This window comes from Cydia fagiglandana, chromosome Z (genome assembly GCF_963556715.1).
Source record: "Cydia fagiglandana chromosome Z, ilCydFagi1.1, whole genome shotgun sequence".
Taxonomy (NCBI): Eukaryota; Metazoa; Arthropoda; class Insecta; order Lepidoptera; family Tortricidae; genus Cydia; species Cydia fagiglandana.
In genome coordinates, this window is record NC_085959.1 from 31,444,928 (window position 1) to 31,498,587 (window position 53,660).

Sequence of the window (53,660 nt, forward strand, 5' to 3'; positions counted from 1 at the left end):
CTACCCCTCTTAACCCCTAAATTTCCCCCTAAAATCAGAAATAAGCAGTTTCGATTTATTTACAGTGTTAGTGATGGTACTTGCCATAACTATTCCAAATTTCAGGTACCTACATCAAACGGTCTTTGAGAAAAACGCATTTAACCGATTTGCAAGACCGAAGTGATCCCATAAGAGCACCGTGAACAAAGTTTTGTACGGTGCTCTAAAAATACGAGTTTCTATATGGTATACCTATCTCTAGAATCAGGAACCTTTATCAAGCACCTTCTGTAGTAAATTCTGGAGGAGCCAAACGAGTGCCTGCCCCGCCTATGGTGACTGCTTCAAACACTAACAAAGCCCGGCCATTTTGAAAAATGTCCAAAATATGTATAGGTGTGTTACACTAAAGTTTCACGAGAATCGGTCAAGTAATGTGAGAATGTGACCTGCAGAGAACAGCTAGCTTAACAAAATAATGTTTGCCTAAGCTGAAACGGTGATGTCGATGACACTTTGTTCGCGCTTCGCGTTCGCTCGGCTAATTATACAGTGCAAGTGTACACACACAGTGCAAATGTTATTTTTAACTTTTTTTCAAATTTGTCTGAAATTATACACATATAAACACTTGCACTTTCAGGGTGAAGCAGTGGCTGTAGGCTTTGCGTTTGGCACTCAGTACTTCGAAAGAAGATTGTTTCTTCTTTTACGGGCGATTATGTGTGAAGATGGTGTGAAGGATCAGTAGGTTTCTAGCAGATAGAAGTATAAAAGTCGTAGTTGAAGGCCTTATCTGTGAATGCTGGTGTCCCCTAAGGATGTGTGCTATCACCCACGCTATTCCTTCTGCATATCAATGACATGCTGCCAACAGTTATAGGTGATGTGATGCCTCTTACACCGGCCGCACCAATATCTCTCGGGAAAACATCATCGAGAGCCGAAACAAACTTGTGAATGCATTGATTTTCTTTCGCTATCATTTTGACTAGAGCATATTTTTATAATCTACAAGTGCAATTTTACGTTTTTGGTATATATTAAGTTATTAAAATGAATCGTACTTTTGCAATTACGGCATAATGAAGCTTTAATAAAAATCGAATAATATTCAAATATATTGATGTCAGCTCTTGACCTATAAATGTGACAGCCTAAACGAAATAATAGCCCTCACCGCGGTCGACTCACTACGCGGTTGGATTACGCTGTGTTTACTCGGCTCCGCGCTTGACGTAACTAATTAATTTCTGGTGTTAGTCCCGTCGAGATTTCTAGAAACGTTTAAAATCTTATTTTATTCGGTTTACCTTGTTAGGAAGTACTACTATTCTTATGTTTCTTTTTGTACGATACTCGCGAATTCATTTTAATAACGCTAGCGTTAAGTTTGTCTTCTGTGTATTTAGTTATCTGAACTCCAAAACACTAATGCAGCTATGACAAAGCACGTAGTTTTATAGAAATTTGTGCACTGTTTTGCAGTTTTTCTATCACCAGGGATAATTTCCGATATTAAATAGGGTAAGTAACAGTTTTAAGATTTTTTGTGTTTGATTATATTATACTAGATGAAAACCCGGCCACGCTCGGGTAAAATAAATAATAATAATAGGTAATACTCATTTTGAATTAAGTAACCTATCTCATCTCAGAAAACTTTAAATCCGTAACATACAATTATAACTCTAAAAATTTACTATTCCGATATATCTAAAAACAAATAATTATGTAATTAAAAAACCTAATCCGCTTTTCTGGTAGCAATTCGGTTCTGTAAGGGTCGCAGTTCTAACCTAACCTAACCCACTTCTGGTTGCAGTTTGGTTCTATAAGGAATTAAGGATCACAGTTCTAGCCTGACCCACTTTTCTGGTCGCAGATCGGTTCTGTGAAGGCTGCATTTATAACCTAGCCCACTTTCCAATCACAAAAGAGGGAACCCTTTTGTACCTACCCTTCATGGCACTAAAGTGAAAGTATGGAAATTATGACTGCGATTTCATTCTTTAATATGAATGCCTATCCGTTAATATTCAATTCGTTCACAAAAAAAATAAAAAAAACTGGATAAGTGCGAGTCGGATTCACCCACCAAGAACAGAACACTTTTTAGTAAGTATTTCTTGTTATAGCGGCAACAGAAATACATTATGTGTGAAAATTTCAACTGTCTAGCTATCACGGTTCATGAGATACAGCCTGGTGACAGACAGACAGACGGACAGTGGAGTAAACTGAAATAGAGGTTCCGTCACACCAGCGCGTTTTCAGAGCCGGGCCTGAGCGTTTTATATGAAAAAGTGGCGCGCCCCGCTCACGCGCCGCACGCCAAACGCGCCTGTGTGACGGAGCCTTAAATGTCATATACCTACTATTGTAAGAAAAACCGGCCAAGTGCGGTTCGGACTCGCGCACGAAGGGTTCCATACTTTTTAGTATTTATTGTTATAGCGGCAACAGAAATACATCATCTGTGAAAATTTCAACTGCCTAGGCCTATCACGGTTCATGAGACAGACAGACGGACAATGAAGTACATCTGAAATAAATGTCATATACCTACTAAGAAAAACCGGCCAAGTGCGAGTCGGACTCGCTAATAGGTTCATAGGGTCATATCCAGCCTAGCATTGCATTGGCCCCGCTTAAATATTTTAAGAGTGTAATAGATTTGTAACCGGTCAGCAACGTGAGTCCCTTGGAGAAGCAGAGGTCTAGTCTAAACTCCCACTTACCATCGGCATTAACAGCCTTGTATGCTTATTTGCCACCAACATGTCATATTAAAACATATTAATAAAAATTTACTCGGTCAGCAATGTGAGTCCCTTGGAGAAGCAGAGGCCTGGTCTAAACTCCCACTTACCATCGGCATTAAGAGCCTTGTATGCTTGTTTGCCACCAACATGTCATATAAAAACATATTAATAAAAATTTACTCATTTCATCGGTCATATCCAGCCTACCATTGCATTGGCCCCGCTTAAATATTTTAAGAGTGTAATAGATTTGTAACCGGTCAGCAATGTGAGTCCCTTGGAGAAGCAGAGGTCTAGTCTAAACTCCCACTTACCATTGGCATTAACAGCCTTGTATGCTTGTTTGCCACCAACATGTCATATTAAAACATATTAATAAAAATTTACTCGGTCAGCAATGTGAGTCCCTTGGAGAAGCAGAGGTCTAGTCTAAACTCCCACTTACCATCGGCATTAACAGCCTTGTATGCTTGTTTGCCACCAACATGTCATATTAAAATAAAACATATTAATAAAAATTTACTAATTTCATCGGTCATATCCAGCCTAGCATTGCAGTGGCCCCGCTTAAATGTTTTAAGAGTGTAATAGATTTGTAACCGGTCAGCAATGCGAGTCCCTTGGAGAAGCAGAGGTCTAGTCTAAACTCCCACTTACCATTGGCATTAACAGCCTTGTATGCTTGTTTGCCACCAACATGTCATATTAAAACATATTAATAAAAATTTATTCATTTCATCAGTCATATCCAGCCTAGCATTGCATTGGCCCCGCTTAAATATTTCTTTAATTTGTTTTTAGCATTTGTTGTTATAGCGGCAACAGAAATACATCATTTGTGAAAATTTAAACTGTCTAGTTAATCTAGTTATCATGGTTCATGAGATCTTGAGATACAGCCTGGTGACAGACAGACGGACAGCAGAGTCTTAGTATTTAATAGGGTCCCGTTTTTACCCTTTGGGTATGGAACCCTAAAAAGTGACCAAGGCCTCCAGTGCCCCAGGCTGGAATCAAAGCAGCGTCCTCTGCTATCGCAGCAGGTGCCTGTGCCATTCTGCCACCGGGCCACGGCGGCATAGGTCGAATTTTTGAATACTAAACACAATACTCCCATGGAACGCTTTGAAGTTCAAATCTCGTTACGTTACGATGGCGTTTGCACTTTGCACTATGTTCGGTGACTATTTTTTATTGTTAACACACACAATACACTATTTAACAGGTTTTTATCACGTATTTTCGAATAAATTAGTAATTCAAAACACCCCAAAGCCGAATGGTTTGACGTCTAGGCAGTGTTGCAATCGTCTTAAAAGCCGTAACAGACTATCGCACGTTCTGGCTTAAAAAAAAAAAGTAATAATTATACCGGTATACATATCCATATGAAACGAAACTTAATGCAAATAATAACCATTATACATACCGGAGTCATCAAATAAACAGTAATATTCGTCTTGCTTTTTATTTAAAAAAAAAAACGACCAACCTAACTTGTAAGCATGTTTGCAGTTTCTAAACGCAACAAACGCTGTCAAATGACAATCAACAAATTGAACATTTGCATTCTTTGTCGAAATTTTTTCACTTTTAAATGCAAAATACTCGACAATACGAATTTTGCGGATACATGTTCTCGATTCAAAAGTGATATTTTTTCAAGCTCTTTCGATTGAGCATAAATTCATTTAGGTCTACCGTCAGAGCGGCTCACGATTATTTATAAAGATGAGTGGTTAACAAATAGTATTTTATGCAACAGTTTTATAAGAGGGGTCAAAAAATGTGAGTGGCGTGGGTAACAATGTGAGCCGAAGGCGAACATTGTTAATAAATACGCCATGAGCATTTTTTGACTACTTATACAACGTTGCATACAATGCTTTTTCTATGAGTAGGCAATATTAAATAAAATACAAAAAAAATATAAACAAAATTTTATTTTTGAAAATGTCAATGTAAATTTTGGATAATAGGTATTACTATATGTATGTAGCTCTTGTCTGCGACAAGCACCCATAATACCAAATATTACTGCAACCTGTAACAAGAAAAAGGAGAATTAAATAATATTCAGTTACAATGCAAAAATATAAAATGTACATAAATATAGCTCGTTGTACTGTGTACCCTAAAAATGTGTATCAAAAATTTTTATAACATATACCAACCTTGCTTAAAAGATAGATCTGACCCGGTGCTTCCAATTAGTCTTTGAAAATACACCAAAGACGTTTTCAGAGAATGACGAAGTTTTGTGCTCCAATCTCCACGCCATGCACTTCTCATAAGATTTGTCGTATAGGTGCTGAGATTTAGTACTTAGGCAACAAATTTTCGGTCGCTGCTTGTGCTGCAGCGGATATTTCTTCAGGTGTAGAAACAATGTAGTCCTCTTGGTCCATTTTCAACACTTTTTATGAACGCAAAACAAATAGTAACGCAAAGTACTCAAAGAACAAGAAATTACCGGGAAAGGCGGGAAACGAGAAACAAACGAGTAATGTCTATGGTTATGTTTTTTTTAAAGCCGTTACACACTACCGCACCGCACCAGGGTCGTGGTGCTGTAGGGTATAAAAGTATTTTTTATTATGTCGGTAGCAATGAACTCAGTACAAATTTGTTTCTTTTTTAATAAAAACCGTATGCATTCAATCGTTTGTCACGTTGGTAGCAATGTACCGGTATGTGCCACCTGGGCCCAGTTTTATAAAGTTACAAGTTACAGGTTACAAGAGTACAGGCTACAGGCACCTGTAATGCACTGTGAACGGCTACAGGTGTTTTATAAATACACATAAATAATTACAGTTGTAAAGAACCGCGGTCAATCTCGATTACACGTGAAATCTACAGGTGTGAAGGACATCACTATTTAAAAAAAAACGTGTGTCATAGATACTCGGTTCTCTACTAAATTATGTGTTTTTGTTTGCTGTAAAATATTAACTACTGGAAAATTGGCCAGAAATGAAGGAAAAATCAAGTGGTTGAGAGCGGCGTTCCATGCCAAGGATATACTTTTTGGGCCGTTTTCAGATTCAGATTAAGTTAGATTTAATGAAATATTTACGTAATAAGTAAATATCATGTAAATAAGTACTCTTTCACATTCTTACATTAAAATGTATCGTTTCGGTAGCGGGTGAAAGATAAATACGGTGTGTATCGAAAATTATGAATAGTACACTTTACCATAATGTGAATGCACTATACTTAAATAAAGAGACGAATGCTAATAAATCAACGACAAATATCGGCAATAATCCCTTTCCATTTCCTAGTAGATAAAATAAAACGAATCGTCAATAAAATCAATATCAATTATATTGTCACTTTATTTCCTATATACTATATATTTCAGATACATTAACAAAAACTGATAAGGTCAGTGCATGGAAAAGTATGCATGCCCTGGCACAATCGTTGGCGTTGGTGCTTAACAATAAAGAGTAAAGTTTAAAATCTCTCAGAAAACGAGTCTACAAGTAACTGCTGTTGTGCTGTTACAGGACTCAAGACATATGTAAGTTTTTGTTACAAGTGTACCAATCTACACTTGTAATTTACAATATTTTTATAAAACGCTTGTTCGATTATGAGTTTAAAACTATAAAACTCCCGTATTTTCGTCTATGGTTGAGCTACAGGCACTTGTACCTGTAACCTGTAAAATTGTAACACAGTACTTTTATAAAACCCAAATTGTAAAAAACGGAGCAAGTGTTGCCAGTAAACGCCTGTAAACTTGTAACTTGTAACTTTATAAAACTGGGCCCTGCTACCCTGCACTAGCTTACCGTATCGTAATGTCTCTAAAACGATACAAGTGCTTTTTTGGGCAATAGACTATAGACTTTTAAGGAGTATTAATAATGTACGCCCTTATATGTTCGTTCGTGACTATGTAAATGACAGATAAAAGTACCCGAGTAGAAAAAATATATTTCATGAATTTGTACATAATTGCAATTTATTTATTTTATTGTGTGTTATATACAGTGTGTTCTGTGTGTGTTGTATGACTGAGGCAAGTGTTTCTGCTGCATTATACTTTTTTTTATGCAATTGAAAATCGACATGATTCAATAAAATAAAAGGACGCTTAAAGCATGCATGGTGCTTTGGTTTTTCTTTGTTGTACTCAGAACAAAAATCTGATATTTCAAATTGTTGATTTATTTTAGTGCAATCTTTATATATATACCTCATATTATATTACACTAATGTTTTGAAATTAATTGGAAATAGGTATTTGTAAAAATGACCACGAAAGTAATCCAGTTAATATACTTTACATTTGTAATATATCAGCAATCACAGGTTTTGACAGGTGGATCCTAATGCAAATCAGCAACATGCTTCATCCATAACTATTTTAAAACATTTATTTATTTATTTTAGTATATGAACGTTTAATGATGGGCCATTAAAATATTAAACTAATTAATTGTTACAAAGTGTTTCCATCAGTATGTGACAAGAAATAACATAACCCTCCTTTAGGAGTTGGCTAAAAATTAAACAATATTTATGACTGCTGACTGCCTGCTACTTGTAGGGTTATGAGTAATTGAGTACTAACAACTTTAATGTTGTTAGTATAATATATTTCATTAGTATAATATAGATACAATACATCCATGTCATCACACATGAAAAATAATATATCTAATGGAGTAGGTATAAAGGAATTTCTTTAAGTATTATATCATTCCACTTCTTTTTACAAGCTTTTATTTAGTTTCACCTGTGGCCTATTTTATAAAGCTACAAGTTACAATTTACAAGCGGAAGTCCCGTTCTAACATATAGGGTTAGAAAGAGACATCCGCTTGTAAATTGTAACTTGTAGCTTTATAAAATAGGCCACTGACCGTTGTCTGTAAACAAATCTTGCAAGTTAAATTTGATCCACTTTCCGGTTTCTGAATGAGTTGCAATTTTGCATCCATACGTAAGTCGGGTGACTATGCAATATTATGGTGTCATTGAGCTGATCTGATGATGGAGATCGGAGGTGGTGGTAGGAACTATGTGATAAAACAACGAAACCTAATTATGTTTGGGGTTTTTAGAATTGTCTCGATGAGTATTAGTTGCCTGTGGAAAGAAAAGTACAGTCAGCTATAAAAGCTTGTACCAAAAATGTAATTTTTGCCAAAAACTTATTTTCTATCTGTCCCAAATATTTTATAATAACTATCATAAAAAAAAACCAAGAATCTATATAAAATTGATTTGGAGAAGGCCTATACTCAAGCTGGGGTTCTTGCATCAGAACCATAATAGTAACTAGTTACTAACACTTAAGAGAAAAAAACATTTAAAAAGGTTAATACTATTCTAAAAATATAGAATAAAATTAAGAAATAACACGAATAATAGGTATTAAATATAAAAGAAAATAGCACTTAGGTACTTAACTATTATGAAAACTGTAATCATCAAAGTTATCAAAAAAAAATTTTGAAGAACCCTATTTATTTTAAAACTCATATCAAATAACATCTTACAACATAGGTATCAAACGAAAAAAAAAAGAAAAAAAATGTAATTGACCTTTTTTTCGCGTCAACCCTATAGTGTGACATGTCGTTGGATAGGTCTTTTGAAATAAATACGATGTTTAGAAAACATTTTTTGATAAAGTGAATATTTGAGGAAATAATCGCCTCGAAAGAAACAAAATGTACGTGAGGATTCTTTTTTGGTGGCAACCCTATGATGTGGGATGTTGTTGGAAAGGTCTTTCAAAATGAATAGGGTTCTAGTAGAACATTTTTTGATAAAGTGGATATTTTCGGAAATAATCGCTTTGAAAGAAACAAAATGTGAGTGACAATTTTTTTATCGATTCAACCTTATAGTGTGGGATGTCGTTGGATAGGCCTTTCAAAAGAAATAGGGGTCTTTAAACAACATTTCTTGATAAAGTGAATCATTTCGGAAATAATCGTTTAGAAAGAAAAAAAAAGGTGTTTCCTTCTAACTTTTGAACCATCTGTCCAAAAAATATGGAAAAAATCATGAAAATATTGCTTAAAAAACTCAATCAAATAAAATTGAAACAAACTTGACCAGTTAAGCCGTTTATGAGTTATCGCTAAAAGTCTTCCCTTCTTATTTTAATTAAAAGCCTGGCAACCCTTATTTGTGACCGGATTTTCGCAGGCAACCCTATACTATTGTATTTGCAATAAAATTACCATCATTTTGATGTATAATTCAAGCGTCAGACAGATGAGTGCAATTATCGATATAAAATCACCTCTTTAAACACGGCAACCACATAATAGTGACCGGAAAAAGATAGGCAACCTAATTGATTTATGTTGTACAAGTTGTATACTTTCCATTGAAACTTATATCGTTCGTCAGACAAATCGGTGAAATTTGCCGAAAAATTTTTTTTTTCTAAAATTTATTAAAAATAGCCTTGACCATTTTTCTTTAGGCAACCCTATTTATTTATGTTCTGGAACATATTTTCTTTCATAGTTTCATCCGTCAGACAAATTGGTGAAGGTCCCATATATGGGGGATCTCCTACTAAAATAAATGCTTTGCCAATATTCCCAGATCCATCGTCTACATGACCTACTTACTTACATCAGAGACTCAGTCCGGTCCTCTACCATCCTATGGTAGATATCATGTAGAGTTGTAGACTAATGCAGGCCACACACGTAACCAGGCGTGGCTCACTCCGCGATTTCGTCGCTTTGCTACAGGTAGCTAAAAGTACATCCGTTCGACCCCAATTTTGGGGTTTGCCATAAGCCGCGCGTGGCGCTGTCGCCACCTAGCGGCCATATCTGTGCTGATCGTGACAGACGGGTTTTGTTAGAGAGTGAGTCTTCTGTACCTAGTACTATTATTTATTCTGTGACGTAACTATAAATCGTAGCGATTAAACTGTGCAGTCCGATTTGCGCAGTTTTATCTACCGTGTGTATGACAAATCGTTGTCGATTATCGTAACGATTTGTCATACACACGGCAGATAAAACTGCGCAAACCGGACTGCACAGTTTAATCGCTATGATTCATAGTTACGTGTGTAGCCGCGGTAATGCGGCAGTGGAGTCCTATTCTATTAATCCGATTTATTTCCGTGTTATGATTATTCGATTGAAAATGAAAACCAAGTTAAATGTCTAAGTCGTTCTCACGGTCAAAAGTATATGTATTTCTGCAATTGTATGGGTGTTTTATTATTGTATTGTTTTGTTAGTACGCGTAGTTTACCGTAGCGTCGAAATTACTGAGTGGGTTCTTGATGAATGTCGTCAATACATTCGGTTCATGACGTTGGCTTTTAAGCTCGATCGATCTTTAGATCGACCTCCCAAAATCACTGTTACTACTGAAATAGCCTAAAACCGTAGCGGGTGGCGTTGCGTTGATTAGTATAGTTCGTTTTTTAGAGCACCGTACAAAACTTTGTTCACGGTGCTCTTATGGGATCACTTCGGTCTTGCAAATCGGTTAAATGCGTTTTTCTCAAAGACCGTTTGATGTAGGTACCTGAAATTTGGAATAGTTATGGCAAGTACCATCACTAACACTGTAAATAAATCGAAACTGCTTATTTCTGATTTTAGGGGGAAATTTAGGGGTTGAGAGGGGTAGGCTGAATTTTATTTTCAATTGTAAGAATCGTGTGAGGTACCATTAGAAAGCTTGCAAAAAATTGAGTCGATGGACTGATTTTGACTTCATTTTAGAATGCAATAGTTTCGATAAAAAATGCATTTAAAGTTGCAAGTTTTCATACAAAAATTTTCACCTCTGTCCTGGCGATTTTCGGGAAAACTATAGCTAACAGGCAGCTGACCAGACAATAACCAACTAAAACGAGTATGGAGACGGCGGGAAAATTATCAGGTTAACTCTAACTTTATTAGTTTTTAAACTGCAGCCTGATCTTTGGTTGCTTAGGGCTAGCTAACTGATGCTTACACTGGTCATTCATATTAAGAAGTAATTTAGTAAGATAGATCCGTACTTAAAACTTTGACATTGAAATTTATGACTTATGTCTATAGCGCCCTCCAGACTATGCGCGTGAATCGCGGGCGAAGCCGCGAACGCGAGTGTGGAGTCTAGTTCGCTGATATGCGAAATCGACTCTAGACTCGCGTTCGCGGCTTCGCGCCGCGATTCGCGCACGAGTGTGGAGCGGGCTTTTGATACAAAGTTTAATTCTACTTACTTACTTTTGTGAGATATTTCATTTTTTTTTCTGAATAGCCTACTATAAGTATGAGAGAGTAAAAGATCTGCAAAATGCAACCTTATTATAAAGCAAATAAGTTTAAATTTCGAACGGGCTTTCCAACCAATGGACTATCGCAGTGTGCTCAGTAAGAATCATATTTATTATTGGAGTTTATCAGTTCAAATTTAAATTAAGAATTCCGTTCTTCACTGTCGTTGTGTTTTTTTTTTCACATTAGAGCACATAGAGTTAGTAAAGCGATAGAATAGAGATAATAAAGTCATTCAATATTTATTAACAGCTATGGCGTCATCTACCTATAGATTTTACTGAGAGTATCTGATTCGTCGAAACAGTACCTATTCCTTTTCATTAAGTACCATTACATTTATGTATTAATTGTATAAAGTATGTATATTTTTGAACCGATCGGTGAGAGTAGCAACTAGATACTGTTCTGTTACGGAAAAAAATTAAAATTCACAATTCACAGTTTTTGGAAACAAAGGTAAAGTTGACGAAATATAAAGTAAGCCGATCTTGATCAAACTTGTTTGAGTGGAAAAAATGTCAGTTAAGATTTGGTACTCATGAATTCCAGTTCTACTAAAATATTTTTGCTTTTAAAAATTGATGTACAATAAGTCCAAAATTGTCCGGTAAGTTAGGTTTATATTCAAATTATACGCAATTCTTTGTAGCAACTCCGCCAAGTGGACGGAAACAGGTACTGGACGGCAACCTGACGCAGTTACCCTACTTGTACTAAAACTTAGACATTTATTAATAGATACTTATTTCTGTGACTTATATGAAACATGAGCAAATTGATTAATACTTTACGTTAATTATATTTTGAGTCAGAAACAAGCCTAACGTCAAAAACCGAGAAATGCCGAATCACAGACTTAATTGTAATATTATTCCTTTATGAGTCGTGCCTGCCCAGTCTACAAGTTTAAAATACAACAATTGCGACTATATCAAAGATTATGAGGTTGTATGTATACCCAGTATTTTTGACGGATTTAGTTTTTCATGCTCGAAGTTGCCTGTCAACTCTGACGTATATTAAATTGTCAACTATTTTGGTGGTTGAAAGAATCAATAATTGGCAAAGTGCCGTGGCAGAAAAAGCCATTCTCACAAAAAAGAATCAATAATAATGAAAATGTTCAGACAAGTGGAAGAATATCATACTTCAATATGTTATGGATGCTAGTAAGATGTAAAAACAACAGTTTAGCGGAATGTCAGTTTACGAAATGGTTTGTACAAATTACAGAGAAATTCATAATAATTTGTTTCTAGTTACTAGAAATGTGCCTTCACCAAACGTTTTAGATAAACGGTATTAGGCCTATATTATATAAACGTTTTTGATTTCGGTTGGCCGAAATGGCACTTACGATTTTTCCAAGGGTCCAACGTTTTCTGTTCTCTTTCAAGGCGCAGCAACTAGTATAATTTCTCTCTCCTCGCTCGTTAAAAATGCCGTTTGTCAAAAAAGGACAACCATACTGTTGACAAGGTGGACTTCAAATCAAGTGTTGCCTTTCTTGATGCGCCCAGTCTGTATATGTATGCGTAAAAGCGTATATGTGTGCTCTTTTAGGGATGTGAAAAGTCGATTTTAATCATGTTATATATCGATAAACGCTACATAGCGGAACGAAATAGCGATTAATTGAAGCTTCAATATCTTCGTTAAACATAAACATAATTGAAATGCTAATGGATAATGAATATATTATAATATAATAATATAATTCAATTATTGCGGAACACCTATTTTAGGAGGTATTTATGTATTTTAATTAAATATCTGAACTTTCCCTTGGTTCCCTGCTGGGGCGTGACTATAAAATTGTAATCTGATAACCACAATAAAGAATAAAAGCGTTTTTGGTCATTTTAGGTATCGTTAAGCCTTTGAAGTAAAATTAAAATTGCGAGAAATGTCGATAGTTTATCGATATGACTTTATCGACATGGCTACAGCAACGTGGGCCTCATTGTTAATCGTACACTAAACAAAAGTGGCAACAGTGACAGCTCGCTGAGACACCGTCTTTATATATTATTAAGTCTATGGATTTTTCCTCTTTTCACCTCCAAGATGAGGTTGATTGTTAGTGTTAGAAAGCTGTAATTTGGTATGGATATACAATCAATAGTGTCCGACCGAAACATGTTTTTTTGCCGAAACCGAAACCGAAACCGAATGTTCGGCTTTGGCTCTAGTTTCGGCCGAAACCGAAACCGAAACTTTTGTAGACTTGTTAAAATCGTTGAAAAAATTTCATAAAACCCCTTTTATACGACATATTATGGGGCTGTCAACACCCAATATCCTTGAAATTGATGTTACTTAAGCAGTTTTTTAAGAAAATTACTAGAGTTAGATAATTCTGCAAAGATTTTGATAACACACGCAGTGCAAGTGTTATTTTAAACGTCAAAACTTCCATGAAATTATGACGTATAAATAACATTTGCACTAGTTGCACTGCGTATTTTATCAAAATCATTGCAAAATTTTCTTGGTCTAACTCTATTCATTCACCAGTCAAGTTAACATGTAGATACAGGTTGAACCAAAAAACCAACCAAAAACGCGAGCGCGAAATTTTTTATTGACAATATCGCAACGCCGGGTACCAATCTTCACCTGGGCCTAAAAGTCCGAAGTGCCCCAGCGAGGCGAACTTTCATGCGAAGTCAAAGCCGTGCTTCAGGCTCCAGGATAAGTAGTTGAACACAGACTCCAACCAATGTCCATTGTATTAAAAAGCGAGACCGCAGGCCGAGCATGGCGCAGCGAGGCCAAAGGCTAAGCTGAAGTAGAGGACATGTGGAACACAAACCAATAGTAAATTGAGGTAAAATCACTCATTTACTCCGAAACAATAAGACAGTGTGAGCGTTATAGGTATTGACAGCCCCTTAAGACTGCGTCGACTGTCCAGTGGCGCCCTCATTAGTGAAATTGTGTTTTATAATAAACCAATTGATTTCTGACTTATACATGAATCAGTATAATATGTGGGTACATATTAATATTGTTGTCCTACTTATTCCCCAACTTTTGGTCTTCCGAAGTACCATTTCGTAAGTTTCGGCCCGGCCGAAAGGTTCGGCCGTTTTTTGGCCGAAACCGAAACTACAGCCGAAACATGATTTTTTGGCCGAAACTGGCCGAAACCGAAACCGAAACCGAACCTTCGGTCGGACACTAACAATCAACAAACTTAAAACCACCTAAGGATGTGTCGTACGGTGCTCTGAACACCGTAGTCTTGACTTCGTGCTTGGCCAATTATTTTAGCATTAGAAAGAACTTGCAAGAAGGTAAGCGATTTTGACATGCCTTTTAATTGAAGAATGCTTTTTAAAAATCAAAAACTATTACTTATGAAAGCCGAAGAATATAAATGATCGTATTAGATTCATAATTGTTACATATTTGCCGTAACTTATTTTTAAAATGTGTTCGTCAATTAAAAGACACATCAAAATTGTTTACCTAATTTCTAATGCTAAAAAATACGAAGTATAGACTTCTAGTAGAATTGCGACGTGAGCAGGGGCGGCAAGGCAACCTTAGAAAGCAAACGACTGCGGGCGTGCGGCGGGCCTGCGCGGTCACGAGGAGAATGAGCGTGAGCCTTGCTGTAACGAGGGAAGCTATTCAAATGTTAACTTAATAAAAAGATTGCGCCATTACTAGAGCCCGCGACTTTGCTCGAGTCGTCTTCCGTTGAGAACTTGCACATAAACAACTTTTTGTCGTTCTATGATAATGTAAATGTATCAATCAATATCGGCTCGATTCTGAAAATGTATTAGATCTCTACTAGACCTCAACAAGTTACGATATGGATAATTTAAAAATATTTGTAAGATAGATATGTCAAATTTGACGTTTCCGCGATTCTGGAGGCCCTCTTGAACGATTTCGACAAGTTATGGTTATGACTTAGATATCCAAGTCACATCTAGCCTAAAGTAACCTAAAGTTAAGACCTGTAACTAACCCTTTTTCTGCAAATAAATATGAATCTGAATCTAGTCGATATCTAATGTAAATCTAGTTGATCTCTATATCGTTTCTAGATCTTGTGATTATCTCGTTTCCCGAATACGCGTGAATGTCACAGTATGGCATTAACCTTTTGGACGCAAATGACCGATATATCCGCATGCAGGTCCAACGCCAGACCGATTAATCGGTCACAGACCACAGAGCAAAATAGACCTACGTGCATAAGCATAAAGTTTCAAATTTGACACTTCGGTGACGTGGCGTCCGAGTGACAGCTTTTGTATTTGACACGGCGTCGAAAAGGTTAAATTAGAAATACCCATATTATTTATATGAACTCCGTGGGAAGATACTAAATTTTTATAATAATTTATATGTAGTTCCGGCATATTACCCGTGTTCCCGTGTACTCCAATTACTCCATGGAGTTCTTCTGGAAAAGTTGGCTTTAAACTTACACTTAAATGTACAAATAGACATACTCGCACAACCACATATTTTTATGTACGTACCGTACCTGTGTGAAAAGGAAGTTTGTTGAGGAAATGCTTGCGCAACGTGAGCTTAAAAGTGAATTTAGTCTGCGCTTGTTTCATAGAGAGTGGGAGAACGTTCCAAAATTGGATTGCCTGGACAATTAAAAGAATTGGACATGAAACCCGTTTGATGTTGGGGACAATGATCTTTAACGAGAACTCGCATGCGAGTTCGTTTTTGATCGGTCGGTTGAATTGGACGTCACCAACAGTCCGCAATTTAACTAAATTCGCATGCGAGTTCACGCGCACACAGCACAAGTGCGAGCCAGACTCGCCCACCGAGGGTTCCGTACTTTTTAGTATTTGTTGTTATAGCGGCAACAAAAATACATCGTCTGTGAAAATTTCATCTGTCTAGAGACTCTAGGGTCACGGTTCATGAGATACAGCCTGGTGACAGACAGACAGACGGACAGTGGGAGTGGGGTCTTAGTGATAGGGTCCCGTTTTTACCCTTTCGGTACGGAACCCTAAAAATCAACGTGTGGCACATTATTCGATAGGTTTTTAAAAATAGCCATACCTTAAGGTCCTTGATAAAGTTTTTTTGAGTAAGTATAAAATAGGCTTGAAAATTAGCGCTTTAATTAAGTCCTAAATAGTCTGTCCTCACCCTGCTAAAAATAAAGGTTACCTATAAATACTTTTTCCACGAAACTTATTTTGAAAGCGATCGGTTCATTATTTGATGAAGTTATTTATAGAAAGCATTTGTGCATTTCAGTACCGAAAATAGACTTTTTCTTTCCTAAGAAAAACCCCTAGCAAAGACGTTGACTAATTGTTTTGAAATATTCAATAATAACCTTTTGCGTAACATTCTGGGAAGAGAGAGTTGTTATGAAATCAATCATGTTTAGCCTTCTCTTTATTTTAATTCATATTATTTTTGGAAAAGTTTGTTTCTTTATATTGAGAATATTGAAATAATAAGGGCTCGTTGGGGGTATGCAGTTTGCAAATGACAATGCATAAGTAAAGGCACAAAGGCTGGAGCACACCGGCTGCGTGTGCGTAGACGTGAACCTGCGCGTGCGCTATATACAGGGTGTGGCCTGTAACATGAGCAAATAATTAAAACATAGATTGTACTCCTCAAACGGTGACACTTATCTTCAATGGACGCCATCGCCACGCCAATATCATTGTGATTGACGTTGCTTGTCACGCCTTAAACATAACAGAATTCGCAATACATTGCGTCTTAGAATAAACTTTAAAGTGTATTAAAAATATCAAATCACAAGTTATTTTTAAAGGTCGCTGAACAAATGTTGGTCAGTATGAGGAGTACAGCCTACAGTTTAATTTTTTGCTCATATTACAGGCCACACCCGGTACATATAATGTTTGAGCCTTGCACGCACACATCACGCAAGTGGTGTGCCGTCTCTCATCATAAGGATCTGTATATTACAACAACGCGCACGTCTTCGCACACGCACCCGGCGTGCACAGGCCTTAAATATTCTTTTACTTGTCAGTTTACAGTCCGGAAATAAAGCGGACGACATGAAATAAAAATGAGGTCGAATAGAGTTATGTAAGAAGACGGAGCTAGATGGATGAATGTGAATGAAAAGGGGCATGAACGCATTATTCATAGGAACTCGCAATGATTTTAGGACAGACGTCGCCTCTGTGATCCGTCATTGTTTACGATTTGTGAGAAGCGTATGGTTGCGAATTATTTACTAATACTTGCGATTTATCAAAAAAAGCGCTGGTGGCCTAGCGGTGAGAGCGTGCGACTTGCAATCTGGAGGTCGCCGGTTCAAAGTGTTCAAACCCCGGCTCGTACCTATGAGTTTTTCGGAACTTATGTACGAAATATCATTTGATATTTACCAGTCGCTTTTCGGTGAAGGAAAACATCGTGAGGAAACTGGACTCATCCCAATAAGGCCTAGTTTACCCTCTGGGTTGGAAGGTCAGATGGCAGTCGCTTTCGTAAATACTAGTGCCTACGTCAAATCATGGGATTAGTTGTTAAGCGGACCCCAGGCTCTCATGAGCCGTGGCGAAATGCCGGGATAACGCGAGAAAGAAGAAGAAGAAGACTTGCGATTTATCAAGAAAAAATTATTCATTTATGACTGTACGGGAACTACAAACCGAGCTTTGAAGGAGAAATGCTACAGTTGGTGGTAAAAAGGCTGATTTGATACAAAGATAATCACTTAATTTAATATATTTCAGGTTAGGTTATTATTATTATAGGTTATTTTACCGTTTATTCAAATTTTCGAAGGCTTACGTGCAGTTTTTCCTCTTATATGTATTACAAGTGTTCGATCGAAAACAAAGCTTTGGTGTATACCTGGATGTACAAGAAGGCGTTTCATATACGCCCGCCTTACGACACATCAGATAGGTACACAAAGTCGTGATGCGTATGGAGTACAGCATGTGTGGCCAAGCCATTATGCCCTAAATTATGTACTACTTCATTAAAACTAACCTGTGTATTTACTTCTGTTGTAGCTATAACAGCGAATACTAATAACATAATATAATAAATATTTAAGTGGGCTTCCTCACGCCCTCAGAAGGGGAATTTAGTTGCGTCGAATGTGGATGAATATATACCTACTCTATATATTAGAGTTTTTGGAGAACCGCGAGTTCTCAGTTCGGGGCGAACTACTAGGTACAGTAGCGGCAAATAATCTATCATATATTTATTTATTATATAATTTTGGTAATAACTCGAAAACGGCTCTACCGATTCCGTTTCGTTGAAGCCATATAGGGCCGGGCGTAATGAACACGACAGTTCGATCAAACTAATAGGGTACATTATTATTATAACTAAATTATAATGGCTACAAATATAATGACCACCAAAAAATACTTTGGTACCCTAAATAAAAAAAACATGCTTACCAAAAAAAATTACTGAACACCAAAAAAATAAGGCCTAAAATTACAAATGTACCACCATTTTAATTACGACTGCACTTCAAATTGTATTCGAATACCAAATATATTGAATGATCACCAAAAATCATTAATGATCACCAAATCTTGAAGACCAAATAAATGCGATATTTTCACCTAAATAAACCACTATGATACCAAAAAATTTATACATATTACCAAATAAAGTAAAATGATGCCAAAATTACTAGCTCCTCCCGCTCAACCCCAGTACCCCGCACCGCATAACTTAGGTAGGCATACTGAAATGCTACTAGAAAAGTATGTTAGGTTAGGTTTGTACTGCTATCAGTTAAGTGGGCTAGGTTAACACTGCGACCCTTACAGAAACGAATTGCTACTAGAAAAGTGGGTTAGGTTAGGTTTGAACTGCGACCCTTACAGAAAAGAAATGCTACTAGAAAAGTGGGTTAGGTTAGGTTTGAACTGCGACCCTTACAGAAACGAAATGTTACTAGAAAAGTGGGTTAGGTTAGGTTTGAACTGTGACCCTTACAGAAACGAAATGCTACTAGAAAAGTGGGTTAGGTTAGGTTTGGACTCCGACCCACAAAGAAACGAAATTCTACTAGAAAAGTGGGTTAGGTTAGGTTTGAACTGCGACCCTTCCAGATAAGAAATGCTACTAGAAAAGTGGGTTAGGTTAGGTTTGAACTGCGAACCTTACAGAAACGAAATGTTACTAGAAAAGTGGGTTAGGTTAGGTTTGAACTGCGAACCTTACAGAAACGAAGTGTTACTAGAAAAGTGGGTTAGGTTAGGTTTGAACTGCAACCCATACAGAAACGAAATGCTACTAGAAAATTTTGCTTTGCTTTAATAGCATAGCAATATTTAAAAATTTGGTTATAATTTTACATTAAAATGGAGTTCTAATTTTGGTGTTCATTTACTATTTTTGGGTATACAATGATTATTTTGGTGTCATTTTATTTAATAGGATAGCACGATGTAAAAATTTGGTTATCAATTGACATTAAATTGGGGTTTGAAATTTGATAATTATTTACAATTTTTGGGTTAATAATGATTAATTTGGTGTCATTTCCTTTAATAGGATAGTAAAATGTATTAAAATTGGTAATCATTTCACATTAAAATGGTGTTATCATTTTGGTGATCATTCATTATTTTAGGGTGGTAAAGTAGATTTTTTTGGTATTAAATTTTATTAAATCTGGTGATCAGTTAAATAGCAGCCAATTATAATTAGTTTGCCCGAGTTTTCGCGGTAGCCCGGTGGGTATTTAATTGTACAGTAATTATTCGATTTAATTTTCAAACCAGAGGCTAACGAAAATCGATCCATCTAGGTTTTATTGTTGGTAAAATTAGTTTTAGAGTATTATCAAATAAGAAATTCAATATATATAACATGCATTAATTGGTGTGTGTCAAGTCCCCAATCCGCATTTTGCTAACTTGGCTGCCTACGCTAGCTACGCTAGTACATAAATATAATTTACAATTATGGTCGTCGTGATGATGACGCAATCATTGTTTAAGTACATTTTATAAAGCAAAGCCTTAAGTATTTCACGAATTTTGCGAATGAATGCCTGCAAATAAATAACAATATGATTATAAGTAGATCTTTTGCCGCTACTGTAATGTATGTATATAGGTACATTTTCCCAAAACCAGTGTACGAGGTTATTATTTATTATATTACTTGGGAAAATGGAGAATGAAACGGTCTTCATAATGTATGCAGTCCGCACGATACGTTGTGCGAGCGAGACATTTGCTATGCAATTAGCGCTGTCTCGCTCACACACCGAAGCGCCACTTGTAGCCGCATCAGTCTGATAACCGCAGTTTCTTGGGCCCATGGACCTTATACAAGTTGTTATGTATGAATGCAGGTTAACCGGAGTATGAGTGTCGGATGTCGTCAAGCGCGACAGTGACGGGCGCGCCGCCGCCGCCCGGCCGCATGGCGGAGCCGCGCCCCGGCAAGCACACCGTCCACTGGTTCCGCAAGGGGCTCCGACTGCACGATAACCCGGCGCTGCGCGAGGGCCTCAACGGCGCCGTCACGCTGCGATGCGTCTTTATCATAGACCCCTGGTTCGCCAGCTCGTTCAATGTTGGAATCAATAAATGGAGGTATGTATGTATAAAGTACCTAATTTATGTTAATGACTGTTATGGCTCCTCTACACGATGAGCCAGCGCCGGCCACTCCAAGGGACGCAGCCATGCGGTAGAATGAGATAGCAATATCACTTGCTCCCTCTAACGCATAAAAGCGTCCCTTGGAGTGGCCGGCGTTGGCCCATCGTGTAGAGGAGCCATTATGAGCTAAGCGCGCTAACATGCCAATCGAACTGTTGCCCTGCAAATGTGATTGCTTCGTGTGTAGACTATTACCTCTTCAAAATACCTCTTTAAAGTAGCTAACACACTACCGCACCGCACCAAGGTCATTGTGGGACGCACCCATAAGTAAGAGGGAGAAAGAGATATCGCTTTCTCCCTTTTACTTATGGGTGCGTCCCACAATGACCTTGGTGCGGTGCGATAGTGTGTTATCATGCGTAAAGATGCTGTGGCCAATGATGACGATGACTCGTAACCAAAATTAGAGTAAACCAGTAAATTTTAAAACATATTAACAGTTGCTAGAGTAAACTAGTTGACATTAGGTGTACCATTTTATGAGCTACAATTGCGCCATATTATAAGGATGATGATGATGATGATATTTTATGTACGTTTTATGAAACAAAAGTAGGTACTTCTACTTACGTTGCTAACCTTTTTAATCAATAATCATACTTTTATATAAAATATGCGAGAGTAAAAAAAAATACTTATTTTAATTAGTTTTTTGTATCTAATTCTGGATAAGTATGAGCTTAGCTATGCGACTATTACCTATAGCCGTTCGGCTGAAAACCGCTTGCCTGCTATGCGAACAAATTGCATGAATCCCTGTACGAGTGTAGTTAGAGGCTTACCGCAAACACCGAAGTTCACAAATTGCGGGCATCATTCTCTTTTACTGATAAAGTCTATTTCAATAGAACTTGCTAACTATGTAAACAAACCGCCATATTGAAATTGTCTCTGAATGATCAATTTACTAGTGATGGGCAAGACTCCTACATACTACTTTACTAATGTCAAACCATATCGAATAATAAAATACCAAAAGAAAAAAACAAGTAGTTACTTATTTTTAATTTGTATAATCACGATCAGGAGACAAATTAGTACTTAAGAATCATGTATTGATGTATTTTATAACCGTGGCGGTAGGTACAGAGCGTGGGTTGGGTAGTGTGAAGCGGGTTTATATTACAAACTTTAGTCACAACACTACCCATCATAGACAATTGTAGAATTTAAAAGAAACAAAACCGCCATTCCATCAGGTCCTAATAACCTAACTTATGAAACCATTTTAAACTTTTAATTAAATATCCAAGATACAGTTACATATTTATGTATTTTACGAAACGGATCGTTTCAATAGTGTATATGTGTATGGTTTCAATGGTATTTGATGAGGTGGTGTGAAAATTCAAAGAGAAATAGTGATAAATCAAAATTGCTTTGTTTGTTTACATAGTTTGCAAGTTCTATTGGAATAGACTTTAGAGAAAGATGCCCGCAAACTTCGGTGTTCGCGGTAGGCCATCTGGCGAAGACGACCAGCTTGCAGCACCACCCCGGGAGTTATTGTATGGCATGTTTTGAACTCTATTTCTTAGTCAATGAGGGTGATTTTACTTTATAATTAATTTGAAAGATAATTTGATTTCTAATAGTAGACTATTATGTTTTTCTATCGTACTTTAATGTAATTGTTGTTTACGCATGAGTCTCATGACTTGATTATGATCCACACTTGTGCCGCTATTGATTAATACAGTTAGTGTCATATAGTAGGCTACCGCGACTGCACGAGGTGCTACATGTGATGTGTGCATGGGAGGCTGCTACCTACAGGTAGCATCCAAAGTATTGACGTTGACGCAGACTGTACATTTGATAACAAGCTGTTGATTGATGTCTGGCCACAACGCGTCTTCAGCGGCAATGTTTTACCTGTGTGGCGAAATGTTTACTTTTGTATTGATACATTCACCTGATTATGCTATTAAAATGTATTCGTAAATTATTTAAGTCAATAAGCCTTTCAAATACCTTTAAAGGTTCCGTCACACAGGCGCGTTTTCCGGGAGGAGCGTGAGCGTTGCGGCGCGCCCCGCTCACGCGCTGCCCGCAAAACGCGCCTGTGTGACGGAGCCTTAAGTAAAACTGTGTGAAGTAACAGGAATACCAGGATAGGCAGTAAAATAGAATTCATTTTTAGTTTAGAGCGGCCAGTTACTTAAAGTGGCCGGTTACTGGCGAATTACCCTACAGTAGAATTATGCGTTTTTAGGGTTCCGTACCCAAAAGGTAAAACCGGACCCTATTACTAAGACTTCGCTGTCCGTCCGTCCGTCCGTCTGTCTGTCACCAGGTTGTATCTCACGAACCGTGATAGCTAGACAGTTGAAATTTTTACAGATGATGTATTTCTGTTGCCGCTGTAACAACAAATACTAAAAACAGAATAAAATAAAGAGTTTAATGGGGCTCCCATACAACAAAAGTGATTGTTGAACAAAGTTAAGCAACGTCGGGCGTGGTCAGTACTTGGATGGGTGACCGTTTTTTTTTTTTGCATTTTTTTTTCCGTAATTTTTTTCATTATGGTACGGAACCCTTCGTGCTCGATTCCGACTCGCACTTGCCCGGTTTTTATCCAGACCTGTTATTGTTTCTCAGGTTCCTTTTACAATGCCTGGACGACTTGGACAGCAGCCTGAAGAAGCTGAACTCGCGGCTGTTCGTGGTCCGCGGTCAGCCGGCGGACGCGCTGCCCAAGCTGTTCCGCGAGTGGGGCACCACCGTGCTCACCTTCGAGGAGGACCCGGAGCCCTACGGCCGTGTGCGCGACCACAACATCATGTCCAAGTGCCGCGAGGTCGGCATCACCGTCATGTCGCGGGTCTCGCACACCTTATTCAAATTGGACAAGTACGTTAACTTTGTTGTTACGGTTGCGCTGAAAATTATTTACCCATTTGAGAATCTTAGAAAAAATGACCTAAGTGACCTAACCCATATAAATATGTTTCGTACAGGCTTCTATATTGTCAGCTAATTTCTATTGCTAAGTCCTAAAACCTTTGGATTAGAATGATTACATTATTCAGCCTGATGGTACCATGGAGAAAGTCATGGATCCGCAAAATTTTAGTTCTACCGGAACCTAGAAAGTGGACACAACAATTCGACTCACAGATTATAAACTAAAACAAACCCCTTAATAGACAGGTGAAGTAAATAAAGTACAGTCACCTGCAATAATATGTTACACAACGAAGGCCGCAAAAATATCTGATACGATCTTATTTATAGAGCCATAAAAGCGTATCACATGTTTTTGCGAACTTCGAAGTGTAACATATTATTGCAGGTGGCTGTACCTAGGTGAAATGAAAAGAAATTGACCTACGATTGCCTTATGTCAAATGATTACACGATTTCAGGATTATCGAAAGGAATGGTGGTAAGGCGCCGTTGACGTACCACCAGTTCCAAGCGCTGATAGCCAGCATGCCGCCGCCGCCCGCCGCCGAGCCGACCATAACGCCGCAGCTCTTCAAAGGGACCGTCACGCCCATCTCGGACGACCATGACGAGCGCTTCGGCGTGCCCACACTCGAGGAACTAGGTAGGGACAATATTTGTTTCTAACTTTATTGCACAATCTACCAAGAGTACAAATGGCGAACTTGACGACTTAAGGTATTCTCTACTACCAGTCAACCCTTGGGCTAAAGTTTAGCCGCTAAACAGAGACAGTTTGGTGCCGGATTTGGACCGCTGACTGGACGCACGCGGCGGACGGCGCGGCTAACTAGCCGCTGGTGTCGTCCAAAACAGGTTCATTCAAGTCCATGTCGGCGGCAGATCGTAAAATCGGGCATATCGAGATATTCCTAGACATATAATGAAACGCCACCATTTCATGATCTGACTAACGACTACCAGCCAAATCGTTCAAACCTCAACGCTTGACGATTTCCCTGGCGACGTTTAGGCATATCATATCAAATAAGTAGGGTTTGATATTCCGAGGCAGATCATGAAACGCGGGCGTTTATAGTAGTAGGACAAACGTTTATTATCGGCTTGTCAACTTTAGTAAATGTTTATGAATAAGGTAGTACAGTCATTATAGATTTTGACCCGTGAATAATTAGTTCTTGGATTTTTTTTTCGTAGGTCCCTCGGGGGGGTCACTGGGAGTGTAAATTCAAAAAGTAGGCTGAATCAGGCTCCTGCGTATATTCGAAAAATGTTTTTTTTTCGAAAAAACGGTTTTTCTTCAATAACTCGGCCATTTTTGATTTTACAGTAAAACCGTGAGGACAAAAATTGTAGGAAATTTGATTCTCTACAAGTTAGTCCAGTCATTATATCCAAAAAACCGACCCTTCCCGTGAATAATCAGTTCTTGGATTTTTTTTTGTACGTCCCTCGGGGGAATCACTGGGAGTGTAAATTCAAAAAGTAGACTGAATCAGGGTCTTGTGTATATTCAAAAAACGGTTTTTCTTGAATAACTCGGTCATTTTTGATTTTACAGTAAAACCGTGAGGACAAAAATTTTAGAAAATTTGATTCTCTACAAGTTTGTTTCCCTTCATTTATGCCGTAAAGCGTAGAACATAGGAGATAATGATAATGTTTTGAATTTGTCGCGTTTTTCAGGTTTAATTTCTAAAATATCGATTTTGAGGGAAAAAAGGTGGGAACCAAAATTGTTCAAAATTTGATTCTCTACAAGTTTAGTCCTCTTCATTTATGTCGTAAAGTTGCAAATAAACGAGATGTTGAATATATTTTGAATTAGTCGCTTTTTTCAAATTTTATTTCCAAACTATCGATCCTAGAAGAAAAATTGTGAGGACCAAACTTGTAGAGAATCAAATTTTCTAAAATTTTTGTCCTCACGGTTTTACTGTAAAAATCAAAAATGACCGAGTTATTCAAGAAAAACCGTTTTTCGAATATACACAGGACCCTGATTCAGTCTACTTTTTGAATTTACACTCCCAGTGATTCCCCCGAGGGGCGTACGAAAAAAAAATCCAAGAACTGATTATTCACGGGAAGGGACGGTTTTTTGGATATAATGACTGGACTAACTTGTAGAGAATCAAATTTCCTACAGTTTTTGTCCTTACGGTTTTACTGTAAAATCAAAAATGGCCGAGTTATTGAAGAAAAACCGTTTTTTGGAAAAAAAAAACATTTTTCGAATATACGCAGGAGCCTGATTCAGCCTACTTTTTGAATTTACACTCCCAGTGACCCCCCCCCGAGGGATCTACGAAAAAAAAATCCAAGAACTAATTATTCACGGGTAGGGTCGGTTTTTTGGATATAATGACTGTACTAAGGGGGTTGGGGTTTAACTTAATCTATCTTAAACTTACAGGTTTTGAAACAGAGGGGCTAAAACCGCCGGTGTGGGTAGGCGGAGAGAGCGAGGCTTTAACAAGACTAGAAAGGCATTTAGAACGGAAAGCGTGGGTCGCTTCATTCGGGAGACCAAAGATGACGCCACAGTCCCTGCTAGCAAGCCAGACCGGCTTGTCACCGTATTTAAGGTATTTCACTTTTCTGGTTGTAAAGTCGACGTCAAATTGATGTTTATTCTTTTGCTTATTCCTCATTTGTGAGGCGAAATATGTAAATAGCTATTTGAATTCGACTGTGTACTGTTAATTACCAAAGGTAAGCGTCGCAATCTGTTGCGTGCGATGCGTCCGATGCGTGTGCCGCGGCCGTAGTAATTGTAACCTATCTAGTAGCGAGTATTGCGTTATCACATTGTTTCTTAAGTAACTATTATGTCTTTTTCAGATTTGGATGTTTATCGACAAGGCTATTTTATTATCAACTGACAGAATTATATAAAAGAATCAAACAAGTGCGGCCGCCACTGTCCCTTCACGGGCAGATTCTGTGGAGAGAATTCTTTTATTGTGCAGCGACTCGAAACCCCAATTTTGACCGAATGGAAGGAAACCCCATATGTGTACAAATACCCTGGGAGAAAAACCAAGATGCCCTAGCGAAGTGGGCAAATGTAAATACATTTTATACCAAAATAAATTATAGTACCGTTTTCATTTGTGAACTGTCCTAAAGATCTGCTATTGTTAGAAATGTTCTGTGGGCTACTTTAGAGAAACTCCCAGATATTATTGCAGTTTGGACATATTTGTAATAACTACGTGTGTCGTAGTTAAATTGATATTCTTTTTATTTGAAAGTAAGTTGTACTTTTACATTTATTACTCGTGACATAATGTTGCTTATGAGTAATAAACGTGGTGCATGTTGCGTTCTGATACGAAAATGCATAATAATAGAAAAGTTATATCGATATAAGATATGCAATTATGCATCAAGCAATAACTCCTAGCCAAGCTAGTAGCTTATATATATGAGATGACAATCTTCAATCGAATAGTAAACATGTAGGGATTGGTACTTTTAGTGGAAGTCTGACACGTTTACCTTAGAAGTTTAATATCATCTCATGTAAATTGCAGGGACAAACTGGATACCCTTGGATCGACGCTATCATGATACAGTTGCGCGACGAGGGCTGGATACACCACCTGGCGCGGCACGCCGTCGCCTGCTTCCTCACGAGAGGGGACCTCTGGATCTCATGGGAGGAGGGCATGAAGGCAAGACTATCCAATACATCAATCTCTTAACTTTTCATGCCTATTGTTATGAAACAATTTTGCCACTAACCTTGGCGCGAATGAAAATTCTCGAAACCTTACCCTCTTCTTCTTGTAATGTACCGATAAATCAAACCTATATTTTTATATCATAATAATATTTTATGGTAGTTTGTGTCTATTATAATGATATTATAAGCTTCAAATACAGGTATGTCCTGGGATTCAAGTTATTTTTGTTAAAAAAGGATTGGTCTGAAACATCAATATAGCGCTGGTGGCCTAGCGGTAAGAGCGTGGGACTTTCAATCCGGAGGTCGCGGGTTCAAACCCCGGCCCGTACCAATGAGTTTTTCGGAACTTATGTACGAAATATCATTTGATATTTGCCAGTCGCTTTTCGGTGAAGGAAAACATCGTGAGGAAACCGGACTAATCCCAATAAGGCCTAGTTTCCCCTCTGGGTTGGAAGGTCAGATGGCAGTCGCTTTCGTAAAAACTAGTGCCTACGTCAAATTAGTTGTCAAGCGGACCCCAGGCTCCCATGAGCCGCGGCAAAATGCCGGGATAACGCCAGGAAGAAGAAGGTCTGAAACATAATGGCCTGGAATGAAAAACAATTGAATGTGACCGTATCCTTCGCGTTTAAAAAAACCTACAAAGACCGTGTTATGGCACTAGCTCCTGTTCAATTTGCAGAGGTAATGTCTGGGGACTCTGGGGATTGTGTGTTTTCGGCGCCGGTGTTATAGAGCAGAGTCGCGCTTGCAGGTGTTCGACGAGCTGCTGCTGGACGCGGACTGGTCGGTGAACGCCGGCATGTGGATGTGGCTGTCGTGCTCCTCCTTCTTCCAGCAGTTCTTCCACTGCTACTGCCCCGTGCGCTTCGGGCGCAAGTCCGACCCCAACGGAGACTTTATCAGGTAATGGGTCCACTGTCTCCAAGTATACTCATGTACCGTTCTCGATACTGAAAAATTAGTCGGTATCGTTCTTTGGGACGAAAATTCTAATAAAATAGAACAGTGGAATGACAAAACTAACTCTCTCTTTGGGTTGCGTATTCAACTAACTAGGAACCCTTATTATAGTTTCGTCATGTCCGTCCGCGGCTTTGCTCGGTGATCTTTAGCAGCAATTTGGCATGGATATTATAAATCAATCAAGCCGACAGTAGTACTAATGTTACAGTATGTTATATATTTGTGATCTACTCACAAATCCATTTCATTTGGTACCCCACATGTAATGTTTAAAAAAATAAAAATGTTTGTACTGCCGACTTTATGACGTCACAGCAACTACCCCCATCACTTTCGCGTTTGTCATCTCATATATTTGAGCGACCTGCAACAGCCGTCGCAGCCGGATGGCGGACACGGCCTCTCATACCTCCCTTAAGGGAGGTATCGATATGATATGATATGATATGATATATGATATGATATGATATTTATTGGTAAATATTTACATTTACAAGTCATCTTATTTACAATTATCTTACATAAAACATTACAAAACATTACAATTAATAATAACATTTTATTAAATATATTCCAATATAATTCAGTAGGTAAGCGATTGAGCCAATGACCCGTGGCCATCGAAGAACTCGTCAATGGTATAGCAAGCCATTTCTAGTAGGACGGTTTTTAGTTTGCGGACAAATATTGCATCGCTAGGAGCTAGCTTAATTTCATCGTCCAGTATGTTGTACAGTCTGATTCCCATTTATCGAAAGACATCCAGTCCACTGAATCCATTGATACCATATTCACCGATATCTGAGACGATATGACCGAAAACTAACCTAAAGCCTGTTGCCGGACTTGCCGGGGATATCGCTGGGCCAGTGTTACAGGGTTCTATGTTTCACTTTTATCGAACTGAAATTTGAACATTGTCATTATGACATTAAGTCGAATTTCAACTAGGTACCTATGTTGAAAATGTAACATAGAAACCTGTAATATTGGGCCAGCGATATGTCTACGTTCGAACCATTCCGATGAACTCGACATTTATAGGTAGTTTGTGCGTTTCAGAAAATACATTCCAGTATTAAAGAAGATCCCGACGCAGTACATCCACGAGCCGTGGCTCGCGCCCGAGGCCGTGCAGATCGCCGCCAACTGCATTGTGGGCCGCGACTATCCGCTACCCATGGTGGACCACAGCAAAGCCTCCAAGATTAATATCGAGCGCATTAAGCAGGTGTACGCCCAGCTTGCTAAATACTCACCACATGGTAAGGGACTTGTTATATTTTAAAAACTATTGTAAACGTGATGAAACGACGACCCCATGTGGACGCGACCCTCGGTCATGTGGACACGAGGAAGAAAAATAAAGATAAGCGAGCTTCGTGCTGATGGCTCACGAAACTACTTCTTTTAGGTAGTATTTGAACATGTCGAAGGATATCATTAGCAGATAACTCTGACTAATGAATAATTTTGTTGTGATTGTAATCCATGCTAATCGTCAAATCCTTTCTAAACGACTTTCGGTGTCAACGGCCTTCGACACATACGGCCCCGACAGGGCTTTAAAACTTTTAATTTGACGTGAATTTGCGAATAATGTATGGTGTTTCTTTTCCACAAAGGTAATATCCTGAATCCAAACAGTGTCCAGAGACCTAACGCGGTACTGTCGTCGCCAAGCCCTTCTTCTATAATCGCAAGCATCAACCAGTCGAACTACCTGTGCAGCAAGTCTCCTGACCCGCAAAACTCGCAAACTCAACAAGAAAAAACGTACAAGGAAATTCCGAACTATAATGACACGAATAGGGCTCTGCGGCCCCAAAAGGTTGACTCGCCTAAAAAGCCGACCTTCAAAGAAATCGTTATTGTGCCTATAGTACAAAACACTAATGTGAACCACGAGAATGTAGCAGACGGCAGAACTCAATGAGCTGTCACAGCGCAAACGTGCGATGTTGCCCAAAAATCAAAAATGTTACGTGCCGAATACAAATTGAAATGCCAACAGAGTCAGGTGTATACTTGATAGAAGAGCAAATTGTTGCTGTAATCGGCAATTAGTAACATGATGAGGATAGACTGGCAGTCCGAATTCTGTCAGTCGCTCAGATGTATACCATATTGATTTTTAAAAAAAGGCCCATTTACATGGTGCGAGTTTCTCGCACGTTTTGGGGCGAGAAATCGTATGACATTATCGTATGCAATAATCGTCAGGCGATTATCGAATAAAAATGTTTTAACTCATGCGAGAAATAAAAACTCGCCTACGATTATGTCATGCGATACTCGAATGGCGATTATCGCCAGGCGAAATAGTTTACACGGGGAGCTGCGTTCTAGGGAGATATTTGCATACTATTTCTCGACTCGTCTAAACTGGTTCTCGTATGACATTTTTTCACGTACGTGCGAGTATCGCACGAATCGGTGCGGACCGATTTTCGTACGAGTTTTACCTGTCAACTTACGTGATTAGTTACTAATCTTTTCAGTATATTGTCAATATTCTTAGTAAATATTTCTTGTTTTCCTCATTATTTTTAATTTTAATATATTTTAAGTAGCATTTACGAGTAGTTTAATATTGGCTCTTGGCTGAAGTAACGTGACGTTGCTTTTACGAAAAAATAAGTTGCCGGGAACGACAACATATAAGTATACCTACAAGGTGTTTCTGTGATACCTGATATATCTGACTATACTCTGAGGGGTGAATACATAGTTATGTAGGTCATACAAAAGAACTTTTACCTACTCCATAGTAGGTAGGTAGTTTGTCATAAATTTCGAAGAGTTATAATACGTCAATGTTTTCTATGGAACAAGCAGATTTGTTTTTCGCGATTTCGAGCTCCACACTCCACAGTAAAAGCTGTTCAGTATGACCTACATAATTCACCCCTCAGAGTACCTATGGTCAAACATCACAAAATACACTGTATGAAAAGAAAAATATTGTGCGTTTTGGCTATTAATAAAACATTTTAAATGTCCCAAAAAACGCATAAAATTGGGACCAACAAATATGAACTCGAAAATCTCGAAATGCGATTCTCGCATTAAAATTTTGTTTACACGGAGACATCCAATCAGCAAAGGCGAGGCGATTATCGCTCCTTCTAGTACGATATCGTATGTTTAGTTTACATGATACTATATTTTTTCTCGTGCTACGATAATCGTGCGTTCGAGGCGAGAAAATCGCACCATGTAAATGGGCCTAACGCCGTCTCACCTGCGAAACTTTATATTATATACAATTTTGTATGTGTCTCATATTTCACTTATTTTTATGTAATTGGCGTTAGGAAAGTAAGAAATTATCTACAAATAAATGTTAAAATGTATCTCTTGTTTAATATATATATATATATATATACTATATATTAATGTAAGTGCAGTATAATTTATTGTTCATAACTTAAAACATACGCCATTAGCACCGGAACAACCTGTCCTATTTAATATATTTCCCTATACTATTGGGGTCGCGAGCGAATTGAGTGGCTCCGAAACATACTTAAGAGTTAAGACAACACGCCAACAACAAAGTGCGACTATCCTTTCCTGTTTGAAAGTCTTTTCACTCATGCGTATTCAAGCGATAGAGACAGATAACGATTTTTTTGTCAGCCGGAGCCATACATTTATTCAGTATTAAGCTATGGTCGCGAGGTCTACAGCTCACAGTATTTTTGATATGTTTGGATATTGGATTGGGGTCCATTCAACAACTTTTCTGAGTTGCTTTTTCAGTCTGGTGGATCAAGGGTGTATTTAACTTTTTATTTTTTATAATATTGCTATAGAGCATGCAGGATAAAATTTCAAACAAAGTATACTTTGTCACTATTTTATTTCTTTCATATAAAAATGATGTAAGCATGGTGATAATGAGTTAAGTTTGTACAAGTAGTGACATAAATACAAATGAAGAACCTATCTAAAGATGACTGCATCAGCAGTCCTTAGTGTCTTGCAGTCTGGCCACGGTTTCCATGTGAAGCTTGAGCGCTTTCTTGGCTTTTCTAGATTTTCGTACTTGCTCATTTTGATTTCTAGGTTTTGGGGCTACTTTTAATAATTCCGTTTTAATAGTATCCCTTGCCGCCATCTGGTGTAAATGTTTAATAGTTAGGTATCATAAAGTTATTATAAGACATCATTATGCGTATCAACATTCCAATAACGAAGGACCGAAAATAGAGAATTTTCGAATGAATGTGAGGTAAAAGGGCTAGTGAAGTAATTTATATAGTGCACGAGGTACTTAGGTAAGTGTAATACATACCTTGTGAAAGAAGACATCTAGATGGTGCCCCTACTCAGATGCTTCAGCCTATATAGCTCAGCACCGAAAGGCACATAATATAGAACATAATACTAACTATACTCACATTTTCGGGAATGTGGACGTATCTGATGTTGCGTCCCTGTATGAACAGATTGTCATAGGCGAACTCATTGCCTTTAGCGTCAACGAAAATTGCTGTTCCAAAAGAAATGTTCATGTACCTAAAACACAATATCTACATGAACAAATAGCACATTGATGTAGGTACCTAAAGTCATTACACGTCACATATGTCTTTCTGCACACAAGCTCAGAGGAATGGTACAGCAAACTGCAAAATTGCATGGACAGATTACGAATCAGACAGAATCAATCAGAAAACAGGAAGCAGACATAGAAACCTCTGAAACAAAAACGCTTAGTTTCTTCATTAACACTGACTACCGAGAACCCGCCTGGTAGGCACTCGTAATGTTTGCTCAGATGCCGGACAACCTGCCCAGCGGGTTGTTTTCTATGCAGATATAGACGACCGGTTTCTGGGGTAGTGCGCCGTTTTTTGCCCGGTTGCGAAAGTGTTAAACAACTTTGAGTGTCTTGGTATTACAATCTAATGAACATTACTCTCCTGTATGTTTGTATAATTATAAGATAGATTTTCAATTGTAAAAACGACAAATGAGTAATTTTGCACTAAATTCATTCCAAATGGTTTTAACCTTTTGGACGCCAAATGCGTATTCATTTGCCGTGCCACTGACGCCACGGGGGTAAAATTTAGTTTTGTGAATAAATAATGCCAATCTAAAACTTGGGTGTTTTTCAGTAGATATTCATTAACACTTTCGCAACTGGGCAAAAAACGGCGCACTACCCCAGAAACCGGTCGTCTATATCTGCGTACAAAACAACCCGCTGGGCGGGTTGTCTGGCATCTGAGCAAACATTAAGAGTGCCTACCAGGCGGGTTCTTAGTAGTCAAAGTGTTAAAAAGCAATTTACGTCAAATGCCGTCTTAGGCGTCGTTGTCACGATTTTGCGTTGACGTCAATTGCCGTCTGTGGCGTTCAAAAGGTTAAAAACATACTTCCACCTTCAAAGCAAATTATGAATACAAAAAGTGTTGCTATCTTGCAAGTTAATTTTTGCCTCATCATGTCCCTATTTATGTGGAATTACCCAAAACATGAAAACATACTTGTAAAATAAAACATACCCATCAACTAAGATGACCTCTCCACAGACATGGCTATCATGTCGCAAATCTACTGTTATGTTTTGCCCCTCAAGAGCTTTTACCAGACAAAGTAAAGTATTGTGATAAAAAAACTGCTCTTTCGCTGTCCCAACAAAATGCTTCAACATTGTGTTCTTTCCTGAAAAATCATTGCCAATAACTAAATGATAGCTGATTCTCAAATGGAGTAATATGCCTAAACAAAGGGAAAATAACTATATGAAACAAAATAAATAAACATTTACATAGTTACACAAATTTAATACAACTTTGACTATTACTACCTTATTAGAAATCTGGAAAATCTAACCACCTTTACTTATTTCAATATCACCAACTTGGAATCTGGTTTTGATTTCAATTCAAGTTCAGCACGAGTTAGTTTCCATTTGTCATTGGTTTTTTCAGCCCAAAAACTGTATGTTCCTCTATCTTTTGGACCCGACACAGGAATTTTAAATCTAGCAGATTTGTCATCTGCGAAATTATTTTCTGGGTCTGTAATTTTAAAACGTTTGTCTTTAATCGGTTCTCCTAAATAGTATACAGCCCCGGCATGAGTTCTCAAGGTCTTCAGTGCGTTTCTATAATACTCATAGTCTCGGACCTTGTCAATTAACCGGTGTTGTAGATAAAATCCTGTAGTGCTCACTATTATGCCACCCCAGGCAGCAATTTGAACTAAAGTTCTATTGGATATAGTCATATTAATAACGTACCAAACTTTATGAGGCACTATAATAAGCTTATCTTTAAAGAAAGAGTACCAGGTGCCAAATCTTGGCTTCGATCAACTCAATTAACAAATCTTTGTGTATGTATATGCGCTAAGATCAAGAAAGCACAAGATTTAAGTTGTAAATTTACCGGCGACTTACGATGGATCGCTATTTTAAATAACAATTATAATAATTTAAGTTGTATAATTTGTATTCACCGATCAGCGCAATCAGCGCGTGCTCGAAACAAATATGACAAACATTACTTCTCTTGACTGCTCTTGACTTGATGACTTGACAGTGTCATTTTTTGACTTTCACTTAAAAGCCGTAACAGACTACCGCACCGAATCGCGTCCTTGGTGCGATCAAAATATATCTTTCTAGCTATGTTAGAACATAGCTGTGTCCTTTGCACGTATGGCGACCGACAGCAGACTTGCACCGCAACCTTGGTCTATCTTTCTTGCTCTCACTTAAAGATCGTAACACACTATCGCACCGCACCAAGGTCATTGTGCGACGCACCAATAAGTAAGAGCGAGAAAGAGATATCGCTTTCTCGCTCTTACTTATGGGTGCGTCGCACAATGACCTTGGTGCGGTGCGGTAGTGTGTTACCACTTTAATGGGTGCAGCGTACCGAGGTCGCGGTGCGGTAGTCTGTTACGGTGCCGGGTGCGATCTTGACTCCACACTCGCGTTTCGCGCATGAGTGTGGAGCGGGCTATAGATGTTTTATCACGTCTGCACTAACCCTTAAAATAAAATATTTTGAGTATTGTACTGGTCACACTGAATATGACATCTCTACCTTCCATAGACAATACAATTAGACATACGACATCGCCTTCGTTGACGTGACGTGATTCTATTCCATGATTAGTGCATGATTAAAAACATAATTGGTTTTCTTAGGTTTCCTGTAGATAGCTGCTGACTGTGTAGCAACGTGCCGATATCGCAAACAAGCTATTATTTAACCACTGTAAGTATTAAAAAGCCCATGTTGTAGTTATGTGTATCTAATTACAATACGGGTTAAGTGACTAATAATAATTATTGTCATTTCAGTTATTATGACTTCGGAAACAATCGTTACTCCACCATCGGTTTCATGGGCTCAGAGAAGCACTCGTGTTTTTTTGACATTTAATGTTGAATGTGAAAAACCGGATATAAAAATTGAAAAGAAATCGGTTTCGTTTAGAGGAATATGTGCTCCAGACCGCAAACTACTTCAAGTTGAAATACCCTTGTATGCCGAAATAGACCCCGAGAAAAGCACACAAGTCAACAAAGGCAGATACATTGAGCTCGTGTTAATGAAAGAAAAGACTGACGAGTCATTTTGGCCCACACTAACGAGTGACAAGAAGAAGCATCACTGGCTAAAGGTGGACTTCAATCGCTGGCAGGAGGAGGATGAAAGTGACGATGACATGCTTGACATGAATGACATGTTTTCAAACAAATTAGGTCCATTTGGGGATGAACTTGAAAAGGATGACTCCAGTTCTGCTGAGGAAGAGGATCTTCCTGATATAGAATAGACATTCTTGAATCTCCATAGTCATGTAAAACTCTTTAGACATTTAGAAGTGCATTATTAATGTTTGTGCTTTTATATGAATAATAGTGTGGTAGCTATTCTATGATTAGCCTTAAATAGTAATTTGGCAAAAGTATTTTCATGAAATGAGTGGTTTGAATCAAGTTTTTAGTTGAGTGTAGAGGTTGGGCCACTTTTTATTTATCATTTGTTTTTCGTGAACAATGATGACTTGATGACTTGTTATTTATAAGTTTTATTTTATGTATAAACATTCAAATTAAATTTAGAGGATACAGACTAGTCCAATTTGATTATTTTCTTTTGCAAACATCAGCTTAACATTTCTGGAAGTTGATTTTTCTTATAGAAACTTAGAGGACATAACAAACGGAGACGCCATGTCTATAATTTTCGGTACAAAATAGTCTGCCGTTTTTTGCGGGGGAGGGGCACATCAAATGTATACATAACGTAAACATAGCCATGTCAGATAAACGTCAGTCCATACATGTGGTTGACATGTCGTTGACCATTGGCCGCCTATTTTCGACAGAGGGGAACGCCTGTTAATTACCACTCCGTTGGTTATATTCTCTAGGTATAGAAAGGATCCCTCCTTCCCTGGTGGAAGACACTGTAGACTAGCAATTAAGTCCAACTACACACAACTGCTGCTGACTGTTCATGTCCATACATTTACTCTAATCCTTAAAGCCATATTCAAAATTGTTTAAAGGATGTTACGTTTTAGTTAACTTGCTCATTTTGGTGTTTGTTAACTTGCTCATTTTGGTATCTGTAATTTTCACTATAAACTTTTATTACAAATGTTATATTGTTTTATTTGACAAGTTTGATTATGTTGGACAACATTACCATAATATCCATGAATGCTATTATATCAGTTGCATTGCATTATCTCATTAAATCCAAGCCATAATCCTGGACCTGGTGCTGACAATACTCAACTGTTGAAAAGTGAGTTTCTCCAAATTCCTGTTGGAACGGGCTTATTTTTTTTTTATACTATGTTTAACTTTTCTTATTTTTAAGTATTCCTGTAATAAAAATACTTTGTTTTAGAATACTTAGTTATTTTTTCAGTCCTAAATTTTTTGGTCATTTTTAGTTTAATAGGTATAGTCTAGATAAGCAGTGGTAGCCGAGTGGATATGACGTCTGACTTTCAATCCGGAGGTCGCGGGTTCAAATCCTGGCTCGTACCAATGAGTTTTTCGGAACGTATGTGCGAAATATCATTTGATATTTACCACTAGCTTTTCGGTGAAGGAAAACATCGTGAGGAAACCTGCATACATCTGCGAAGAAATTCAAAGGTGTATGTGAAGTCCCCAATCCGCATTGGGCTAGCGTGGGGACTATAGCCCAAGCCCTCTCGCGCATGAGAGGAGGCCTGTGCTCAGCAGTGGGACGTATATAGGCTGATATGATGATGAGGTATAGTCGCCATTAGATATATCGGAGCGGTCAAGGCGCTCACAAATATCTGAACACGCCTCTATTGTCAAGGCATTAAAGTGTGGGTTCAGATATTGTGAACACCTTGGGCGCTCCTATATATCTGATGGCGACTGTACCTACTTATTAAACTAAAAGTGTTATCATAAGTTTTATTATGCATTCTAAGCCTGCTTCTCTAATTAAAATTCTCAAATCCGTCAAACGTGCAGTGTTGGCAGTGCAGTATATAACTGGATCTGGCATGAAAGGTGGGGGGAAGTGACCAAACAGGATAATCTTATGTTTATGAATCTTTCAGTAGGAGTAGCAGCGAAAAATTGTTTGTCCTTGTCACAGTCTCAGATTTTATTTGTTCCCCACCGTAAATTTAGTATGGATTATGGTGGGCAAAAGATAAATACGACCAATCATAGTGTCGCATTGCGTATGTATTGTCCCTCACGGAGGCATGCGTATACATTTGACGTGAGGGGCACAGCAAAAAATAATCGGCAGACTGTTTTATGCCTACAATTACAGACAAGGCGTCTCCGTTTGGTTATATTCTCTAAGGTTCATCCTATTCTGACACAATGGTAACTACGGTACGGTTATTCCCACTAGTTACCACCAAGTTCTTACCAGTGGTAACAATTGGGATTTTTTTTCCCACCTACCATTACAGTTGGGAAAAAAATTCCCAGTAGTTACCACTGGTAAGAACTTGGTGATAACTAGTGGGAATAACTTACGGTACCCCTACACTGAGCATGGTTCGACATGCTATTGGTCGATTTTTGAATTCAATGGTAACATTATACCTTCGAGCAACACCGGCTTCCGACATGTCGGAAGGGAGGGGCCCAAGCGATATCTCGCCGTACAAATCTTTCTGCCATTTTTCGCGGGGGGAAAGGTGCACACAGTCGCATTTCTCACACACTTACATACAAAATCCAATCTGTAATGACGACACAAATACATAGAAAATGACACACGTCAAAGACAAATCTTGCAAACCTCGATCTCTTTTTGTGTACGGACGAGTGACTAGTGTCACAACACGCACACTAACACATTTTCGTTGAAGTATGTCATTGTATTCTGAGAGATGAGAAGTCGGATTTGTCGCTCGACCGATCCGCAATTTGTACTGAGCGAGCAAAATCGATAAATCCAACAATTACTTGAGACTAAAATATAATAATTGTATTTAAATGTAATTTAACGTCTGATATGTAAAAAAAAATATTACATGTGAAATGTAACACTTTCTTTTTGTAAATTTGATGTCCCCGACCTCTTTTTATAACAAAAAACCGAGCAAACAGGCATTTTTGGCCAGCAGTGTTCACGCGCGCGTCTGGACTCGGTCTAGTGGAAAATCCAAGTGCAACTAGAGTCTGGCTACTGAAATTTTACCTAAATTATTGGCGGGAAATTCAAAAAATCTTGGGCTGGTCACACTTTGTGTAGTAGGAATTATAGTTTTGATACTAGACAATATCTTTGATATTCTGTGCACAAATAAGGTACCTAAGGAAATAAGCTAAATAAACGTTTAAGTGCACTCAAAGTCAGCTCACATAATTTCTACCACTATTTAAAGTACAGTCAACGACAAACACACATGTTTACGTTCCAATATTTAGATTTTATAGATATTTTTCAGAACTTTTAATTTATCCGTTTCTTTATACACTTGTCCTATTTATGAGATTCAGGCATTAATAAATTCACGTACTTAATCAAAGTAATCGGCAAATGTTAGAACTAGTACTTAAAGTATCAAAATATTTATAGAGCACCAACCTCGTATTTTGTTTACATTTGGTTAGAAGTTGTAAACATTGCACTTTTTCATTATACAACGCTACACGTCGACTTCGCACATTGTCGTAATTATTTACGAGCTTAAATAATAGTTTGTGAACCTCACTCAGCATAGAAATTATTAATATTATTTAAAATAAACCCCATAAAAACCGCAAACAATTTGAATGAATGACATAAATCGACAACTGACTTTTAGCTTTTTTTCAAATCATAGACAATTGGTGATACAACAACGAAATATCTGTCAACAATTTTTGGCTAGCCAGACTCTAGTTTTATTACCCGCGGTAGATTAAATTGACGCGCTAATCTTGTACCTCGGCAGAGGGGAAATAGTGCGAATGCCGCCTCCCTTCCGTGTTGCTCGAAGCATTATACACAAATTATAACTAATAATCTGAAGGCCACTTGATATGAATCGTAGGCAAAATTGAAATAAACGGCCGCCATCTTGAATTATTTTATTTTATTATTATCCGTAAGGCCAAGCGCGCACCACGATTTTCATTTTTGCGACACGATTTTAGAATCGCGCTGTAATTTATCGCAGAAATTTCACTGCGCGCACTGCGATGAAAAGTCGACGATTTGTTCATTCTCGACTCGACATGGATTTCGTACCAGGCCGCGTAGCCAAGATGCCAATCGCTAACGCTCCGTAGCGATCGAAACGCAACTGTCACTGTCACACTAATGGGGAAGAGTGATAGAGATTCATAATGCTTTTCGTTGTCGAAGCGATAGCGATTGTAACCTTGGCTAGGGGGCCAGTCGCTTGTCGTGAAACAATATGCAATCGCTGTATGACTTTGAGTATTTATACCACAAAGGTGATCTCCTTCTATTTCTATAATTAAACGGTCAACATCTAGCGTCTCATCTTGTGACTCCATTGGAGAAGCGTTCCGATATGTTGACGCTTGGGGAGCGAAATGCCGACTGAGGTCCGGGGTGCGATTTTATTATCGCAGTGCGCGCGGCGCCATACAACTCCGTATGCTGCAATTCACTTTGCGACAATCGCGTCGCGAGCAGTCGCGGAAAAATGTGACAAATCACAATTTTAAAATCGCTGCGACTTTTTTGTCGCATATGCGCGCACTGCCATATAAACACATACGTTAAGCCCCCTCCAGACTATGCGCGTGAATCGCGGGCGAAGCGGAAGCGGGCGGAATTTTCGCAGACAGCGAAATCGACTCTACACTCGCGTTCGCGGCTTCGCCCGCGATTCACGCGCATAGTCTGGAGGGGGCTTTACGTTACGTTAAGCCCATTCGCGCACGAGCGTGGAGGAGGCTTTACAGTTGTATGGCTCCGCGCGCACTGCGATAATAAAATCGCACCCCGGACCCCTCAGTCGGCAATGTCGGCATTTCGCTCTCCAAGCGTCAACATATCGGAACCTGCTTCTCCCTTGCTTCTCCAATGGAGTCACAAGATTTGATAATTAACTACTGGTTTCGTTATATGTTGGAGAACATGAATAAAGAATGGGGACGTGTTTTGTCATTTCATTTAAATTTACACCCCAAGACGAACTTTCATCCCCTTTTTAACCCCCTTAGGGCTTGAATTTCCAAAAGCGTTGCAATTACTTTTTTTGTAATCGGCTAATATGTCTTTCTAAGAAGTTTCAAAGCATTTGTAATGGATTCAAACTTTGAACCCCATTTTAACCCTGCTAGAGGATGAATTTTACAAATCGCTGAAATCGCTTTTATTGTCATCTAATAATATCCCCAAATACAAAGATTCAAATCCCGCGCTCGAAAAAATGTATGATATGCATACAAACTTTCAACCCCGTTTTCACCACCATAGGGGATGAATTTTCAAAAACTCTGATATTAGTTTCCTTGCATTTTAATTTAAAACGTTTTTACAAAGTTTCAAGTTCCTTGCTTAAAATAAAATTTGCACCCGCAGACGAACTTTCATCCCCTTTTTAGCCCTCTTAGGGGTTGAAATTCCAAAAACGTTGCAATGACTTTTTTTGTAATAGGCTATTATGCCTTTTTAAGAAGTTTCAAAGCATTTGTAATGGATTAAAATTTTCAACCCCTTTTTAACCCTGTTAGGGGATGAATTTTACAAAACGCTGAAATTACTTTTCCTGTCTTCTAATAATATCCCTAAATACAAAGATTCAAGTCCACCACTCGAAAAAAAATTTGATATCCATACAAACTTTCAACCCCTTTTTTACCACCTCAGGGGATGAATTTTCAAAAACGCTGAAATTAGTTTTCTTGTATTTTAGTAATATATCTTTTTACGAAGTTTCAAATTCCTAGCTTAAAAGAAAACTTTAACCCCATACTAACTTTCATCCCCTTTTTAACCCCCTTAGGGGTTGAATTTCTCAAAATCGCGTCTTATCTCTTGTACACTTTATAAATGCAATCTGGTGTGCAAATTTCAACTTTCTGGCTTTTGTAGTTTCGGCTCTGCGTTGATGAATCAGTCAGTCAGTCAGGACACTTGCATTTATATATACAGGGCGTCCCACGGCGATGCCACATGGAGGGAAAGTACCTTAAATATCATAGATAGCATATTTTGCTGAAAGAAGACTTCATTTTATTTTTAAAACTTAGTTAAATTGCATTCATACTTTTTTAATTTTTTTGAAAAAAAAATGTATGGAAAAAAATTATCGCGTCATTGGAGGAAAAGTACCTTAATTATTGTAAATGAACATCTTACTGAAAGAAGACATTATTTCGATTTAAAAAAACAAGTTGAATTGCATTTTAAATAATTTCATGGTTAAACCGGGAATCGAACCCGCTACACGAGAAAAAAAAATACCTTGTAGCTTTGTCATACCGATCGAAAGGCTTCAATGTGAGAATTATTTTTTTGGTACAAGGTATTTTTTTTCTCGTGTAGCGGGTTCGATTCCCGGTTTAACCATGAAATTATTTAAAATGCAATTCAACTTGTTTTTTTAAATAGAAATAATGTCTTCTTTCAGTAAGATGTTCATTTACAATAATTAAGGTACTTTTCCTCCAATGACGCGATAATTTTTTTCCATACATTTTTTTTCAAAAAAAAAATAAAAAAGTATGAATGCAACTTTACTAAGTTTTAAAAATAAAATGAAGTCTTCTTTCAGCAAAATATGCTATCTATGATATTTAAGGTACTTTCCCTCCATGTGGCATCGCCGTGGGACGCCCTGTATAGATATACTAGCTGTTGCCCGCGACTTCGTCCGCGTGGAATCTTATGTTCAACATTTTACATCTTTAGTACCTATAATTTTCATATCCAAGCAATGTTGAAATTAAGTACTTTTCTTTTTTAGCAAGTTGTATGAAGTTTTAAGTCAAGTGGATTTTGATGTTGGTTGCTGAAATTACTTTTCTTGTATTCTCATAATAGGTAGGTAACCTATGCCCTTATACAAAGATTCAAGTTCCGCATTCCGCACTCACAAAATATCTGATCTCCATACAAACTTTCAACCCCTTTCTCACCACCTTGGGGGATGATTTTCAAAAATGCTTGAATTAGTTTTCATGTTTTTTAATTTATTACCTTTTTTCCAAAAAGTTAAAGTTCCTAGCTTAAAGTTAAATTTACACCCCAAGACGAATTTTCATCCCCTTTTTGGGAATGAAGGGATTGATTTTCCAAAAACGTTGCAATTACTTTTTTTTATAATCGGCTATTATGTCTTTCTAAGAAGTTTCAAAGCATTTGTAATGGATTCAAACTTTGAACCCCATTTTAACCCTGTTAGGGGATGAATTTTACAAATCGCTGAAATCACTTTTATTGTCTTCTAATAATATACCCAAATAACCCAAATACAAAGATTCAAATCCCGCGCTCGAAAAAATGCATGATATCCATACAAACATTCAACCCCGTTTTCACCACCATAGAGGATGAATTTTCAAAAACGCTGAAAATAGTTTCCTGTATTTTAATATAATACCTTTTTACAAAGTTTTTAGTTCCTTGCTTAAAATAAAATTAGCACCCGCAGACGAACTTCCATCCCCTTTTTAACCCCCTTAGGGGTTGAAATTCCAAAAACGTTGCAATCACTTTTTTTTTGTAATCGGCTATTATGCCTTTCTAAGAATTTTCAAAACCATTTGTAATGGATTCAAACTTTTAACCCCTTTTTAACCCTGTTAGGGGATGAATTTTACAAAACGCTGAAATTACTTTTCCTGTCTTCTAATAATATCTCTAAATACAAAGATTCAAGTCCCACACTCGAAAAAATGTTTGAAATCCATACAAACTTTCAACCCCTTTTTCACCACCTTAGGGGTTGAATTTTCAAAAAACGCTGAAATTAGTTTTCTTGTATTTTAATAATATATCTTTTAACGAAGTTTCAAATTCGTAGCTCAAAAGAAAACTTTAACCCCATACAAACTTTCATCCCCTTTTTAACCCTGTTAGGGGATGAATTTTACAAAACGCTGAAATTACTTTTATTTTCTTCTAATAATATCCCCAAATACAAAGATTCAAGTCCCGCGCTCGAAATTTTTTTTGATATCCATACAAACTTTCAACCCCTTTTTCACCACCTTGGGGGATGAATTTTCTAAAACGCTGAAATTAGTTTTCTTGTCTTTGAATTTGATACTTTTTTATAAAGTTTCAAGTTCCTAACTTAAAATAAAATTTGCACCCAAAGACGAACTTTCATCCCCTTTTTAACCCCCTTAGGGGTTGAATTTCCAAAAACGTTGCAATCACTTTTTTTTGTAATCGGCTATTATGCCTTTCTACGAAGTTTCAAAGCATTTGTAATGGATTAAAATTTTCAACCCCTTTTTAACCCTGTTAGGGGATGAATTTTACAAAACGCTGAAATTACTTTTCCTGTCTTCTAATAATATCTCTAAATACAAAGATTCAAGTCCACCACTTGAATTTTTTTTGATATCCATACAAACTTTCAACCCCTTTTTCACCACCTTAGGGGATGAATTTTCAAAAACGCTGAAATTAGTTACCTTGTATTTTAATAATATATCTTTTTACGAAGTTTCAAATTCCTAGCTTAAAAGAAAACTTTAACCCCATACAAACTTTCATCCCCTTTTTAACCCCCTTAAGGGTTGAATATCTCAAAATCGCTTCTTATCTCTTGTACACTTTATAAATGCCATCTGGTGTGCAAATTTCAACTTTCTGGCTTTTGTAGTTTCGGCTCTGCGTTGATGAATCAGTCAGTCAGTCAGTCAGGACACTTGCATTTATATATATAGATATATATATATATATATCTCTAATAAATAAATATAATAAATATTTTTTGGGTGTTTCACGAAAGATATTAAGAGAAAAAAAAGGGAGCGCTACGTACTGTATTGTGTATTTAAATACCTTTTGAATACATCAGACTAGTTTTAGTTTTTTCAATATCTTTCGTTAAATTTTAATAACCACGATTATTTAGCTGTGGCGCTAGTGTGCACGTTGAAAGGCTCTTAACAATAAATACGAAAGTATCTGTCTGCCTGTTACCTCTTCATTCACACATAAACCGATGAAATTCGTTATGGAGATAGTATGAAACCCGGGGAAGGATATTAGAGGGTAGTTGTTAATCACTCATCACCGTCATTCCAGGCAGACGAAGTCGCGGGCAGAAGAATGCTAAAATCCAAAAAAAAAATACTGGCGAAATAAGTAATCATTCTCTTTGTTCTGATTGTCAAGTATACCTGTGACAATTTAAGAGACAATTCTGATTTTGTGTCAAAATGTAAAAAGCCTTGTGTTGAAATTTGCCGTGAAATAATAAAAAACAACCTAAATAATGTCTGGATTTGAGATTGAGTTACTCTTACAATAATAGGTATGCATTCCTAAGCTCCTTGTATTTTTCTCTAATTTTATGCATGCATTACCTAATAACCAATCTAATGGATTTTTTGAGCATATTGGCACGGGTTTATTTGTGTACCTAAGTACAATAACTGTAACAATAACTGGAACAATATGAAAATATGTCCATTTCTTGCGGCGGAAGTGCGTTAATGAAAAGACTTCCAAGAAAGAAAACAGCCAGTATAATGTCTAAGGGCGGTAGAGATTCCAACGAATGTGCCAAAATAGTCTTGATAGTTAGTCTCTTGGCTCTGCTGATATCATTGGTATATTATGTTGTAAATAGAAACTGTCCACCACGGAGAGGTCGATGCGTTGATTAACAAGATAAAGTAATGAAACGCCGTAGTATAATGTCAAAAGTGGATATTAAACCAAGCATTATAACATCTAGATGTTCCAAGACTAGTACTTTCTCAAATATATCCAGCGCATGTGTGCAAGATCCCAAATGCCAAGTGTTGGTGTTAGCTGCTCTATTGACAGTGCTGTTTGGGTATACATGCTACCTTTACATGTGTGAACGGCGTTGTGGTCGGAGCCGTCGCAGTTCCAGTTGCCGACCCGTTTCAAGACGCCGCAGCAGCAATTTGAGCAGACGTTAGGAATACTGTTCGGACTTAGAGGACCAGTACAGTAATAGGAAAATAAATAAATAAACGGATATGAATCGATCAGAATAAGACAAGTGTTCTGTAGTGTGGAGATACGTATTCAATAAATGATTTAATAAAATTAGACCTGTTTTAAGTTCAATTCCAGTGGTTTCTGTATAATCTAGATCCCACCAAAAACATAAATGTAAAAAAGGAGAGCCAAGTTCAATACAAAACTTATGCTTGGCTGTGGGCTTCGCCGCAAAAAGAATGGAGATGTAAATGAGTGCCAAGTTCTATGCAAAATCCAAATATGTATTTATTAGTGATGTACCGACTATTGATTTGGCCGACTAGCCGACTAATCGGCGCTTGGATAGCCGATTAGTCAGCCGACTAGTCGGCTAGTCGGCCAGGTCATTCAATGGTCATTAGTTTCGTCTAAGTTCGATTTAGATGCTCTTAAAAATAGCGCTATTCATCAAACTATAAATAGAATTAGACCAAGAAAAGTCTGCTGCATTTTTGATAGCCCACTCAGTGCAAGTGTTATTTGAAACGTCAAACTTGTATAAATAACACTTGCATCGCGTGGGCTATCAAAATCGCTGCAGACTTTTCTTGGTCTAACTCTAATAATGCTGAAAAATAAAATATATAAAAATAATCCTAAGGCTATATTTCATACGACAACCCTATGATCTTTGTATAAAAGATCATATTTATAAAGTGCCGACTAATCGGCCATTTTTGCCGACTAGTCACCGACTACAAATCAGGCCGGATAGTCGGCTTTCCCGCCCAAGTAGCATTGCAAGCTGTATATAAGCTGTATTAAAGTTTATTTGTATACTATAAGCTGTACAGTTAGGCTGTACAAAGGCTGTATAAGCGCTTATACAGCCCTTATAAGTAAAAAAAGGGCCCAAATTATACAGCCTTTGGCGTTATTAGAGCTGTAGAGTAGCTGTATAAGCAATACATAAGGTGCATAATAGCTGCATTACAGCTATATTTCGGTGTAACAGGAAACCTTAACACTACAGATAATCTCTTATAAGTACGATATAAGAATATAAGTTTTAAATGAGTTATAAGAAAGAATTACAAGAGAACAATAATCATTTACGAAACTAAAATGTCTTAATCTTGTTAATTCGTAATATAGTAATGGCGACAATAAAGTGTTATAGTGGATGGTAAAAGTAAAAGTAAATATTATACAGGACTTGAATGGAATATTACATTATTGGTAAGTGCGGATTATTATTTATTGTGAACGTGTGTATCTTTTGTGGCAAAATATTTACGCGCCTGCAAAATAACAAAGAGAAACCATAAGGAAAATATCAAAAATCGGTAAAGTTACTGTTTGTTTTTAAGGTTAGAGTATCAAAAATATATATAAATATTAATTCTAAGGCTAAACAATTTATTTTAGCTGGTAATCATAACACGGCGTTAGTCTGCTAAATATTTGCAAGTATTTCTTTAATTATATTTACAAATACGTTTTTTTTTTATTGTAAAATGGCGACAATTTTTAAACAGCCTACAGGATAGTTGGAGAGCATTATAATCTTAGTAGCTGTGCTGTGTAATAAATGGAGTGTCTTTTACAGCTTTTGTAATTAAAACAGCTTTATAATAGAATATTTGTATTCGTTTGGCTGTATTTCGGTTCTCCGTACATAAGTTATAATTCTCTTTAGAGATCCGTATAACAAATAAAAAACCTGTACTGTAACTGTCATATATTCCTTTAGTTTTATAATACACTTATTTTCAGAAATCATTACACTACTATACTTATACGAGTGTAAAATTACGCCAAAAGATTGTTATAAGCGACTCTATCAGTAATACAGAAAAAAGCTGTACTATAGCTGCCATTTATTCATTTGGTTTTATAATACCCTTACAGACAGAAGTTATACAACTACTATTCTTATAGGAGAGTAAGATTACGCCATAAGAAATAGCTTTAAAACGGGGTTGACAGATACATTTGTACAGCTACAAGTGCCAAGTGATGCTACAATACAGCCTGTATACAGCTTTTACGATAAAATTAGCTTGTAGTGTTTCACAACACTTAATGTTTTAAAACGGAGTTGAGAGATACTTTTGTACAGCTAAAAGTGCCAAGTGTTACTACAATACAGCCTGTATACAGCTTTTACGATAGAATTAGCTTGTAGTCTCTCACAACACTTTTAGTTTTATAGTAGATTTTTTATATTCTGATAAAGCACCCCATGCTTCCGCAGAATCCTTTATAATGATTTTATACAGCTTGAGCTGTATAATGTCTGTAAAGTACCTTTTATACAGCTTAAATCTTTTCTGACACTCTTATACGTCCCTTAAATCACTCTAAGTTCTTAATTGGCTGCTATATTGATGTTGCCGACACTTCCATGCTACTTGGGCGACTAGTCGGCGACTAGTCGGTACATCCCTAGTATTTATAGGAACATAATTTTTAAGAAAAAAAAAACCGACTTCCATGGGGGCCGATGAAAGATTATTGTAGATGGTACACTATGTAGAAAAGGAGGTAAAACCACCCACTTTTCTACTAGCATTTCGCTTCTGTATAATGGCTCCTCTACAGGATGGGCCAACGCCGGCCACTGCAAGGGACGCAGCCATGCGGTAGAATGAGATAGCAATATCACTTGCTCCCTCTAACGCATAAATGCGTCCCTTGTAATGGCCGGCGTTGGCCCATCGTGAAGAGGAGCCATGAGGGTCGTAGTTCTAGCCTAACCTAACCCACTCCTCAGATAGCAGTTCGGTTCTGTGCGGATCGCAGTTCGAACCTAATCAAACCCACTTTTCAAGTAGCATTTCGTTTCTGTAAGGCTCGCAGTTCTAACCTAACCTAATCCTTGTTCGGTTCTGTGAGGATCGCAGTTCAAACCTAACCTAACCCACTTAATGGCGCATGCCGTGCGGTGTACGGGGGTTTAAGCAGGAGGGGCTAGTAAGATTGGCATCATCGTACTTTATACATTAATTATACATTAATTTTATGGTAGGTAATCATAGTTGTTTATTTAGTTAAGGTATCATAGTGGTTTTCTGGGTCAAGGTCCGGGTCCGAGTCCGGGTCCGAGTCCGTTTCCGGGTCCGAGTCCGGATCCGAGTCCGGGTCCGAGCCCGGTTCCGAGTCCGAATCCGGATCCGAGTCCGAACCGGATCCGGGTATGAGTCCGAGTCCGGGTCCCAATCCAAGTCAAAATCGAAATTCGTAATCACCAAACGTGTACCATGCGTCATTGAAGAGTTCTGTTCTGGTCATCATCAGCAGTTCCACTTCATCAAATGCGACAGTTTTTAATGTAAATGCTTGATTTTATGATGAAAATACAAAAAAATCTATACGTAATATACGTATGCCTTTAATATTTGAGGAGTTCCCTCGATTCCTTATGGATCCCACCATCAGAACTCGAGCTAAACAAAAATGTGGCTTAAAAACTTAACTTGCTTAACGAACATAACGAAAAGGAAAAATCGCCAAACGTGAACTATGCGTCGTTTAAGAGTTCTGTTCTGATCATCATCAGCAGTTCCACTTCATCAAATGCAACAGTTTTTAATGAAAATGCTAGATTTTCTGATGTAAATACAAAAATCTCTATACGCATGCCTTTAAGATTTGAGGAGTTCCCTTGATTCCTCATGGATCCCATCATCAGAACTCGAGCTTGACAAAAATGTGGCTTAAAAACTTAACTTGCTTAACAAACATAACGAAGAGGACAAATCGCCAACCGTGAACTATGCGTCGTTGAAGAGTTCTGTTCTGATCATCATCAGCAGTTCCACTTCATCAAATGCAACAGTTTTTAATGAAAATGCTTGATTTTCTGATGTAAATACATAAATCTCTATACGCATGCCTTTAAGATTTGAGGAGTTCCCTTGATTCCTCATGGATCCCATCATCAGAACTCGAGCTTGACAAAAATGTGGCTTAAAAACTTAACTTGCTTAACAAACATAACGACGAGGACAAATCGCCAACCGTGAACTATGCGTCGTTGAAGAGTTCTGTTCTGATCATCATCAGCAGTTCCACTTCATCAAATGCAACAGTTTTTAATGAAAATGCTTGATTTTCTGATGTAAATACAAAAATCTCTATACGCATGCCTTTAAGATTTGAGGAGTTCCCTTGATTCCTCATGGATCCCATCATCAGAACTCGAGCTTGACAAAAATGTGGCTTAAAAACTATACTTGCTTAACAAACATAACGACGAGGACAAATCGCCAACCGTGAACTATGCGTCGTTGAAGAGTTCTGTTCTGATCATCATCAGCAGTTCCACTTCATCAAATGCAACAGTTTTTAATGAAAATGCTTGATTTTCTGATGTAAATACAAAAATCTCTATACGCATGCCTTTAAGATTTGAGGAGTTCCCTTGATTCCTCATGGATCCCATCATCAGAACTCGAGCTTGACAAAAATGTGGCTTAAAAACTTAACTTGCTTAACAAACATAACGAAGAGGACAAATCGCCAACCGTGAACTATGCGTCGTTAAAGAGTTCCGTTCTGATCATCATCAGCAGTTCTACTTCATCAAATGTCACTTTTTTGGGTGTATATGCTTGATTTGTTGATAAAAACCCAAAAATCACTATATGTATGCCTTTAAGATTTGAGGAGTTCCCTCGATTCCTCATGGATCCCATCATCAGAACTGGGTTTTGACTAAAACGGGACCAATCTGTATGCATATATATTCAATTAAAAAAAGAATTTTCAAAATTGATCTAGTAATGACGGAGATATGGAGTAACAATAATAAAAAAAATAAATAAAAAAAAACATACAACCGAATTGATAACCTCCTTCTTTGAGATTTGGAAGTCGGTTAAAAATAACGTTATGATACTTATAACAATTGCTGTTATTTAAAAAAAATGATAGGTCTTAAAGTAGGTTAGATTTCACTTGGCCAGTTTTCATTACATACATCACATCAGTCATTTTATAAAGTTATTCAAAATATACTTGGGAGGCGGCATTCGCACTATTTCCCCTCTGCTGAGGCACAAGATTAACTAATCTAGCGCGGTTAATAAAACTAGTTACACTTGGATTTTTCACTAGACCGAGTCCAGACGCGCGCGTGAACACTGCTGCACTAAAACGCTTGTTTGCTCAGTTTTTTGTTATAAAAACAGGTCGAAATACGTCTAATTTACTGTGTAACACACTATCGCACCGCACCAAGGTCATTGAGGGACGTACCCATAAGTAAGAGGGAGAAAGAGATATCGCTTTCTTCCTCTTACTTATGGGTGCTTCCCTCAATGACCTTGGTGCGGTGCGATAGTGTGTTAGCTACTTTACATTTCACATGTAAGTATTTCTTTTTACATATTATTACGTTTAATTACATTTAAACACCAAATAATTGCATATAATGATATTTTAGTCTCACGTCATTGCTGGATTTACCGATGTTTCGCGGTCCAGAGGGCCTACCGCGAAATACGTGCGACATGTTGCCTCTCTGTCGCACTTGTAAATTCATACGTAAATGTGACAGGGAGGCAACACGTCCAACGTGGTTCGTAGTAGGTCCTCAGCGCCCACAAATGTCGGATCCAGACGGGATGATCAAATCGACCGATTGGATCAGAAATGAAATAGGCATCAATGGCCAATTTAATCAGCAATTTTAGATTTATGGCGATATTATAAAGCCCTCTAAATTGAAAACATTCCCCAACTGAAAATACTGGCGTTATGGCTCCAGTACACAGTCACTGTGGTCAAGGATGGTCCATGCCAAGCCATGCTTTGCAATGCGCAACAGTAGGCCTATATCACGGAGGTGTTCACACAATGGTGCATAAAAAAAAAATTGCAGGCTCTGATTGATATAAATCTCGGAGTAATTACTCCGAGATATAAATCTATAATATACTGACAAGTCTCTTCATTGCTCCACAATAATGACACTTTGGGCTATCAACATTTAATTAAGCGGTCAAAAATTCAAGAAACTTAAACAAACAATGGCGACTGTGTGAACACCATAGGCCACGGTACGCCACAATTCCTTTGAAGTGTGCCAAAAAACCGACAACATCGATTGCCCACCACGATACACCACGGCTGACAACTGACGGCTTTCGTCCGCCATTGCCTATCATAGTCCCCTGTACACAATGGTCAGGGCGTTGGCATGGCCCATCCTTCACCACTGTGTACTGGAGCCTTTACAAATTGGTATTCTTGCGTCCGCACCTCATTTTATCGGTAATATCGGATATCGGTCATTATCGGCGGTTGAATTCGGCAAGCCAAATTGGCGTCTGCGTCCGCACGTCCTAATTCGATCGGGCAATTTAATCAGATTGGCGAAAAATTGACTAGTCTGGATACGCCTTTAGCACTTTTGGCACAGGATAAATAATTGGGTAGGTAAAGTTTTTTGAAGATAGGCAAATTATATTTTTTCCCGGTAGTATTCATTATAGCGATCACGGAAATGCAGCTCTTTTATTTTTATATCATTTTATTGATTAAATATAATTTTTTAAATGATCGATATGACGTTTGTGAGGTGAAATGGCAGACTCGAGTAATTAATTCCTTGGCGCGTAGTAAATGGGACGAGATAGAAAAAAAATCGATGTCAACTGTCAGTGTCACTTAGCTCTCATTCCCGAAAAATAACGGACAAGCCTCATGTTACCTTGCGAATTGCTATTAATGTTATCATTGAGATTTTCGGCGACCTCAGCACGACCCACGGTCTTCTGATTCCCCACGACATCTGCGCGTATTTGGACAAAGATTGAATTTACTTTCGATAACTTGGCACTGCATAAATTATTGGACAACGTTTTCTTCCCCACCCCTACACGACGGCCCCTACGCTGACCCTTGGACAGAGTTTTGCAAGAAAAATAAGCGAGTTCATACGAGATTGCGAGCAGATTCTACAAATTTGAAATTATTATCATAACAGTGATAAGCACAATGCCGTTGAATTAGAGGAGCAATGGCCGTACAGGAATACGTATCCGTGAAATACATAGGTACAGAAAACTTTCTTCACTTGTGTTTTGATTTTTATTATTAAATTGCCATGAGCTGTTAAGTTCGTAAACAAGAAATCGGTCTAATTTTTTCTAACAATTTCAACCATCTGTTAGTTTTGTGTGGTTATCCTCATTTTATGAATGTTGTTCTTATTTTCAGGTGGATGTAAACATTCATTGGCGGTATTATACTGATGGCTAATTAGAACCATTGAGCCATGACATACTTCCTTGCAGTGTTATTCGGCTAAGCCTCGAGCATCCTGTGAATCTGAAGGATATAATTATTTCCATAAAAAAGAGCAATCGAATTAGGACCAAGATATCCCGAGAATCTAAAGACATTTTATAAAAAATGCAATAAAATGAAAATGGGAGACTCTCTTATTTTAACAATGTTACAAGATCATGACAATGTTATGGTCTATACTTATTAAAATTTTAAAACCAACATGTCTTTATCTTTGACTTGAAAATGTACAAATGATTTGGGTTAAGTTTTATGAAATGCAACTTATGCTAAAAATCTATTATTATTATATGTCAAATTATCGTGAACTCGATGTTGCTTAAGGCGTATCCAAATTAGTCAATTTTTCGCCAATCTGATTAAATTGCCCGATCGAATCGGGACGTACCGACGCAAACGCCAATTTGGCTCGCCGAATTCAACCGCCGATAATGACCAATAAAATGAGGTGCGGACACAAGAACACCAATTTGTGAGGCTAGTATTTTCGT

At 37.8% G+C, this 53,660-nt stretch overlaps 3 protein-coding genes across 7 annotated transcripts; 2 read left to right on the forward strand and 1 right to left on the reverse strand.

Annotated features, from left to right (window-relative positions):
* Window positions 1-1,168: 1,168 nt before the first annotated feature.
* On the forward strand, window positions 1,169-31,614 carry LOC134678853 (cryptochrome-1-like). Its single transcript, XM_063537563.1, has 10 exons — window positions 1,169-1,509; window positions 20,367-20,610; window positions 23,287-23,538; window positions 24,054-24,238; window positions 26,012-26,183; window positions 26,440-26,665; window positions 27,135-27,275; window positions 28,047-28,198; window positions 29,321-29,523; window positions 29,884-31,614. The coding sequence occupies exons 2-10, from the start codon at window positions 20,390-20,392 to the stop codon at window positions 30,192-30,194; spliced, it is 1,863 nt and encodes a 620-aa protein (XP_063393633.1). The 5' UTR covers window positions 1,169-1,509; window positions 20,367-20,389; the 3' UTR covers window positions 30,195-31,614.
* A 561-nt stretch (window positions 31,615-32,175) lies between these two features.
* LOC134678864 (U7 snRNA-associated Sm-like protein LSm10) lies at window positions 32,176-34,711 on the reverse strand. Of its 5 annotated transcripts, none has more exons than XM_063537583.1 (5): window positions 34,677-34,711; window positions 34,083-34,296; window positions 33,778-33,937; window positions 32,665-32,782; window positions 32,176-32,381 (listed from the first exon to the last, which is right to left on the reverse strand). In XM_063537583.1, the coding sequence occupies exons 3-5, from the start codon at window positions 33,924-33,926 to the stop codon at window positions 32,226-32,228; spliced, it is 423 nt and encodes a 140-aa protein (XP_063393653.1). In that variant the 5' UTR covers window positions 33,927-33,937; window positions 34,083-34,296; window positions 34,677-34,711; the 3' UTR covers window positions 32,176-32,225. The 5 variants fall into 5 exon arrangements, with proteins under 5 accessions (XP_063393653.1, XP_063393654.1, XP_063393651.1 ...); XM_063537584.1 differs by lacking the exon at window positions 34,677-34,711 and adding an exon at window positions 34,518-34,655 and having other exon boundaries at window positions 34,112-34,296; XM_063537581.1 differs by lacking the exon at window positions 34,677-34,711 and adding an exon at window positions 34,518-34,655.
* Window positions 34,712-35,371: 660 nt separating this feature from the next.
* Window positions 35,372-36,562, forward strand: LOC134678862 (uncharacterized protein CG16817-like). Its single transcript, XM_063537579.1, has 2 exons — window positions 35,372-35,505; window positions 35,592-36,562. The coding sequence occupies exon 2, from the start codon at window positions 35,597-35,599 to the stop codon at window positions 36,068-36,070; it is 474 nt and encodes a 157-aa protein (XP_063393649.1). The 5' UTR covers window positions 35,372-35,505; window positions 35,592-35,596; the 3' UTR covers window positions 36,071-36,562.
* The last annotated feature ends 17,098 nt before the right edge of the window (window positions 36,563-53,660 follow it).

Coding starts and splice junctions, on each gene's coding strand:
- LOC134678853 (XM_063537563.1), top strand. CDS start 20,390: ATGTCGTCAAGCGCGACAGTGACGGGCGCGCCGCCGCCGCCCGGCCGC. Junction 23,539..24,053: donor ACCTTATTCAAATTGGACAA/GTACGTTAACTT, acceptor ACACGATTTCAG/GATTATCGAAAGGAATGGTG. Junction 26,184..26,439: donor GGCTTGTCACCGTATTTAAG/GTATTTCACTTT, acceptor TGTCTTTTTCAG/ATTTGGATGTTTATCGACAA.
- LOC134678862 (XM_063537579.1), top strand. CDS start 35,597: ATGACTTCGGAAACAATCGTTACTCCACCATCGGTTTCATGGGCTCAG.
- LOC134678864 (XM_063537583.1), bottom strand. CDS start 33,926: ATGTTGAAGCATTTTGTTGGGACAGCGAAAGAGCAGTTTTTTTATCAC. Junction 32,783..33,777: donor GAGGTCATCTTAGTTGATGG/GTATGTTTTATT, acceptor ATTGTGTTTTAG/GTACATGAACATTTCTTTTG. Junction 32,382..32,664: donor ACGTCCACATTCCCGAAAAT/GTGAGTATAGTT, acceptor CATTTACACCAG/ATGGCGGCAAGGGATACTAT.